At 47.4% G+C, this 68,464-nt stretch overlaps 6 protein-coding genes across 6 annotated transcripts in view; all 6 read left to right on the top strand.

The window, feature by feature from the left end:
* Positions 1-1,743, top strand: part of Krt13 (keratin 13) — a 4,247-nt gene extending 2,504 nt beyond the window's left edge. Inside the window, exons 5-8 of the mRNA XM_090351524.1 lie at positions 33-158; positions 262-482; positions 1,219-1,244; positions 1,577-1,743. Coding sequence (XP_090207650.1) covers positions 33-158; positions 262-482; positions 1,219-1,244; positions 1,577-1,743 — 540 coding nt within the window. The remainder of the gene's footprint in view (positions 1-32; positions 159-261; positions 483-1,218; positions 1,245-1,576) is intronic.
* An 8,154-nt stretch (positions 1,744-9,897) lies between these two features.
* Krt36 (keratin 36) lies at positions 9,898-13,841 on the top strand. The gene is made up of 7 exons (XM_090351722.1): positions 9,898-10,347; positions 11,148-11,230; positions 11,482-11,638; positions 12,123-12,284; positions 12,385-12,510; positions 12,690-12,910; positions 13,646-13,841. Exons 1-7 carry the CDS (start codon positions 9,898-9,900, stop codon positions 13,839-13,841), a joined length of 1,395 nt encoding a protein of 464 aa, XP_090207848.1.
* Positions 13,842-16,403: 2,562 nt separating this feature from the next.
* Krt35 (keratin 35) lies at positions 16,404-20,327 on the top strand. Its single transcript, XM_090350837.1, has 7 exons — positions 16,404-16,954; positions 18,049-18,131; positions 18,359-18,515; positions 18,625-18,786; positions 19,043-19,168; positions 19,466-19,686; positions 19,987-20,327. Exons 1-7 carry the CDS (start codon positions 16,484-16,486, stop codon positions 20,132-20,134), a joined length of 1,368 nt encoding a protein of 455 aa, XP_090206963.1. The 5' UTR covers positions 16,404-16,483; the 3' UTR covers positions 20,135-20,327.
* Positions 20,328-23,133: 2,806 nt separating this feature from the next.
* On the top strand, positions 23,134-28,629 carry Krt32 (keratin 32). Its single transcript, XM_090351721.1, has 7 exons — positions 23,134-23,616; positions 24,068-24,150; positions 24,372-24,528; positions 25,753-25,914; positions 26,013-26,138; positions 26,924-27,144; positions 28,166-28,629. Exons 1-7 carry the CDS (start codon positions 23,134-23,136, stop codon positions 28,293-28,295), a joined length of 1,362 nt encoding a protein of 453 aa, XP_090207847.1. The 3' UTR covers positions 28,296-28,629.
* Positions 28,630-49,223: 20,594 nt separating this feature from the next.
* LOC150051763 (keratin, type I cuticular Ha1) lies at positions 49,224-52,907 on the top strand. Its single transcript, XM_090350835.1, has 7 exons — positions 49,224-49,619; positions 49,807-49,889; positions 50,182-50,338; positions 51,065-51,226; positions 51,325-51,450; positions 51,609-51,829; positions 52,528-52,907. The coding sequence occupies exons 1-7, from the start codon at positions 49,272-49,274 to the stop codon at positions 52,670-52,672; spliced, it is 1,242 nt and encodes a 413-aa protein (XP_090206961.1). The 5' UTR covers positions 49,224-49,271; the 3' UTR covers positions 52,673-52,907.
* Positions 52,908-60,296: 7,389 nt separating this feature from the next.
* Positions 60,297-63,767, top strand: LOC150051762 (keratin, type I cuticular Ha4). The gene is made up of 7 exons (XM_090350836.1): positions 60,297-60,656; positions 60,755-60,837; positions 61,808-61,964; positions 62,385-62,546; positions 62,645-62,770; positions 62,946-63,166; positions 63,560-63,767. Exons 1-7 carry the CDS (start codon positions 60,312-60,314, stop codon positions 63,630-63,632), a joined length of 1,167 nt encoding a protein of 388 aa, XP_090206962.1. The 5' UTR covers positions 60,297-60,311; the 3' UTR covers positions 63,633-63,767.
* Positions 63,768-68,464: the final 4,697 nt, after the last annotated feature.

The raw sequence follows: 68,464 nt of genomic DNA, 5'->3' as shown, positions 1-68,464 counted from the left end.
CCCTCACCCCCTCCTTCCTGCTTGACTTTCAGAGCGCAGAGCTGAACAAGGAGGTATCCTCCAATGCCGCCATGATCCAGACCAGTAAGACGGAGATCACGGAGCTTAGACGGACACTCCAGGGCCTGGAGATTGAGCTACAGTCCCAGCTCAGCATGGTACCCCTCTACCTTGGTTCAGGCGCTCCCCTCCTTCTCCCTTACCCATAGTTCTTTCTCCAGCCTGGCTCATGCTGGAACTTACTCCTTATTGCTCCACCAGAAATCTGGGCTTGAAAATACCTTGGCGGAGACGGAGTGCCGCTACGCCCTGCAGCTTCAACAGATCCAGGGGCTCATCACCAGCCTGGAGACGCAGCTGAGCGAGCTGCGCAGTGAGATGGAGTGTCAGAACCAGGAGTACAAGATGCTGCTGGACATCAAGTCGAGACTGGAGCAGGAGATCGCCACCTACCGCAGCCTGCTGGAGGGCCAGGACTCCAGGTAATCCTGAGGCTCTGCCCTCTTGGGAGAGTGGCCCCAGGGACTGGGGGAGGGCAGACTAGGCAAGACTTTGGAGGATGGCTTAACCCATGCCAGAGAGGGAACTGTCCCTATCTGAGTGTCAGTAATCTGAAAGAAGAGCTGGGGTCAGAGTTCCCCTGGACTCTTCAGTAAGACTCAGGGACCTTTCCATAGCAGGCTGCAGGACTGACACCTTTAAAGTTTATAATTCAGTTTATAATTCTTTCTGATAGAAAGAGGGATATATTAATTTGGATGTAGCCCTGTCAAGAAAAAGTATTGAGGGGATGGATTTGTGCTGGGTGTGCAGAATGCTTGCCTAGCATGCAAGATGCCCTGGGTTCGATCCCCAGCACACACACACACACACACACACACACACACACACACACACACACCCCAAACATACACCAAATTATCCTTGTGGACTCAAGGCAAGTGGTTTAGAGGGTGCTGAGTAAACCTTAAGGTTTCCTGGCAGGTACCCTGATTCTTGAGACCAATACTATCTCCTTTTGAAGGGCTCTCAGAGAGAAGGACAGGCAGAGAGGCAGGCAGGCATGTGGATTCCCGGTGTTTTTGTCCCAAGGCTGGAGATCCTGCTAGAAAAAAAGAAAAGTCTAACCTAGGTCTCCAACATCTAAGCCACTCTAGGAGGCTGGGGGTCACATGTCCTCTGTCACCTTCTGCTCACTGCCATTTTTGTCTCTTTCAGGATGCCGGGCTTCTCCTCTTCAGGAGGTAAGGAGACAGCTCTGTGGAAGGCGGGTCGGGCTTCCCCATGCGAGCTGGTGGGAAGTAAGGCCATGCTGGCTCCTTTCTAAGTGTTGTGCCCTGAGGAGTTGGGGGTCAAAGGAGTCATGGTTAGCTACTTTCCTTTCAAGATAAAAGTCTCTGCTTGATGGAGACATTGGGCTTCTTGGAGAGAGCCATGGCTGGGCACTCTTGGGTCCTCATCCATCCACCTTCTGACTAATTAGGAGTTTGTGACCCTCTGGGGATCCTGGCCTGGCCTAAAGTGTTTATTATTTCTTTTCCTCCTCCTGATCACCTCTTTCTCCTCTGTATCCTAGGAACTGTCATCCGAAGCAGCAGCAGCAGCAGCAATACCTCCATCAGCGCCAGTGGCAGTGCCGGTGCCAGCATCAGTGCCGGTGCCAGCATCAGTGCTGGTGCCGGTGCCAATAACACCAACGGCAATGCCGCTGGTCGTCGAGTTTCCGATGTCCGGAGGTTTTAACTCCTTCCTCTGTGGTTGGGGTACAGGGAAGACAGCTGATGGTGTCCTGAACTTGGAGAGGAAGGGGCCGCAGGTCCTCTCCTTCCAGAATCCTCTGGGCCTTGAGCCCCTCTGAGGGTGGCCCCACCCTGCTCCTCTTTCCCCTGTTGGAGTCTTCTTCTCCCCACCCTGCCTCATCTCCTCTATGGTTTCTTTACTTCTCTTGTCTCAAAAGAAAATACCATTCAATAAAGTTTCCTGCCTTTCTGCAAATGTATCTTGGTTGTTGTTGTTTGTTTCTGGCTTGTTTTTCTGAAGGTGAGCCCTTGGAAGGCCCTGAGTTTTTAGGATATGGGGGAGATGGTTCCAGATGGACTCAGAGACTCACCCAGTAACAAATAGCACTTATGTATATTTTTGCTGAGTGTTATCTCCTCTGAAGGTTATTCAAGTTAAGTCCTTAGACCAGCCCCTGGCACATAGTAAGTGCTCAATAAACACCATGCTCGGTCATGACCTTTCCAGTTCTCTTTTCTACCCTGTGAGTTCCTGCAGGGCAGGAATAGTTAGTTACCCAGTCATCTACATCCTCATACTTAACTGGTTACAGGAGGCAAATGACTCTGTTGAATGGAGGAATGAGGGGATGAATTCATATCAGCTATGAGAAGTGGAAGAGGGAAAGAAGCACACCCCACTGAGGCCCAAAGAAAAACAGCCCCTGTCCTAGACAGTGAGGGTCTGGGGCCATCCTCCTTCAGCCCCCTGCTACCCCTCCCCCCCAAAAAAGCCGGGCTGCCCACAGCTGGTCTAATGCAGTCTGGTATCCTAATCTTATGCCTTGCTGGGCCTGGAGTAATTGTTGTAGTTAGATGTAGCTTTGCCCTCTCCTCCCCTTTCAGCCCCCCTCCCCCCACCCCAGCCTCAACTCCCTACACAGGCCAGATACTTCTGTCCAAGCCAGCCCAGGTGCATTCCAGAGCTGTGGAGGAAGGTGGACCCTCCCAGCCCTCTGGTTGGGCGAGACAAGAGTGGAGAATCCCGCCTTTGTGCCCAGGGCTTCAAGCAACCATGTTCATGAGTGGCATTTGAGAGAAGTGATTGGGGCTGCTGTCCACATGAACCCTCCCTAGGGGCCATTTTAGGTGTCCAGGCCGCTTTCAAGCTGCTCTCTAAAGCTGTGGGTGAACAGCCCTGTCCCTCTCTATCTGACTCATCTCCATGTCATCCATCATGAATGAAGACCCTGAGGAAAGGGGACTAGAGCAGGGGAAGGGACAACCCAACTGGGACCCCACATTCTGTGTAGCTCCTTCACAGCCCTTATTCCACGCTGCCTTTGCCGTAATCTCATGAGCCAGCACCGTTCCTCCCAGTTCACCTATAGAGAGACTGAGGCCCACACGTGTTTAGTGACTCATCAGCAGTGACAACTGGGGTCTGTTGCTCCAATGTTCTTTCAGGGACTATGACTGAGAGTCATAAGTCTTGGCCTCAGGGGAGGCCGAAACAAGGCTCTACCCCCAGAGTCCAATGCCAGGGGGTGAAGGACTCCATCAGAGTGACCTTCCCCTCGCGTCCAGGTTTCTCAGCAGCCTCGGGTCAGCTTCTGGAAGGAAGAGCCTGACACATGGCAGTGCTGCACCCAGGTGGCCAAGTACCACACTGCTTCTAGAGCTCCGGGCTTCTCCTCATCTTGAACCAAAGGCTCCACCCTAGGTTTATGGGCCAGTGCACTTCTGCCCTTCCCATGGGCCCGGCTGTTCTGCCTATGCCCTGCAGGGGCTGGAAAGCAGGCTGCTGCCTCTGGTCACCTGCTTGGACCCACGGTAGAAGGGCAGGGCGGACGTCTTGTCCAATCCCGACCTGATTCCAGCAGGAGAGCCTGTCCATCCCCAGTGCCCATGCTGGGACTGCCAGTAGGATGATGAGGCACCGCCCAGTACTTTCCATGTCATGTCCAGGGCCCTTTTCCCCCTCCCCCAACCCCCATGTGAAGTGTCTGGGTCTCAGGGGCTCCCTGGGCGTCCGTGGTCCTTTGGGTGGTGTTTCTAAGTCTTCTGGTGGTTGGGGAAGAGTGGACGATGTGGGGTGCACTTATTTGAGTGGTTTCTTGGGGGTTGTGGGAGCGTTGGGCACACCCTGTCTCCTTCCCTGGACTCAGGAAGGGACAGGTGGGTGGATGGTGCTTCTGAGACTTGTACAGGCACCTGTTGGGGTGGGCATCTGGGGGAGTTGGCATTTTACTCTCTGACCCATTTTTATGAATGGCCATAAAGCTTCTTTCATCTGAGCATCTCAGTACAGCTTGAAAAGAAAAACCTACAGCACAGAGCATGGTTAATAACAGCCTGGAGCCCGAGACTGGCCACAGGCAGGCAGGCCGTCGTCAGTAAGACAATGTTAGATTGATGGCACACTGGCCCCTGTAAATGTGGACTACTGAACCCAATCAGACAGGCCGCTTGGGGAATTCACTTTATGGTTCAGTTAAATGACACATGAATCAAAGTGACGCTGGACACTGAAGTACCAGACTGTGCATTGTCCAAAACCCCCAGGTCCTTGCAGTGCACCAGGGAGAGAGGAAGGATGCTCTGGAGCTCTCCAGATCATAAAAGCTGGGGAGAGGGAGGGAGAGGCTCAGTGGCTCTGAGCAGGAGGCTTCAGACTCTTCCAGATGGCAGCTGTTGGTCAGGGTGGCTTTGAAGAAAGAAAGGACCATGGGCTCTGGCAGAAGGTGGCTGTAAGAGGACCAGAGACGGATGTCCACAGACGGAATCACCACCATGGCAAGAGCCATTTGATGCAGTATTTGAAGCCCTGGGCAATTGCCAAAACTGCCTCCCAGGAGAAGAGAAAATGCTTTGTGTCTTGGGAGAGGTATGATTTCTAGAACATTCTGGGCCTAGTGAAGTGGAACTTTCAAGGCCTAATTAGAGTCAGCTTGACTCAGTGGGAATTCAGGACCACTGTGGGGCCAGTCTGAGAGGCATCTGGACACTCACAGGCTTTGCTGAGTGGGGGGGGGGGGGTTTAGGAAAAGCCATGGCCTGGAGCCCTGCCATTCCTCACAAGTGTGTGTGTGTGTGTGTGTGTGTGTGTGTTCTGGGGCTTGAACTCTGCTTTTTCTCTCCAGGCTGGTGCTCTACCATTGGAGACAGCTCCACTTCCACCTTTCTGGTGGCTAATTGAAGGTAAGAGTCTCACAGTCTTTCCTGATGGGGGGAGGGTATGGTTTCCTTGGTGACACCTGGTGACAGTGAAGGCTTGGAGAATCGAGAGAGAGAGAGAGAGAGAGAGAGAGAGAGAGAGAGAGAGAGAGAGAGAGAGAGAGAGAGAGAGAGAGAGGAGTTGCAAATCCTGCCTTGGAGCATCTGAGTCATTCTGCTGAAGGCAACAGGGAGAGGAAGGTGGAAGTCAGTTTACCCACATGGCCAGGACCAGAGGGAGGGTGATTAAGCCCCTGTAGCTCTGCGTTCTACTCATCGGGCCTGGGAAGGCAAACATGGCAGCTGCAGAGAGCAGGATATATAGGACCCAAATGGCACATGTTCCAAAGGGAAGCCTTAGGTACATCATGTCCCCCAATAATATGAACAGATCATGGTGACAGGTCACAAGAGGAGAGGGAAGGGACAACAGCTTTCTCCCTTAGTCAAGGCTTGCTCATGGAGGGTTGTTACAGAGAAACGAGGTGTTCACCTAAAATGGCATTGCAGGTAGACAATAACATTGTAGTATAATTGGGTACAAGATATTAGGTGTAGTTTTTTTCTGTTGAGTCTGTCAGCTTTGTCTTTCCCAGGGCTATGAAAGGCCCTGAATCTTTCACCATTGGAACTGAGCATGATCGTTCTTGGCTTCTTCGGAAAAATAATTAAATGTGTTCGTTAGAAACGTCTGAATTTGTAAGTCTTTTTTTTTTTTGCCTTGCCCTAATACTTTCTTTGACTTCATATATTGGTTCCTCCTGCATGTCTGTACTCGAACCGGGGACAGCAGCTTTGGTGGGGTGTAGTGGATGTGGTTATTTGACAGAATAGAGAGCAGCCGATCCTAGCTGCTTTGTGGGTTGTGAAAGTCAATTCTTTGTCACAAAACTGAAAAAAAGGAAGTTATAAGGTGGGGGGGGGATGAAAATCAATCACAGAACCTCCTCTCCCCTCATTTTTCAGGGTGGGGCCTTGTTGGGATCTGAAGAGGTTATGACATGGGACCAGCCTTTTGTGGGTATCTTGAATGGTAGGGAATTCTCTGGGGCTGCGTGTGACTTCAGGCTGGACTAGGAATGAGGAGGCAGATGAAGGTTGAACCAGCAGGTTTCGCTAAGAAAACAAAAATGACACTGGTCTTCTTGAGTGATCTTGTGCTCATTGGTTAGAAGGCTTAGCTGCCCCCTTGGGTTTCTGCCTAGTCTTCTTCCTCTGCTGTCTTTGGGATATTTTGAAGATGGTAAATGGCACTCTATGACCAAAGCCCAGAGGAGCAGAGAAAGCAGAGACCTTCCTTTCTTCCTTGGATACATTGTAACAAGGTGTGTGTGTGTGTGTGTGTGTGTGTGTGTGTGTGTGTGTGTGTGTGTGCTCAATGCTGATTACAAGGGGATTCAGGCTTGATATTTTGGGTCTTGGTCCATGCAGATCCTTGGCTTCCAGGTGGAAAGCTTACTGGGAAATGAAGAAAGAAGTAGCCCTAGACTTAGCCGGTGATCTTGAACTCGAAAGCCTTACAAACTGGGATTGGCAAAAGTCAGTGTCTGTTCTGGTCATGCCACTTCTTCCTTGCTTCCTGACAAAGTTGGGTGAGGAGGACAGAGAACAACCTTTGGAGCATTGGCATTTAACTGGCACCTCTCTCTGCAGCCAAGCTGTGCACATTGAGGAGCTTGTAGAACAGATTCCTGCCCCAGCTGCTGCAGCTCTGGACTGTGGCCTCACCACCTCAAGGCTCCCTTCCACACTTCCTCTAGAGAGGTGGCCTTGCACCCCACAATACACACAAGACAGAGGAGGGAAGGTGTCCCCAAAGCCATCGCCTTCATCTAGCTTGTTACCTGTTCCAGGAGAGGCGGATGGCTCTCTCAATAGTCCTGGAGTCCACTGTGACCCCCCCCCCCCGAAACACAGGGGAGGGTGACGAGGGCATCGAAACAGCTCATGTCTCCCACTTGTACAGAAACCAGGACTCACAATACAGGGATTAAAAATGAATAGAAACAAACCATTACATTCACCTGTTAACCAGCCAGGGACCTCCCAGACAGAGAAGAGCCATGCAAGGACCACCCAGTGGTAGGTTTTGTAGGACAAGCATTCTGTCACCCTAGAGGCAAACTGGAACAGGTGTCCAAAGAAGGACTTGCCTGAGTGGGTCCCACAGACTGCTAGTTGTTTACAAAACTAGAACTTAGAGAAGTTGTGTTCAGAGCCCAGGCTTTGTCCTGATCTGCCTAGTGGTTCTCTACTGGGGACTGTCTCTTTCCTTTTCCCAGGAGACATTGGCAGTGTTGGTAGACATTTTTTTGGTCATTACAATCAGAGCAAGGAGTTGCCATTGGCATCAGGTGATAAAAGCCAGAAATAATGACTTTTTTCTTTTTTTTGCTAGTCCTGGGCTTGAGCTCAGGGTCTGAGCACTGTCCTTGGACTTTCTCAAGGCTAGAACTCTACACTTGAGCCTCAGCACCACTTCCGGCCTTAACGTATGTGGTACCAAGGAATCAAACCCAGGTCTTCATGCATGCTAGGCCAGCACTCTACCACTAGGCCAAACTCCTGGCCACTTTTTTTTTTAACAATGCAATGAACAGTCCCAAACACCATGGAGCCATCCAGCCCACAGTGGAAACAGGTCACTCCTAGGCCTGCAAGGGAGCTGGGAAATGGCAGCTGTAAGGAAGCCATTGTGGAAGCAGCTGTGGCTCTGGATGTTGTTGTCTCTGCTCCCATCTCTTGGGAGGGGCTGCAGGAAGCAGCCCCCAGGAGCCTGTCACCAGCTGATCTCATCCACTCATCTAGGTGTTACCCTGGTCAGGCGAGTCAGCCATAGGCAATCCTCCTCCTTGCAGGAGGATTTCAGAGGGAAGCTTATAAAGCATTTTAAGAGGTTGGGAATTACAGCTTTAGAAGCACATAAATGCTTCTATAAACGCCAGCTTTGCAAACCAAGTGTAAGAGAAAAGTGAGAAGGTTCCCTAGTTCTTGGGAAAGTCCACATTTCAAGATGGCAGAATGGGTTTTTCCCTCTTCTCTTCTCTTCTCTTCTCTTCTCTTCTCTTCTCTTCTCTTCTCTTCTCTTCTCTTCTCTCCTCTCCTCTCCTCTCCTCTCCTCTCCTCTCCTCTCCTCTCCTCTCCTCTCCTCTCCTCTCCTCTCCTCTCCCCTCTCCTCCCCTCCCCTCCTCTCCTCTCCTCCCCTCACCCTTCTCTTCTGTCCTCTCATCTCCTCTCTTCTCCTCTCATTTCCTCTCTTATCTCCTCCTCTTCTTCTCTCCTCTCCTCATTCCTTCCCTTCCCTTCTTTTTCCTTCCATCTCCTCCCTTCCCCTTCCCTTTCCTGTCTTCTCCTCCCCTTATCTTTCTTCCTTCCTCCCTCCCTCCTTCCTTTCCTCTCTCCCTTCCTCCCTCTCTCCCTTCTCCCTCCCTCTTTTCCTTCCTTCCTTCCTTCCTTCCTTCCTTCCTTCCTTCCTTCCTTCCTTCCTTCCTTCCTTCCTTCCTTCCTTCCTTCCTTCCATCTTCCCTCTCTTCCCCCTCCCCCACTCCTTCCTTTCCTTTCATGCTGGTTCTGGGGATTGACCTTAGAGCTTTGAACTCATGCTATGCTTGAGCCACACTTGCACTTCTGACTTTTTGCTGGTTCCTTGGAGATAAGAGTCCCTCAGATTTATCTACTGGGCTGGCTTTAAACCCGGATCCTCAGATCTCAGCCTCCTGAGCATCTAGGATTGCAGGTGTGAGCTACCAGCACCCCTCAAGATGGGGTTTCTTTGTCCTTAATTCTCAGCTTGACTCTATTTGTTACTTATGTAGCTTTTGGTTCCTTTGCTGTTGGCCACCTCTGTGACCTGTTCAGGTCTGAGTGACTCAGGAAGCTGATAGCATGAACAGGATTGCTGGCTCCTTCCGTCGGTCAAGCAGTAGACTCCATAATGGCAAGAGAGTGACAGTAACGCATTCAGGGACTAAGTCTTGCCTCCAAGCTACCCTCTTCCTCACCACCATCATGTTACATCTAGAGAGTACAGCCACTCAGCAACCCCATAGGAGGGCTCACTCCTGTGACCCTTTGCTGGCTCAATCATAAGCCAGCACCAGAAACTGTCCTTTAGCCTAACCAACTCATCTACAGCTGCCAAGTGACTTTAAAGCATTTACTTCTGTTTTGTCCGAGCTTGCTTAGATCTGTACAAAACAGGCAAGACAACAGGATGGGCTTTGCCATTCACTGCCACGAGGACACGGAGGATCCCCGAGAAGAAGCCATGTGCTCAGTGACATCAGCACAGCTAGGATGGGAGCCTGGCTCTCCTAGTTCTAAATTCTGTCTACCTGCACTTGATCTTGGTTGTGTGGAGAAGCATGGGGGTGGGCAGTGAATCGGTGCCAGAGAGTTCTCCTTTTGGAGCCAAACTCTGCCACATTTTGAACCACGGCAAGCCCCAGTTTCCACCTTGGTAAAAGGCAGACATTATCAGCACACAGCAGGTGTAACCATGAATTGTATTTTGCTTTGATCTGTTTTTTTTTTTCTGCCCAGTGGCTCAGGGCAGTGCTGTTGTAGATGAGCTGCTATGAAAGTGGGGGATAGGAGAAGGCAGAGAAGGAGGGAGAGCAGCAACCCAGTGTCCTGTGTGAGGCCACTCCCAGCTTATGGGATCTGGGGCAAAGACTCTTTGAAGAGGCAATAAAATTCATTCTGCTAGGAAGTGACAACAGCAGAGTCCTGACTTAGCAAACCAAATTCAACTTTTTTTTTTTTTAAACAAGGAAAGGAATTCTGGATGGGTTGCCAAAAAAAATTACATTCTGGTGAGATTAGTTTTCTGGGATAGGAAACAGGCTTTCCAAGATGTGTAACATGGCAACACCCCATAGACAGTGTATATAAACGTGGAGGGAGGCCTGGGGAAGCCAGAACCTGAGCTCCTTGCTAAGCTAACACCTTCCATACTAGCATCATGACCACCCAGATTTGCACATCGACTTTCTCCACTGGCTCTGTCAAGGGCCTCTGTGGCGCAGCAGGTGGTTTCTCTCGGGTGCCTTCCCTCCGCTCTGGGGGCTCCTGTAGGCCCTGTGGTACTGCAGGGTCCGTCTCTTCCTTTAGGACGAGCCTGTCTGGTATTGGGAGCTGCTTTTCCGGCTCCTACCTGGCCTCTGGGTGCCATCCCTCTGGCTTTGTCGGGACTGGGAGTTGGTTGTGTGAGGGCGCCTTCAATGGCAATGAGAAGGAGACCATGCAGTTCCTGAACGATCGGCTGGCCAATTACCTGGAGAAAGTGCGGCAGCTGGAGCAGGACAACGCGGCACTGGAGTGCCGCATCCGGGAGTGGTACGAGAGTCAGATTCCGTACATCTGCCCCGACTACCAGTCTTACTTCAAGACCATCGAGGACTTCCAGCAGAAGGTATCTGTGACCTGGCCTCTATTCAACCGAGAAGCTCTGTTCCACAGGACGGGGGCAGCCTCTGTGTTGTTCATCTTCCCGGATGAGAACTGTAGTTTATAGGAAATTCTCCTGGAAGGGCACACTTTTGTCTTTAGGGCTTTGGTTTTGTATGGGACCCAGGCTTATCTTCACTTGTGTCAGTTTTCCAGCCATCCCTTGGAAAAAGGGGGTGTTATTGGGCTCATCTGATAGAGAAGTTAAAAAAAAAGTGTGTGTGTATGTGTGTGTGTGTGTATTGGACTCTGAACTCAGTGTCTTATACTTGTACATAGGTCTTTGCTAAAGACTGGTTTCTGTCTCTTGAACCACACTTCTAGTTTGGTGTTTTGTGGGTTCATTAGAGATCAGAGTCTCTTGAATTAGGTAATCCAAATGCCTGCGCTGGCTTAGAAACCTTGATCCTCAAATCTCAAGCCTTTGGGAAGCTAGGTTGCAGGTATGAGCTACTTGTGTCTGGCAGAGGTTGAATTTTGAGATTTCCAGAAACTTACCCAAGGTTACTTTGTGAGATTGGATGCAGAACTCGAATCCAGGTCTGTCACATGCTGATAAATCTCATGGGGTCACACTGGAGGCTATGGAGTCAAGCTCGATGGCTTCTGATGTCTCTGTGATGTCCCTTCTGGGGCTCATGCTTCCTCCATATCCAGGCTCCAGGTTCTGGGCAGGGATTATACACTTAGAATTACGTCTCTCCCCGCTACCCTTACACAGCTGGCCTTCTTCATTCAGTTCACCAGAAATCTCTTGTTCTGCAGATCCTTCTGACAAAATCTGAGAACGCCAGGCTGGTCCTGCAGATCGACAATGCCAAGCTGGCTGCGGACGATTTCCGGACCAAGTAAGTAGCTGACTGGGAAAGAGCCAGGGGTGGGAGGTTTGCTGGGTTTCTGTTTGGCCTCTGTTCCCTATTTTTGGGAGCTGGTTCTATGGGAATAAAGCAAGATGGACCTGTGAATATGGAAAGGTTGCTGGGCTCTGGATTCCTCTTGGGAATTTTCACCCCTGAGTCAGACATGGAAGCACAAGAGTTCTCCTTGCCCAGGTCTGGCCTCCCTTTGCTGCAGACTTGGTAGGGTTCTGTGCCTACAGGTACGAGACGGAGCTGTCCCTGAGGCAGCTGGTGGAGGCCGACATCAATGGCCTGCGCAGAATCCTGGACGAGCTGACCCTGTGCAAGGCTGATTTAGAAGCACAGGTGGAGTCCCTGAAGGAGGAGCTGCTCTGCCTCAAGAAGAATCATGAGGAGGTGAGGCCAGATTGGTGCCTTCTGACCATGCCATCCATCCCTCCTCCTGCCATGGTTCCCATCCAGCCGACATGCCCCTGCTGGCTTTTGGGCTTGAGTGCCAGGAAGTAGAGCAAACCCTTGTATTTCATTATTATTATTTTTTTTATCCTCCCAGTAACCCTGAGTTAGATACTATTCCAAGCTCCATCTCCTAGACTAGAAGGTTGTGGCACACAGGTTCAAAGTCACTTGCCTGGGATCACACTCACAGAGAGTCCACTTTCTTGCCTATGGTACTCAAACTCCATGTGGGTTCTTGTGTGAGTTCAATGTACTCATAGTATCCCACTTAAATCTTCCAAGTACCCCAGAGGTAGGTACATGCCCGCTGGAGGCCAAAAAGTTAAATGGGTATTTAATGGCACATAGCTGGCAGTGGGAAAGAGCATTTGAGCACAGGCCAGTTGACCCCTCAAGCCTTCCACCATCTCCCTCACTGTAGGAAGTCAATACACTCCGCTGCCAACTTGGGGACCGACTGAACGTGGAGGTGGATGCTGCCCCACCAGTGGATCTCAACAAGATTCTGGATGATATGAGATGTCAGTATGAGACCCTGGTGGAGAACAACCGCAGAGATGTTGAAGCATGGTTCAACACCCAGGTGGGGCAGCCTGGGACTCTAACTCCTGGGGTATGGGGCTGAGCCTTTCAAGGAGCTTTCTGTGGTCTTACTGTCATCTGCATCTTCTCATGCACTGCAGACGGAAGAGCTTAATCAGCAAGTGGTGTCCAGCTCGGAGCAGTTGCAGTGCTGCCAGACAGAGATCATTGAGCTGAGACGCACAGTCAATGCCCTGGAGATTGAGCTACAAGCCCAGCAGAGCATGGTGGGTGACTTTTGACGGAGTGAGCAGCCACAGCTCAGAACAGGCCTCCTGACTTAACCATTTCAGTCTATGGGCTCTCATGGGGCCTCGTCACAGCCCCATGGAGGTACCCAGTGATCTAAGTAGTAGGGTGGGTGGGATTCCTTCCTCTCAGCAATTCTTTCTCTTTCCCATCACAGCGGAATTCTCTGGAATCCACTCTGACTGAGACAGAGGCCCGCTACGGCTCCCAGCTAGCTCAGATGCAATGTCTGATCACCAATGTGGAGTCCCAGTTGGCCGAGATCCGCTGTGACCTGGAGAGACAGAATCATGAGTACCAGGTGTTGCTGGATGTCAAGGCCAGACTAGAATCAGAAATTGCCACCTACCGCCGTCTGCTGGAGGGTGAAGATTGCAAGTGAGTGGGCTCTTGGTTCTGAGCCTTGAGAGCTGGGCTGGGGGAAGGGCTTTACTACCTCTCCCTACCATGTGACATGGAAGATATCATTCTCTTACGTGGTTGTCACAAAGATGAAGGTGATAGAGCCAAAGCTGAGACAGAATTCTTCTGGGGTTTCAGGGGGATGGGCCAACTACCTGCTTCTTGAACTTTTTTTTTTTTTGCCAGCCTTGGGCTTGAGCTCAGAGCCTGAGCACTGCCCTTGGACTTTCTCAAGGTTAGAGCTCTACCACTTGAGCCATAGCACCATTTCTGGCCTTTTTCCTATGTATGTGGTACCAAGAAATTGAATCTGAGTCTTCCTGTATGCCAGGCAAGCACTCTACCACTGGGCCAAACTCCTGGCCTTTTTCTTTTTTAATGTTTGATTGGTTTTGGTTTTTGTGGAGGTGGGGATTGAATCCAGGGCTTTGAGCATGATAGGCAAGTACTCCACTACACAGCTATATCCCCCTGTAAATTCCTGGGAACTTCTAATGTCCTCTCCAGCTGTTTCCATTGACTTTTTCAACCTCAGGGATTTCCACAGAGGGAGGGGTTTTCCATGAACATCCTCTGGGGTTTTCCATGGTCTGAGGCCGTTGGTTGTCAGCACCCACTGATTCCTCAATTCTCTCTTATCTATTTCACACCAACCTCAGCTCAGTGCCCCCTTGCCAACTGTACCCGTGATGCATGATTTAATTTCCTCAGGCTTCCTGCCCACCCTTGTTCCACGGAATGCAAGCCTGCTGTGAGAGTGCCCTTCGTCGCTTCTACACCCTGTGCCCCCACTGGGTCCTGCACCCCAGCTCCTCAAGTCAGCACCCAGATCCGCACCATCACTGAAGAGATCAGAGATGGGAAGGTCATTTCTTCCAGGGAGCACGTGCAGCCCTGTCCTCTGTGACCAGCCACCAGCTCTTGGGCCAGGGCTGGCATCAGGGGAAGAGGACACCCCGCAAGGCTCCTGGCTGCTACATGATCCTGCACTTCCCTAGGGGGTCCCTCTGCTTAGCAGGTTTTTCTACCAACACTCTTCTTGTATTATGCTTCTGATCTTGATTGCACTTTCCAAGCCAACCCAGGTTCCCCTGGAAATGTACCCAATAAAGCGTGTCCTCTTGGCATAGCAAACTCGACCCTGGCTGGTTCTGTGGATTCTCCCATGGTTAGCTAGTGAAATGTTGGAGCAGGAGAGGCTGTAAAGTTTCTAGGTTTGGTTTCAAGGCTCTTTGCTAGCTCTGAGGGGTAGCACGTGGCGGTCATTTACAATATTTAATGCCAGGGATGTCTCAGGGAGTGGTCAGCCAGAGCAGGCGCTGGTCCCATCTGGATGGGTACTGAGCACAGTTCCCAGCTAAGCTCTGCCTGTGGACACCCACTCAAGGGTGATCTGAGGCAAAAGGTTTTCCTGCTGGACCCCCCATCTTCTCCTCCCTTGCCTAGCTATCTCCCTGCTACCAAGACACTGGGTTCCATTCAGGCAGCCAGACTGAGCGAACCATGTCAGAGATTAGGGCTGGAATGAGCCGGAAGGGGAAAGGTAGAGAGGGTGGGCCAGTTCACACTTCCATCACAACGTGGGAAGTGAGATGGTCTCAGCGACCTCACGGTGGAGGGGCTCAAACAATGTTGAAAAGAGACAGCCAGACCTTGGCATGGAGCAGAGATCAATGTGGCCAGATTCCAGTACCGAGCCCTGCAGCTCTGGTGGTGGGACTTAACTAGGCCAGGTTCTGGACACCCTGCTGATGAGAGAAGTAGGACCCATGAGGATTTTGATGGCCCCACACTGGCTCCTTCGTCTGTTGACTCATTGTTCAGTTGAGAACACAGATCCAGAGAAGCAGCACTGTGGTAAGTGGCAGAGACCTGGCCATTACTTAGCTGCTGAGACTTCTGTTTGGGCAGACAGACCACATGGCAGAGTTGTGATGGGTAATCATGCCACTCTTGCCTTCTCCCACCATCCAGGTCTTCCCATCTTTGAGACAGAGTCTACCAAGGCAATCCAGTCTGGTGCCAACCTTGTGATCTTTCTGCCTCAGCTTCCTGGGTCCTGGGATTAGGCACATACATCACCACGTCTGGCTTAGGGCTTTCCATTCTACAATCATTTGACAACTTATAGAGAACATTCACAGGTGTATCTCACGCATGACTGCCCTGTGCAATGCCTCCTTGCTTAGACATTAATTGTTCAGAGCACCTCCCTTATGCTCAGTCTCACCCAGCACCTCAACTTATTTCTACCTGTGACCACTGGTTGATGTACAAACAGAGCCGAATACAATGCTTGTGTAGTAGGGGGTGACCTATGGAATGCTTTGGCAGGGTGTGTGTGTGTGTGTGTGTGTGTGTGCGTGCCTGTCTGTCTGTCTGTCTATCGGTCTGGCTGTGTATGGTTATTTGGACTTAAGAATGTCATAGGCTTTCCTGCCTGGGCAGGCTTCGAATCACAATCTTTGGATTTCAGCCTCTTGAGTAGGTAAGATTAAAGGTGTGAGCTACTGGGCTTTTGACTCTAATTCCATTTGTTCCATCCCTTATACCAGGAAGGAGATGATGTGAAACATGACATTTTATAGAATTTCTCTCAGAGGAAATGTGCTACTGGAGTCCAAGCCAGTTGATCTCTTTCGTGCTTTCTAAATAAAGGTGGCCCATTTCCCTCACGGAAGCCCATCTAGACTCTCAGCTCAGCTGAATACTTTGGTGCTGATCTCTCAGAGGGGAGAGACTGAGGTAGCCAAGGGGACTCTAGAACTATGTGCTGGCCAGTGCTTGTCACACAGGGTTTCTGGGTGTGGAAGGGGTATGCATAGTGACACATGGGAGTGTAAGGGGCGCAGTGACTCATGGGAGCTGTGCATTGGACAGCCCTAAACACATGTACCTGGTCCATGGTTCAGGTCAACAGGTGGAGCAGTGTCCACTCTGCAACGTTACTAAGGGTTCTAGAATGTCTTTCTTGGTCCAGGATTGAGGATTCCTTAGATTCCATCAAAGTCCTGGGGAAATTGGGATTTCTGGTCACCATGGCTATATCTTCTGGGCCAATCCAAGAGCCTTTTATGTCTGTCTGCCTGAACTGGGAGACCCAGGCTTTTTCGCAACCTATGTTTGCTTTTCCTTTGGAGCCAGCCCATCAAAGGAGGCAGAGCTAGAACGGACAAGACTGTGGCTGGATTCCCACGCCTGCCTAAAGAGGAAGCTGAGGTCTGATGACAAGCTGCTTTGAAGAACTGACAGAGAGACATGGTCTTCCCAGGGACAAAGCAGAGTGGGGGTGAGTCTTCACGAATCCATCAGTCCAGTGGGGCTCCTATTTTATGAGGCCAGGAACTATTCACAGGAAACCAAATAACTGGTTAATGAGGGGGTTTGAGAGAAAGTGGTATTAACTTTAATAAGGAGAAAACACTTTGTAAAGGCCAACCCACGCCCCCTGAGGCCCAAGATATAAAGCCTGGTGGAGGAGCAGCTTTTCCACATTGGGGTGTCTGGTCTCTAAGATTACTGCTTGCTTGTGTCTGGGCTGCTGTGGGAATGGCTTCCAAATGCCTCAAGGCCAGCTTCTCCTCAGGGTCCCTCAAGAGTCCAGGGGGGACTGGAGAGGGTTCTACTCGTGTGTCCAAAATTTACTCCAGCAGTTCTTGCAAGCTCCCCAATGTCTCCCGTGGGGCCCGGAGTTTCTCAGTATGTTCAGCAGGGATGGGCAGAAGCAGCTACAGGTTGACCAGTTGCCTCCCTGCTCTCTGCTTCCCCAGTGGAGGCTTTTCTGGCAACTACAGCATGGGAGGGGGCTGGTTTGGGGAGGGAATCCTTACTGGTAATGAGAAGGAGACCATGCAGTCTCTGAATGACCGCCTGGCCAGCTATCTGGAGAAGGTACGCCAGCTGGAGCAGGAGAACGCCAGCCTGGAGAGCCGTATCCGGGAGTGGTGTGAGCAACAGGTGCCCTACATGTGTCCTGACTACCAATCCTACTTCCGGACCATTGAGGAACTCCAGAAGAAGGTGAGAGGCTGGGGGTGGCTTGGATACAGCAGTGTGATGTCACTAGCTCTGTGGTGCTAGCCCTGATCCCGTGGGATGTGTTTATGACTGTGACCTTTTTTATTCCTCATAATTACCTCAGGAGGGAAGCATCATGAGCTCATTCTATTGAGGCTCTGCTTGGTCAGGTAGACTAGGTGGCATTTAGTAGAGCCTGAGTTTGAACATGAGTTGTGTGAATGAATGAGTGGTATGTTCTTGGGTACTATTTTTTATACACCTCTTTGAGTTTTCATTTCCTCATTTTTTAAAGGTAAATGGAGTTGGGTATGATGGCTCAAGCCTGTAGTTCTATTTATTTGGGAGGCAGAGATTGAGGGATCATGGTTTGAGGTGGGTTTGGACATAACAGTTTACAAGACTCCATCTCCATCTTTGCACTGGGTGTGGTTGCATGTTAATTTTCCCAGCTTTAGGAAAGCACAATGGCTGGGGACACTGGGGGTTACCCTGTCATTCTCAGGGCCACGGGGAAAGCACAAGTAGGAAGATTACAGCCAGATATAAATTAATAACCTACCTCTGATATAACTAACACAAAAAGGAGACATGGAGGCAGGGCTCAAGTGGTACAGACCCTGCCTGAGTTCAATCCCTAGAACTATCTTCCCTCCAAAGAAAAGAAAGGAAAAGGTAAATGCATTTGATGTGTTCCCAGCTGCTTATTTTCCTCATAGGCAACCCTCAGCCAGACAGCAGTCTTTGAAAGTCATAGCTGGCTCTTGAGAGGGTCCCATTTATAACCAGAGAATCATAGGGTTTGCTGTTGGCATTGACCTGCATTGGGCCTCTGGTAGGTCAGGGAGACAGGAAGGTCGGTGAAGCCTAGCCTCATTAGCATCCGGATCCTTCCCTCTAGCCCCAGGCTACAGATGGACGCACACGGGGAAGGACTATAGACACTTCTTAGTCTTGTTCCCTGCAGTGCAGTGCCTGCAACCCATCTAGGGAATGGAGGATGGAAAACTGAATCTCCCTTCAGCAGCAGCTCCTGCCAGAGCTGGGCAGCTCCCACCGGTGAGGCTTATACTGAAGCCATTTCTCTATATCCCTAGACCCTGGGCAGCAAGGCAGAGAACGCCAGGCTGGTGGTGCAGATTGACAATGCTAAGCTGGCTGCAGATGACTTCAGGACCAAGTGAGTGGTGGTGGTGGTGGTGGGGTGTGTGTGTGTGTGTGTGTGTGTGTGTGTGTGTGTGTGTGTGTGTGTGTATAACTGGACAGTAGTGATGTCTGGACTCAGGATTTTGGCTGCACTCAAGTCACTGAGACATGAAGGCTTACAGCACTAGGCTAGCCTGGGTGAGGCCCTGCCCTACCTAGGAAAGGAAATGCAGCAGCAGGTGTCCTGTTCTGTGTCTATAGGTATGAGACAGAGCTGTCACTGCGGCAGTTGGTGGAGGCCGACATCAACGGCCTGCGCAGGATCCTGGATGACCTGACCCTGTGCAAGGCCGACCTGGAGGCCCAAGTGGAGTCTCTGAAGGAGGAGCTGCTCTGCCTCAAGAAAAACCATGAGGAGGTGAGTGTGGAGGAGGAGGGGACATAGGGAAGAGATGGGCCTGGGGAAGGAGGGGGAGGTGAATGTGGGGGAGCCAGGCTGCTCATGTGGACCTTTGTCTGTGACGTAGGAAGTGACCTCGCTGCGTTGCCAGCTTGGTGACCGGCTTAATGTGGAGGTGGATGCTGCCCCACCCGTGGACTTGAACCGTGTTCTGGATGAAATGCGGTGCCAGTATGAGACATTGGTGGAGAACAACCGCCGGGATGCTGAAGACTGGTTTGACACTCAGGTGGGTAAGGGGAAGCAGGCTGTCCAATAGTGACGTATGTCAGATACACGGAAGCCAGCCTGGAGCACAACTCTCAGCTGACTCCCTGGCACTGTCTTGACTAGCTTGTCTGCTATGCAGTGAGCAGGGAAATGAATGGGCCGGATCAGTCAGGTAATCTGGAAGGCCTTTTAGTCAGGATCCTAAAGAACCTCTGTAGATCCTTGAAGCCAAGTCCCCAGGATTCCTGACAAGATCCCGGGTATGTGTGTTTCAGACTGAGGAGCTGAATCAGCAGGTGGTGTCCAGTTCAGAGCAGCTGCAGTCCTGCCAGGCAGACATCATGGAGCTGAGACGCACAGTCAACTCCTTGGAGATCGAGTTGCAGGCTCAGCAGAGCATGGTAAGTTCTGAGGTGGGGTGGAGTTGCATCTGGTCTAAGCCTGAGAGCATCACTCCAGATGCTCTGACCTCAGGGGGCAGATAGGATAAATAGATGCCAAGTCCTCAATTCACAAACACCCCAATGGTGAAAAACCCGAAGACGTGTCCTGACAGCAGCTCCTCTGTGTGTCTAGACAGATCTATCCTCTGAGGAACTGTCAGCTACTCAGAGATGCCATCAGTGGAGATACTGTCTGGATTAAGGAGGCTAAGGAGGTTGGTTGGCTCATCTCAAATGAGTCTTTTACCCATGCAGAGAGATGCTTTGGACTCCACTTTGGTGGAGACTGAGGCCCGCTACAGCTCCCAGCTGTCCCAGATGCAATGCATGATTACCAACGTGGAGTCTCAGCTGTCTGAGATCCGGTCTGACCTGGAGCGCCAGAACCAGGAGTACCAGGTGCTGCTGGATGTCAAGGCCCGGCTGGAGTGTGAGATCAACACGTACCGGGGCCTGCTGGAGAGCGAGGACTGCAAGTGAGTGTCACTGCGTGAGGTCTCTCTGAATATGTGGGAGACCACCTGAGTCTGGGAAGAGCTTGATGTGAGGGGGTCAGTAGCCCTGGGTAGTTTTAGGCTCTGCTCTTGGCACAAAGTCATCATGCTATTCTAGCTGGTCTTTTGCTTCTCTGGGTCTGTTTTCTCCTTTGGCTAAGGGGGCAGGATTGGGTGATTCTAAAGGTGGCGCCTTCTATTTTGCACATTCTGGGAGGTTTGGAAATGACTGAAAACAGCAAATGGAAAATCATCCTAACCAAGCTCTTTTCTGTCTTCTAGGCTCCCGTGTAACCCGTGTGCCCCTGACTACTCGCCCTCTAAGTCACGCCTCTCCTGTCTTCCTGCTACCTCCTGTGGTCCTAGTCTAGCCCGAACCACAGGTAGCCCCCGCGCTGTTTGTGTGCCCTGTCCAGGGGGCAGGTTCTGAGAGTGCCTGATCCTCAAGTCCACAGCCATTGTTTCTGGGTGTTGGACCTGTCATCCAGTTAACTCCAACTTTTTCAGCCCAAACCCCTGGCTTCATGAAGACTCCATGGTCCAAGCCTTAAGAGGAAATCACTGCAAATATATGCCTTAGTTTCTCAGGGCTTGCTACTAAGGCTGGCTACCCCAGAGGTCTTGATTCTCACTTCATCCTGCACGGGGGGGGGGGGGGGGGGGGCGGGGAGGCTTTCTTTCTGGGTATGTTCCATTAGGTTTTGAAATGTAGCTTTTGGTAGAGCAATAAAATACATTTGTTCTGGCTCTGATGACTGACTTGGCATCATTTATGAGTTGCTTTGTGTCCCTGCTGGACTATTGGGCAGATGAATGGAGAATGTTTGGCCAAGAGTGATTTGGGGCTGTGGAGGAGAGAATCTCTATGTCCCTTTCTGGGGTTTTTAGAAGCCCATGGTTTGATCTACTGATTGGCTGCTCTGATGAAGACTTTTCTCCAAGCTGCCAATGTGACAGGTGGAACCAGACCTCTCCTGTGATCCCTCTGTTTGCGCAGCCAATGCTTCAGATTCCAACAGAGGACTGGAAAAAGCTGGGAAAAAATGACTGAAAGTGTGTTAGACCACTTGAATAGCCTCATGTCTGTGGTCCTCATGAGAGCAGCGAGACAACATCCTGGGTAATTTTATGGGGGTACATTTCCACCAACTCCTCTCTTCTGATGCAGTACTTTCACAAACAGTTCAACAACCCCTCCTCCTTCAAAATGAACACCCCCCCCGCCCATCCTCACATAGAAGACTATCGGTGTGTCCACCCCTAACTAGATGGTCTCATCATTATGAAGCTCCTGCAAGGTCACCTATGGGTTTTTTTTTTTTTGCATCAGATAAGGAGCAAGAACGTGGGAACTCATAGCTTCTCAGCTTTGAAAAATTTCATTTATATTCAGAATATCTTCCCCAAATGGACTGAGTTCTACCAGTTCCACTGGAAAAAGGGCAGATTGATGGCAGTGCTTTCAGAGCTAAAGAGGAGGGCATGTGTCCCTCCAAGATGCCAAGCACACTTGCTAAGGAGCCTGAGTGATATTAAAAGGTCTGACACAACTTCAGCATCTCCAAATAGCCCATTGGTTTCTTTGGAACTACTAGGGACATGGTTTAAGTCATTGAGTGCCAGCAATGAGCAAAAAAAGCTGGGCAAGAGCACAAAGGGACTTACACACACACACACACACACACACACACACACACACACACACACACACACACACAGCGTGTGTCACAGTGCCAAGGTTGATACCAACCTGATGAAAGGTGCTTACTAGGCAGATCTGAGACTTTCTCTTGTAGGATGTCTGTAGAGTTCATTCTGACTCAACTATAGATTCTTTTTCTCCTTTCAGACAAGTGTACAAGAAGCTTGGGCCTCTGATCTCTGCTAGTCCCTTTGCTTTTGGCTGTCCTCATTCCCTGACTCCGGTCTCTGAGGAACACCTTGGGCTGATTTTTGCCATGGATCCCTCTCTCAGCAGGATCATTCCTGCTGTGTTCAACAAGCCTTCACCAAACACAGAACGTTGCGGGAGAGGCGGCCTTGGAATGGGGATTCACTGGGTCTCCCTCTTTCCTGACACCTGTGCAGTTAGGGTAAGGAACAAAGGATTAGGACATGGAGTCAGACCCATCTGAGTTCAGACCTCAGCCTCACCTCCACAGTATGTAGAAGCAGGAGTAGCAGTTTCTGAATCATAGTTTCCTCTTGAGCCCTCCCTGTAACAGGCATTTAGAAACTGCTTGGTCTTGACTCTCTCTTCTAGTGGAGACTCTAGGATGGTTGTCTATTTTTCCCGACTGGGATTTCGTTTCTGAATGGTCCAGATACAGCAGGCAAGCTGTATGGAATATGCACTTACATCATTGACAATCTAATTCTGACTGACCAGTCCTGAGGAAAACACGGTGGCCACGTCATGTATCACATGAAGCATGCAATGTGTGAATCCATGCTTTTTCAGTCAGGATTGTAACACTGGCCTGGGATGCTGCTTTAAGGGAATGTCCAAGCTCCTATAATGGGGGATACCAGTCCTGGTCTCTTGGCTTAGATCATTCTGAGCAGAGTGTCCCTTCTCTGAGGAGATCCCACAGTAAGCCATCCCTGCCCACCATGGGAGCCATCCCCGGCCATTTAATCTCAGCCTCAATAGTCAACACTGAACAACCAGGAGTGGTCAGTGAGAGCCTCTGCCTTCTGGAGACGCTCACAACACCAACCTGCCTTTCTGGGATGAGGGGGACGTCATCTTCCTTATTTCGATTGCATCCAATTGCAAAAGCTGCAAAGGCTTGGAGTTTGCTGTGTCTTGAGTTCATTCTCTCCTCCCTGGTCCCATTCTCTTCCCCTTTGTGGGAGGGTGAGACATGTTTGGAAGTCTTGGAGTTCTTTTCTCTCTGCCTAGATTTATGTCCCTGGTGGTATCGGGACAGCTCCTTGTTAATGGACCAGGCCTCGTCCCACAAAGGATGTTCTCATTAAAAAGAGGGGGGAGGGTAGCTGCAGACCTGCAGGCTTCTGCAGGTGGGAGTTTTCAGTGGGCGGGGTCAATGTCATTGCAGTGCAGCCCTGGTAATGAGAGCCCAGGTGTGGAGCTGATCCTTTGAAGATGTGTCTCGAAGCTCCCCCTCTGTGACCAATGACAGGAGCCCCAGTGTCCTGCTTTACCCAAATGACAAGTTTGGACTCTTTTATGAGGACAGGAACTCCTTATTGGAAAGGAAATTACAAAGTAATCACCAGCTTCTACTGGGGCTGAGTGTAAACATCAACATCCCCCCTCCCACCCCAACTCCTAGCCACTAATCATGATGACACTGTAGCTTGAGCCCCCTCACTCCAAGACTATAAAAAGTCCCTGGGCAGGATGGAATCTGTCGACAGCCAGACAGAGAGCACTGTGGCTGAGGAGAAAGGGGACTCCTCAATATGACGTCCAACTGCTATGTCACCAATACCTTGTCAGCCTCTGCCAAGGGTTGTTCTCAGGCTTCTTCCGCCTGTTCCAGTAGCCTGAGCTGCCGGCCTGAGCTGTGCCTGGGGTATGTCTGCCAGCCTGTGCCATGCATGCCTTCCATCTGTGTGCCTACTACCTACCGGCCAGCCAGCTGCCTCTCTAAAGCCTATCTGTCCAGCTCCTGCCGGCCCAGCAGTTGCCGGCCATCCAGTGGCTTCTCCAGCTCCATGGCTACCTGCAGCTGGTTCTGTGAGGGCTCCTTCAATGGCAATGAGAAGGAGACCATGCAGTCCCTGAACGACCGCCTGGCCAGCTACCTGGAGAAAGTACGTCAGCTGGAGCAGGAGAACGCCAGCCTGGAGAGCAAGATCCAAGAGGCCTGCCAGTCCCAAGTGCTCACCCTGTGTCCCGACTACCAGTCCTACTTCCAGACCATCGAGGAGCTCCAGCAGAAGGTGAGGGCATGCAGTGAAGGGACTCACGCTGCTTCGGAGGAAAGAGACTTCCCCGGGGCACAGAGTTATCTCGTAATTGAACACCCAGCCAGATCCGTTAAGATTAAGAGCTCAAGATTTAGTCCAGCTGAATAATTGACTTGGAGAAGCCTCATTTCTTTTCTCCAGGCCTGCGTTTCCACACCCAGAGAATGGGGATTTACAATGGTTCATCCTCTTAGAAGTCTAAGAGGGTTCCATACAAGCGTTAGGACACATGTTAAGCTTTCAGTAACTGTCAAGTTTCAAGTTGTATAAGGCTGAGCAGCTCACTCAAGGTCCCCCAGGGTTCCAGGAGAGAGGGAGACTTCCTCAAGGAAGGGTACAAGGTGCTGCGTGCTTCCTCTGCTACTACCTTCTCCTCACTGGGCTCTTTCTCCTTCCTTCCATCCTGGACTCACCTCATCCACAGGTGCTGTGTACCAAAGCAGAGAATGCCAGGATGATTGTGCACATCGACAACGCCAAACTGGCTGCTGATGACTTCAGGACCAAGTGAGTGTGTGTGTGTGTGTGTGTGTGTGTGTGTGTGTGTGTGTGTGTGTGTGTGTGTGATGTTGGGCAGATCTTTTTACACGTTGTTGTTTTTTGAGGGGAGTAGCTTTCCATTACTTTCATAGAGGGTTGGAAAGTGCCAGCCACTCAAGGGCATCCCCCAGTCCTCCATGCAGTCCACTCCACCCCTCTTCTCCATTGTTGACCTTGACCCTGTGCAGGTATGAGACGGAGCTGGCCCTGAGGCAGCTGGTGGAGGCCGACACCAATGGCCTGCGTAGGATCCTAGATGACCTGACCCTGAACAAAGCTGACATGGAAGCCCAGGTGGAGTCCCTGAAGGAGGAGCTGCTGTACCTCAAGAGGAACCATGAGGAGGTGAGAGCAGAAGTCAAACTGAGGTGGCCTGGGGTGGGGGATGGGGGAGAGGGGTAAGAACATGGGAGACTGAGGTTGGATGAAGGGTGGGTTGAAATGGCCAGGTCTGCCACATATCATTTCTGTGACTCTACCCAATTTGTGTAACCTGAATTTATGAGCTTCCTTATCTGCATATCTTGAGGATTTATTGGAGGTGAGATGGGCTGTGGATATGATCTGGGCAGGCCCTGGGCCAGGAATGTAGTTACTTCCTTCTGCACTTCTCGGGGCCTGCATGACTGTCACATGCTGGTGCATGGCAACTACATCTGTCTTCTCCCTGACAGCCACGTACCAGATGGGTGGGGGTCAAGGGCAGGTTATATTCGCAACATAGTTCAAATAACCTGTCGGTCTGTGCCACACTAATGACCAGGGGAAGCACCCCTATCTCCTAAAGAAGTTGGTTTTGTCTTTCTATTTCTGTCCTCTGTTACCTTCTATATTCTAGGTTTGCAGGTAAGACACAGAAGCCAAACCAACAGGGCAGCTCTGTAATTTTTCTCCTCCCTTACCTTCCATGGGTTCTTAGAAAGAAAGCTCTCTGCCTTGGGTATTCATGTAGTTGCAAAGCCCACCTGAGCCACAGGGTTTTATTCTTCCTTTTCTGGTGGTGAGTCCTAACCTTTCCACTTGGGATTTGAATGAACAAGTGTCTCTGGATCCTGACTGGGTTTACTTACGCCTCAGAGTAAAGTAACAATCTGTCACTATGCACTCACAAAGCACCCTAGGGTACTTGACTCATCCCACTTAAACCAGAGAGCTGGGAATGGTACCAAGAAGCCACTAATGAGGCCTTATCTCACACTCCAGCAGCCTCAGTGACAACTTTCTCTCCTTGACAGCTAAGCGTGGGGAGGCACTCCTGCTCTAACTTAGGCCTGGGAGAGCTAGGTGAAGCCAGGCTCCACTGCCTTCCTTTCCAGATGAAGAGAGGATGGTAGGATGATGGAGAAGCTGGGTGCACAAGTTCTCCATTTTGGCCGATCGGAATCAAACCAACTAGCCTTGCTCTTTGGCTTCTGACCAAGCAGCAGGAGGTGTCATGGCAGTAGAGGTAGATCACTGAAGGGTAGACTCCAGGCCTCCAATGGTGCCTTTTATGCTGAGATCTTCAGTTGCTCTGGGGAGATGATGGAGACAGGGTGATGCCTTACACTTGTCCTTGTGCCTTTTTAGGAAGTGGGTGTCCTGCGACACCAGCTCGGGGACCGCCTTAACATTGAAGTGGATGCTGCGCCCCCTGTTGATCTGACCAGGATGCTGGAGGAGATGAGATGTCAGTATGAGACCATGGTGGAGACCAACCACAGGGATGTGGAGGAATGGTTCAACGTGCAGGTGGGTGTACCACTCACAGCGGGTGGGCAGGCAGGGCTGGTCTCCTCTTTCAAGGAAGATGCTCCCAACTTTCTCTCTTCCCCTGCCCCTCATTGCAGATGGAGGAGCTTAGCAAGCAGGTGGCCACAAGCTCTGAGCAGCTCCAGAGCTACCAGTCAGACATCATCGACCTGAGACGAACAGTCAACACGCTGGAGATTGAGCTGCAGGCCCAGCACAGCCTGGTGAGTGCAGCTCTCTTCAGTAATGGATCTGGAGCAACATCTCAGTATGGGGGGGGGCAGGCATGTGGGAAGGAGGAAGTGGAGGGCCAAACTCAGCCACTGTGATACTTCTCCAGTTGACTTTCCCGGAGGGATGTTTCTCTAATTCAGAAATAAAGCAGGGGATGTTCTAGACTGAATGTTGATTGAGTAGACACTGTCTGACATGATTCCCCAGGAAAGCCTGTGCCCTTCTTGGCCCACCCTTCCAACTCCTGGCTCTCACTGTCACCCTTCCAAGTCCCCATACCAAGATCCTTCTCTAGACCAATGGAACCAGTCTGAAGGTGGAGCATGGACTTGAAGTTTTATTTTTTTTTGCATAAATTAATTGGACAAAGGGGCTTCATTGTGCTATTAACTTTGATTTCTTTTCTCTTCTAAAGCTTCCATGTGACTCTCATGTGTAGCTAGGGTTGAAAACCACTGTTCTAAATCATACCATGCTGAAGGTATTTGATGATCTTCAAATCTGAGGCCTGAGGCCAGCCTAAGATTATAGGGATCTGGGGTCAGATTTAGGACTTAAGGATTTAGGATGAGACTTAAGACATGGCTTCAATTTGTTTTGTTGTGTACCTGCTTTTTACTGTGGAATAAGTCTCTCAACTATCCTGGGCTTCCAGTCCTATAGTGATTTATGTATGGACTCATCAAGTTGAGTCTTCACTTTTCTTGGTTCTGTCAGAAGCAGGCCATGGGGAAAAAAAATGGCCTTTTAAGAGGATGCCTTTTCTCTGCATCAGAGGGACTCCCTGGAAAACACATTGGCGGAGACCGAGGCTAGGTACAGCTCCCAACTGGGCCAGATGCAGTGCATGATCAGCAACGTGGAGTCTCAGCTGGCCGACATTCGCTGCGACCTGGAGAGGCAGAACCAGGAATACAAGGTGCTGCTGGATGTCAAGGCCCGGCTGGAGTCTGAGATCAATACGTACAGGGGCCTGCTGGAAAGCGAGGACTGCAAGTACGTGGGCTCTGGAGGGGTTCGTAGGGATGTGTGCCAGGGTTGGGGTGGGTTCTAGGAAGCCAGTGGGCCCATGCTTAAGGAACATCAGCTTAGAGCCTTGTCATGATGAAGAAGCCATAAGGGAAAGGAACAATCTGAATTTCTTCAAATATTAAGTTCTCTTGATTTTTATTTTTATTAACTAATTTTTTTTAAAAAAGGAGTGCCAGTCAAATTAAATACATTCCAGGCTGTATGTGGCCCACAGGCTGCTGGTTGGGTTTCTGGGCTGTTTGGTTTGTGTCCATAATCAGTTGTGTTACTTCTGGTTTTGAGCCCTAGCCTGTCAGTGTCTGAGATCAATCATCTTGTTTCCTTCTGCTGTGCATTCACTCCACCTCTTCTTATTCAACATATTCTTATGAATCGGCTGTGTTTCATCAGATAGGCACACACACAATTGCTGATCTCACTGCCCAGCAGGGAAAATAGCTCATCACAGAATAATTATTGATCACTCTGAAAAAGAACATGGTACCTTTGGGAGAGTTGGCACAGAGATCCAGGAGTCTCTTGGGTAGATGTGCCAGTTGAATTAAGTTCTTAAGGAAGAGAAGAGATTGGCTCATCTTAGTGGTAAGGAGAACAGTTGTAGTCCACAGGAAGAACCAGGGCTATAAGCTATGAGCTGGACTGAGAGGTAGGAAGAGGGCATGTGTTATTAAATGAACTATGGCTCATCCGAGCACAAATGGGAGCCACGGAAGGTCTGAGGCAGGAAAGAGACACAATAAGATTGATACCTATAGGAGATCATTCTAATAAGTGGACAATTGTAAGGAGGGGCCAGCATGGAGTTGGGGGCATCAATGAAGAGGTCATTGAAGTGACACAGGAAGCAGGGACAAGGGAATCCAGGTGGAGAAGGTGTATGGAAGACCCATCTGTGAGGTCTACTGGGTAGGCCTGTTAAGATATGCCTCTGAGCTGGGCTCTTTTACTAATCCCGTCCACTTGTGACTTCTTTTTCCCCTTGCAGGCTTCCCTGTAATCCGTGTTCCACGCCTTCCTGCGGGCCCAGTGCACCCTCCCCAGGCGTATCCCGCTCTGTCCATGTGCCACGCACTGTCTGCATGCCTTGCCCACCGGCCTCCCAGGGCCGTTACTGAAGCCCCTCAGCTTTCATCAGAGTGTGGATCCTGGAGGGACTGAGCTGGGTTACCTAGGGGACCTTTGCAGGCCAGGCCTGACCATAGTTCAGTGGCCACCAAAAGCAAAGGACCAGCTTCCACCAGCGAGAACACCCTGTGCAGGGCCCGGAAGTAGAGCATCTGTCATGTATCCTGATACAAGAGTGTGCTTACCGTCATGCATTGAAGCCGCTGCCTCCATTTCCATGGGCCGATGGTCCTCTTGGATCATGTTTCTGGTTGGCTCTCCTCCTCTAAGAACACACGTTCTCAGTTCACCAGCAAATAAAGCCTCATTTAGTGGCCCTACAAATGTCTCGCTCTAGATTTGTCTTAGCCATAGGCCAGTCATTATTCAATTGGGTTCAAGAGGAAGGCACCCCGATTTTTAAGTTACTTTTCATCCTCTTTGTTTCCCCATAGGCTCAGGAGGTCTTCACTGAAAGGGGCTGTAAAAGGGGGTTAAAACCAGGCACTCTCTCCAGTGCCACGTAATAAAAGAATAGAGCGGGGGAAATGAGGGAGCCAGCAACCAAGGCCAATCTACGGTGACTGAGGATAGAACTGTAATAAACTAACCCCTGAATCTGATCACAGCTGGTACAATGGGACTATTCATTCACTCAGGAAATCAGCACTGAATCCCTACTAGCTTCAGACTCTGCAAGTGCTGCTCCTCAGACACCCCATTACTAAGGGCTAAATTGAATCCTGGCAATAAGATAGAAACAAGTGCCATTAGCTTCTACATTTTGGAAATGAGGAAACTGCTGGCCAGAGAGCTTCAGAGGCTGACTGAAGGGCACAGAGCTAATAAGTGATAGTCTTGTTAGGCGTTTGAATGGAAGCCTTCAGGCTCCAGAGATCCTCAAACAATTCATATGTAGAATCCTCACTATTGGTGAACTATGGCTGAGTCTGAGGGAATCCTCAAAGATGCAAGCAGTTAGGTATTGATAGTTAGAAGAGGGATGAAGACCAGTGCAAGTAAACTCCTAATCCTTACTCAGTAATGACATAATAATATTAGGAACAAAGACAATTGATTCCACTTATTGAGTACTTACAATGCCCCAAATACTTATACAAATTAACAGCTTATAAATCTTATAGACATTGAAATATATACTTTTTTTCCCCATGGCCACCTGGTAAGCATTGACTCAATTTCAGATGTGGGAACCTGAGGTACAGAGTGGTTGAGTTGTCCAGAATGATGTGTAAGGATAAAGATTTGAATTCAAGTCCAGATACCTAGTATTTTAGTTATCATCCTACATTGTCCAATTTCAGTACAGAAAGACTAGGCTGTATAGTAATGTGTGTGTGTGTGTGTGTGTGTGTGTGTGTGTGTGTATAGGACAAGTATTAGCTTGGGGTACCCCAATAGGCTTCTATCACTGGTGGCATTTGGGACAGACTGTGGAGGTTGCACAGCATGTGTGGAGCACAAGACAGGTAGATGTCTGTGGGGATTCCACAGGGAATATTTGTCACACTTGACAGGCTGTAAGTAGCACTGCTGGCCAGAGCAGCAGATCCCTGTTTAAGCAACTGATGAGAATTAAAAAAAAAAAAAAGCTCAAATAGGAGGAAGTGCACCAGGCTGTGGGGGGCCCTGGAAGCCCATAAAGAGTCTGGCTTCTTTCCTAAAGGCAGTGGGAGGGCTGCTGCAAGATTTGAGCCCAAGAATGATTTGACCCAAGTGGTATTTTATAAACCTTCCGCAACGTTGCAGAGACAGGATAGTGGAGAGGTAGGGAGAGAGCTGACTGATTATTTATGGAAGAAGAATTTAATAGAGTTTTTCTTTTCTTTTTAAAGCAAGGCAAAGGTGGTGGATATGAAAAAATAAGGGCTGGATCATAGAGGTGAGGCAAAGTACCTGCCTTGGTAATGGGCTGGGCATGGCAGGTAGAGAGGAAAGAGCCAGGAATGCCTTCCTGAACCTTCCTTCTAAACTCACAGCTCTTCCTTAATGAGCTGAGTGATGTTTCTATGAAGTACCTACCCCGTGGCTTTGCCAAGAAATCGCCAAATGTGGATTGGATCCTGAAGCTGCCTGGGGGCTCTTTGGACATGATCACATATCCAACAGCAGAGACACCAATGCAGGCCTCGGCGAGCTATCTCATTGCTGGTTGGTGGGTGGATAAAAATCTCAATACACAGGGATGCCAAGGGAAAGACTCCTGGCTCATTGGATTTTCTTCTGTGAACAAACAGGTCATCCTGTTTGTGCAAAACAACTTTTTTTTTCTAGAATGTTCTTAGTGTGATAGACACATTAATGAAGACAAAATGTTTGGTTCTAGAATCCTAGGTCTGTTTGGTCTCACAGGGTGAGTCTAATGACCCATGGGTTCCCCTAAGCCCTATTGAGATTAGGCAGCCATATTCTAAGTGGCATCAAACAAGACAAGGCTGATGTAGAATATTTCCAACATCACAGAAAGTGCTATTGGAAAGAGTTGCCTTAGAATTCCAGACCAGAAGGAGCCTCCCTGGTGATCTGGCGCAGTCTCCAGTATTTTATAGATGAGGACTCAGACCCAGTGGGGAGGAAAGATGTGCTCACAGACACAAAACCCACAGCGGTGGATCGAAGCCAAGTGTTTTGATGCCAAGCCCAGTAGGTCTCTCTCAGTTCTTTATGCTCTTCTCTGAGCACCTTAGGCATATTATTATTTCAGGGTAATAAGTATTTCCCTGTTTTTATTTCTTGGTGGTTGTTGTTCTTCATCTTCCTAAGAATGGAGACATTTTTCTCTGAGATGTTGAAACTGTTGTCTGGGATTATTGTTCCCATTAAAAACAAAGCAAACCAAGCAACTATCCAATTCAGAATCTTCAAGACCTGTGTGTTGAGCTCCGCACAAGCTCAGACCTTAGGCTGTGGCTGAGAGCTCATCAGGACCAGTGGAATCATAGGTGACCAGTGGAATCATAGGTGACCAGGAATCCTGGTCCCTAGATCTCTTGGGAGACTTTTGTGGGTATCTTTTCCCCTTAGCACATGTCCAACCCATCGGAGCCCGTTACCACCCTTGAGTACCACTGTAACCTGCCAAGACCTGTCTGACCACCCCAATGTGAATTACGTCTTTTTATATGAAACCAAGCCCCGCAGGCCAGGGCCTGGTATACGTCTTTTATATGAAACCAAGCCCCGCAGGCCAGGGCCTGGTATACGCCTCCTGCTGGAAATAAGTGGTCAGTGTCTTTCTCGTTTGGTGATTCTTCCAAGAGAGTCTCCTCCTGTCTGGCCTATCTCTGATGGATGGGTAGTTATGGGTGTAGACTTTGGGAAATAATTAGGCTCCATTAGTACCAGGACCTCTTGGTGTGTTCCACACACAGGGAGGGAGTCTCAGGGAAAGCTCGTCTTTATTTCAAAGTGTTTGGATGTAATTAGCCCTGGTTTATAGGGAAATGTAGGCAGAGCTACAGTCAAGTAGTGAAAACGCTGGCATATTTGATGTTTGGGTAGACTCCCACAGGTAGCAGAGATCTTCCTGGAATGGGATTGGGAAAGAAAGGGTTGTGGTTTTCCAAGATACAACTTTCCTTAGGGTCATTAAAGAGTCTGGGCCCAGCCCTCACCACCACTCTTGCTTCTGGGGAGGCAGGTGAGGTCCTGTCCACAGCTCTGTCCTGGCCAGGGGCTGGTGGGGGGGGGTGGGGAGGTGCTGGCCATAAGGTGACACTTTTTTTTTTTTTTGCCAGTCCTGGGGCTTGAACTTAGGGCCTGAGCACTGTCCTTGGGCTTTCTCCAGGCTAGTGCTCTACCACTTGAGCCACAGCATCACTTCCAGCTTTTTTCTATGTATGTGGTACCGAGGAATCGAACCTGGGTCTTTGTGCATGCTAGGCAAGCACTCTACCATTAGGCCAAACTCCTGGTCCCAAGGTGACACTTCTTGAGTGAAAGAACAGGAGTCAGCACGCAGTGGCTGGGACATGGAGTCACTTGTGGACTTCTGAATTGCATGAAATGAACTTCTGCCTCTCTCACATGTTAGGTGAACTTTTACAACATAATTAAAAAAAGAATTTGACCCTTCTAAGCTTTCACTGGGAAAAAATCACTAGTAATTAATTCTCTGCTGAATGTGGTGGTGCGTGCCGACAATCTCAGTACTCAGATAATTGAGGCAGGAAGATCACCTATGTGAGGCCAGCCTGGATAATCTAATGAGTTTGAGACAAGCCTGGTCTACATAACAAGACTCTTGTCTCAAACAAACAAAGAAAAGCAAAAAGAAAAGAAGGGAGGAAGCCCCAAACCAAAATAATATTGACCTTGGGCTTTGTAAAATTTAACAGCTGGGTTGAGTGGTCTCAGTTTTATTAGAGACAGTTCTTGATATCATTGAGTATCTAGCTTTTTGGTCAAAGAAACTTTATTTCTAATGTAATGGTCTCTCCTACTCATAAAAACTAAGCAAACATAAATGAGCATCTAGGCATAATGGGAAAAGAACAGTGGTTTTGGCTTCTGAAACCCTGTGCTTAGAATCTTAATTCTGGTACTGCCAAGCTATGTGGTTTTGGTGGATTTCCTATGCTCCATACCTCTCAGCCTCCTCACTTCCTTCAGATATGGGGCTGATCCGATCCACTCAGTGTTGTTGGGACACAATGCCTTTGAAGATGCCTGCATATGCTAAGGGCTGGAAAAATGTTGGATTAAAGAAAATCGGCTTTAGTATGGTGATTCTTCAAAAGAGGAAAAAGTAATGCACCTACTACCTGACGAATGTAACTGTAAGCCCTCTATTCATTATCTCAATAATGAAAAAAAAAGAAAGAAAGAAAGAAAGAAAGAAAAGAAAATCTGCTTTGGCAGCAACAGTAGCAGGAACAGCAAGTATACAGGTAGCTTTGCTTCACTTCAGAGCCTCTGAACAGCCTTCTGGTTGGTCTTGGTTTAAAATGTCCTGGTAGAGTAGAAGTCTTAGGGTACTGATCCTGGCATCCAGTTCTGGAGTCTGTCTAGATGATTCCCAAATGTCTGACCTCTACTCCTGGGCCCTGTGGCTCCAGAACAGACCGAAGGTCTCCCATGTGCTCTGAAAGAGCCAATATTTAGACCTCATTTATTCCACTGTGTAGAGCCACAGGTAGAACATGGCAGCTCACTGTCAAATCCAGATGTTGTGTCCCTACAGGCAAATATGTGGGTGCCAGAGACCTGTCCTAACTCAGTTTAGGAGAAGGGCACTCCTCTCTGAAATTCTCTCCTCCTGGTTCCCATTTTGCTTTGCATCCCATCTAGCCTTTGTGGTGGCAGGATCCTCATTCTGGACCCTAGGCTTGGAGCCAATGGAACTAAGAGGGAATGACTCGTTTAGGGGTTACCTTCCTCTCTAAGAATGCCTCCCCCCTCCTGCAAGTGATTACATCTTCCACAGGATGGACATACTCTCACAGACCTCAACCCCCTATCCAAATCAACACTCCCATCCTGGCAATTCATGGGAAAGACACTCAACCAGCAACAAGGGGGTTGGTTTCTTGCTGAGCCCCAAAGTCTGGGCTCTCATCCAGACCTCTGCTGGGTGTGGGAAGACCTTGTAAACAAACATATTACTACTTATGTGGTTGTGAAACACTCCTGTTCATGTTAAGTGGGATAAACACTACCCAAAGACAAATGAGCAGTGAAAAAGAAAACTTGGTTTTCAGAATCTTTTGAGATTTAAGAATTGCAGCTTGTAGCCTTGCAGTGTTTCATGAAATGAAGTTTCCTTAGAAAGTGACAATTCTGCTTTCTGGGAGGTGATAATCCTTCTTAGGAGCTCTCAGAGCAGATTTAATAATCTTTCTTTACCACAAAACAAGAGGTCGGTGGCTTAAATAAAACCGCAGTGCAGCAGAATCTGCAATTTTGCCTGATACTAAAGTACTGCTTTCCACTCATAGTTCCTCTCCAGTTCCTTTTTTTGTCCTTCTAAGTTAGAGCTCCCTAATCTTGGATGTACACTGAAGCTCCCTAGAAAGATGTCTGGACACCTGTAGGGATTCTGGTGTCATTTGCCTGGTTGTAGCTGACCATCAGAGTTTCTAGAAGTTCCCCAGGGAGTTCTAATGTGCCACTGCAGTTAGAAGCTGTTCTCCCTGGGACTTAGGGGGAATCGAGGTACAGGCTTGCTTCAGCCCTCACTGGTCAGGTCTGTTCCGGATCCTTGGCGTGGTAGTTGTCAAATCTGAGTGCTCATTGTTATCTGGAAGGGTTTGTTCAGACACAGATTGCTGGGCTCCAGCTCCAGAGTTTCTGATTCAGTGTCTGTTGATAGGATCTGAGAAAGCTCCCAGATGATGGTTGGTTGGAGATCACAACTTTAAGAACCACTACTTTTGAGGATGTCAAACCTAAGTTTAGGAAAATGTCTAGACAGTGATCCTTCAGCACAGTATTAAACAAAACATCAGTCTATACTGCCCTTCTTCCCTCCCTCTTCTCTCCCTCCCTCCTTCTTTTCCTGTGTATGATTAACACAAGGACTATACTTTCTCACTGCCCCTGCCCTCATCTTTTCTAAGGGTAGATTTGTGGCATGTGTCATCAAATACCATCGACTTTTGTAGAATCTATACACTAAATTAATATGGAAGAGATCTGTTATCATGAATTTAGACTTGCAAAGGAGGATCAAGCAGAATGGGGGAGGCGACTTTTATTGTCTCATAAGGCCACATTATAGAGATCACTGCACACGACCACTCGCGGCTTCTCCACTCCCACACTGAAGAGCGAATTCACAAGTACATCCTTAGTTGTGATTTTCTGTTTCTATGGCTGCTTAAGAATCTATGGTTGTATGGGGCCAGGGGTTTGGCCTAGTTGTAAGAGTGCGTACCTAGTATGCATGAAGACCCAGGTTCAATTCTTCGGTACCACAGACAGAGCAAAAGGCCAGAAGTGGTGCTGTGGCTCAAGTGGTAGAGCTCTAGTCTAGAGAATGCCCAAGGACAGTGCTCAGGCCCTGAGTTCCATCCTCATGACTGGCAAAAAAAAAAAAAAAAAGAATCTATGGTTGGGCTCATTGGTTTAACATGCAAGTGTCTTTGGTTATCATACTGTGTCTTCTCCATTAAACACAGCCAGGATCTGTGCTGGACTCTGGGAATATGGATATGACTGGATACTGCTAGCAGAGGGGTGGGGTAGGGGTCTTTGCAGAGAACGTAATTGCAGCTATCCAGCTCATTATGTCCTGGTGTCAAGATATTCTACCCTTGAAATACTTCACACTCATGGGTTTGTAATATGCCAAGTAAAGCTGAGTTTTCAATGTTGTCATGTTTGCCACCACCAGAGTCTTTGGACTATGCTAAAGGTCTATTTTCCATGCTGTGTGGAACAGAATTCTTCATTTCCATCCTTTCCTAGACCACTTTCAATGTTCCCAATCCATCTTCTGGAATCTCTTAAAGAGAAGCCAGAGCTGTCAATGATGTGATCGGAAGCAAGCTGGAGGCTCACAGGTGCCACCATACTTGAGTGCAGAGGTGGAAGTTGATGATTGCACTAAAATATATCCCCCCGGCAGGATGTGATAGGACCTGCTGCCCACACACCTGCCAACACTGTGTGCTATTATACAATGTAAACATATCTGATAAGGAGAACACAGTACCTCTTTATTCTGCTTGTTTGTATCTCCTAATCACAAATGAGTATACATTCAAATACAGATAAAACCCTATTTAACTTGGATAAAAGATGTTTTCTCCCTCCCCCACCCCCGATTCATTTCAGCTGTAAGAGATTTATACCTCGGATAGGATTAGCCCTTTCTCTCAAGATTTCATGGTTTCCTACTGTTGTTTACATGACAGATCTCAGAGATAGTTCTCTTAAATCTTAGCATCTATTGCCATGTGTGACAGACAATGATTCCAAAACACACTTCCTTGCATGCATCTTCCTGTAGTAGGAATTAAAATATCAAAAAGTTAAGCTATGAGGAAGGCATAATTTTCCCGCCAGTTGCTAGTTAACCTGTGATTCCAACCACTTTGGAGCAAGAACTGCCTGTCTTTGTGTTCTATGTGGACCTTAGAGTCCAGATTGTCTCTGCAATGTGACAGACCTGACTTCTAATTTAGGAGTGTCTCTGGGCTCATCTCATCAGGCCTCAGACCAGACTTTCACATTGGCATGCATGTGTGCCTAGGCTGAACCTCCCCCTGTTTCTTAGGGGAAGCTTCCACGTGCTGCCTGCTCTAGCAAAGCCTTTTCTCTCTCAAAGCGGCTGTCCTTTGTGTCCCTGCACACACCTCATGATCGGAGATGTCATCTGGGCCTGGGCTTGTCTTTCCTCACTGTATATCTGGGCACTTGGATCTCTGATCTCACGATTTCCCATTACAGAAGGAATCTGTGCAGAACTCCTGCATTAAGCCAGCACTGCTAGTGGCTGGAGCTGGCCCAGATGCACAGCTTCATCAGCAATGTGGCTGTGAGAGATCTGGGTTCACCTGGAGCTGCAGAACCAGGGGGCAGTATGAGCTGTTGGATGTCAGGATGTGGTTGGGGGGCCAGGGGGTCACACTATGTGCTAGAACCTTTGGGATAGCAAGGACTGCAGAGATGTGACATAGGTGAGACCTACAGGTACTATATATCAATAGTCAGGTGATTCTTCGGTGACAAGTGAAGCATTTACAAACCTGACCATAAGAGACGCTTTCCTGTGAGTCTTAGTAACTCATTACCAATCTTGTGTTCATTGGATGTTAGGTAAATGATAAGTCCTTTAGCCACCATCGTTCCTTTTTCTCTCACCCAGACTCCTGGATGCTAAAAGACACAGATAAGAGTGACAGAGGAGCAGTTGAGATGGACTCCTGCCCAATTGGTGGCAGACTTGTCCTTTATCCTTGGGTCTTACATGTCCATATTCACTGAGACATTTGTGTGTGGGTTACGGGGCTTGACCTTGGCCTGGGCAGTGTCCCTGAGCTCTTCAGCTCAAGGCTACTGCCCTATCCTCAAGCCAAGCCCCACTTCCCATTTTCTAGAGGTTAATTGGAGATAAGAGTCTCAGGTGCTTTTGTGCCCAGGCTGGCTTTGAACCTTGATCCTCAGATCTCATCCTCCTGAGTAGCTGGGATTACAGGGGTGAGCCACCTTACTAGGCTTTCTGCGACATCTTTTTATTTCCTTTGTCTACTTCTTCCTCCCCCTGCCCTGCTATATTTCTGCCTCTTGGGTCCTTGGTCCGTCTTGTAACCCTCCTACCACCACCAGGCTTTCCTCAACCAGTGGAGCCAGCGCTGGGAGCTGGCTCTCTCTGTAGATTTTAGTTCCAGTACTGGCATTACAGCTGTTGGTACAGGGCCAGGATGTCTTCTTTTCCTATCACTTAGTATTCTTCCCAGAAATAGCAGACCTAATTAAGACATTTTTACTAAATCACATGCTTCTAAGTAATGGCTTTCTGCTTGTGCCTTAAGTTGTATTATTTGTGGGGATTTTGGTTTTGTAAGCTATTGTTTCTCCAGGTGCTTCTTTGGGGATTTTTTTGTTCTACTTTCCTGATTCAGTATTTAGTAAAATACAACCAGGCTTCCGTATTAAATGGCCGATCAGCTTCCTTTTATATCAAGTGCTGGCTTTCTGGTGCTGCTGTTTAATAAAGAATCCTGGCTCTGAAATCCTTGGTAACAGTCAGGAGCTCTTTGGGGTGGTGGGGCCTTAGCTTCTTCTGGACATTGCTGATTACTCACTTTGCCTGTAGAGTTCTTTAAGTGGTAAGGTGAAGGGATGCTGGTTGCTAAGTCTGAATTCTTTTCAGAACAGCTCAGAGCAAACATGTCCCTACCACGCTTTTGATATCTTTGGCCTCTTGGTATTTTGTCTAAGAGCAAATCACAGCACTTAACAGTTCCAATCTAGTCAAAGAGAAGTCATGCTGAGAACTGCCTTGGTTAGGTTGCCAAGATTTTTTTTCCTTCCTACCATTCAAATTAGTCTTTTTCACAGAGTATGGAATTCCTGGTTAATGCTTCTTAGGCATGGTGCCAGCGTGGGCACTGGGATGTAGCTTTCCCCTTGGCTAACTTTCTTGATGCAGCTCTCTTTAGAGAAACACTGCTTCAGATGGGTAGTTTGTCTATGGAATGTAAGTTCTTGGGGTGGAGATCGTAATTAATTGCCTTCAGAGAACTCTGTGTCCCCATCTGTCTCTTGGAGCAGGCCCTGGCACAGAACAATGTGTTTCTTAGCAGAGCATTATTGAAGAGCGGATGGAGGAACAGCTCTTGGGGATGTAATAGTTGGTCCAGTTTTTGGCAGGCATAGAATATGGAAGGAAAACTCTCAGATCCTAGCTCACCTGTGTACCTAGGTGCCAAGACTCAGGCAAAGTTAGTCTTTCTTTGTGGTAGCCTCATTTACCGTCAAGGGAATGTTCTTTAGACTTGGGAAGAACTGGGTTCAAATCCCACCTCGGTGCACTGGCTGAGTGATGTTGGTCTGATCACTGCACTCTTTTTGAGATTTATCCCTCCCTTGCAAAAGTGGAGGATTATAATTCTCTCTCATGTGATATGGGGTTCCAAGCAGGTAAAAGGAGCTTGGTGGATACTTGTTTATTGAAGCTCCCTGGGAACCAGCAGATCCAATCTTTTCCTTCTCAATAGGAGAGAATATTTGAGGAGGTGGTAGAAACCCCCAGTCTCAGTGTCAGGGTGGGGAAAGGGGGGCCTTGCTATCTATATTGGTGACCTGGAACTATGATACTATCTAGCTCCTTGTACCCTGATAAGCCACATAGTGGCTCCCACCTCTGCCTGTCCTAGAAAACCTAGGTGAAAATCTGAGCTTGCCAGTAGAGGAGAATCTTCTCTTTAGTGGGGTGTGTGTGTGTGTGTGTGTGTGTGTGTGTGTGTGTTCCATGTTGTGTAAATGTAGGTATCCTCTCCTCTCTCTTACTGATCTCCATTTATCTTCCTGATAGGAACAAATGCAAATTTGTCCCTCTAATTATGACACTAACTTTGGAATCTCAGCTTGGTGAATCACTTTGAATCTTCTTCATTGTATTCAGTGTTTCTCAGCTATGCATTTTAAGTGATAAATAGAAACATAGTTCATCTTGCCTCTTTTAAAAATTGTTTCTTGTGTGTGTGTGTGTGTGTGTGTGTGTGTGTGTGTGTGTGTGTGTGTGTGTGTGTGTGTGTGTGTGTGTGCTGGTCCTGGGGGTAAAGGCAGAGCCTGGGCACTGTCCTTGAGCCTTTGTGTTTAGGGCTAGTGCTCTGTTACTTGAGCCATAGTGCCACTTTTGGTTTTTCTTTGTAGTTTATTGGAGATAAGAATTTCATGGGCTTTTCAGCCCTTGATCCTCAGATCTCAGCCCCCTAAATAGCTAGGATTACAGGTGTGAGCCACAGGTATCGTGTTCATCTTTATTTTTTTCTCTTAATGTTACTCTAATTAAAAAAACCCACTAAACTTGTATCATGAGTAAGACTAGCCTATTTAGAATACAGGTGATGTTGACACGCCTTCTGACCAAAATATCTTCCCTGCCTGTATGTTTTGGAGATTCCAAATATCACTCGCCTTTGGGGCATGGAGAATCATGGTTACTATTCAGGAGTAATTCCAGGGCCTAAACCAACTAGTGCTACCTGCCTGCCAGGCACTGTGAGTCTTAACAGGAGTCAGATTAGTCCTTCTCAGGGAGTCAACCTCCCAAGGACTCCCTTCTGTCTCTAGACCTTCATTTTTTTTTTTTGCCAGTCCTGGGCTTGAGCTCAGGGCCTGTGCACTGTCCTTGGACTTTCTCAAGGCTAGAGCTCTACCACTTGAGCCTCAGCACCACTCCCGGCTTTTTTCTATGTATGTGGCACCAAGGAATCGAACCCGGGTCTTCTTGCATGCTAGGCAAGCACTTTAGCCACTAGGCCAAACTCCCAGCCCCTAGGCCTTCATTTTTGACCCTTCAAATGCTGGGTCTGTCTCTCCTTCAGCTGGCTCAAATCCTTCACTTCTCATCTGCACTGAAGCACTTGCTTGTCTCAGGAAACCCAAGATTGTCCCAGAAAGAAGAATACCTGGGACTGGCATACACACACACACACCCACCCCCCCCCCCACACACAGTATTTCAGTTGACTCTGACACAGGCTATAGTTTGAGTTGTGAGGGTGGAGATAAATTCATCTTTAGCATTAGATGAGCATCAACTTCAGGACTATATAGTTTCAAAGTACTGTTGTGGCTCTTGTGTATATATTTCTGTATTGTTCAAATATGTTTCTTTTGGGGGTAGGTGTGGTGGTGGTGTCTAATGGTTTGGGCAGATTCGTCTCAGCTACATCCCTGTAATCCCGAAGTTACCCTTGATTCCTTTCTTCTTCTGAGTGTTCACTGACACTTAACAGTCTTTCTAGAGAACCTTCTTGCCCCTCTCTGCCCCTCTTTGTCTTCTTTATCTTCAAGTTCTCGAGAGCCCCCTTGATGACTCCCCCATATCTCTATGGCACAGTGACCAGCTCTTCCCCTGCTTGACATACATTTACTTGGCTTAGTAAGCAGTAAGAGTTATCTCACTCATCAGTGTGTCCCTTCCCTGGCTGAGTGCCTGGAGAACATCCATGATATAAAATTCTGGTTCTACTTCATCTAAAATTCATGATTTTCCTGTCTCAGCCTTTGGTATGATTGGCAGGTGCCACTATGTCCGTTTAAGATTAACTTAACTTTAGATTCCATGGGTGGGGAAAATTCTGAGGTAGGAAAAGAACAAAGAAATGTGAGAGACTCTGAGCACTCTTGGGGGTTCTTAATTATTTCAGAGATACAAGGAGAGAGAAAAGGGGAAGATTCATGGTACAGAGGATGGCAGCCCAAGGCCTCAACTCCTCTCTTTTCTAGCAGCCTGTAGCAATTGGAAGGATCATGTCTGGCTAAAGGCTCTTCCATGAGCTCATAAACTGTACAAGAGATAGAACTCACTGGGTAATAGACATTGTATAATAGTCAGCATAAATATTGATGGAAGGCCCGGAGTTTGACCTAGCGGTGGAGTGCTTGCCTCCCACGCATGAAGACCCAGGTTTGATTCCTAGGTACCACATACCTACGAAAAGCCGGAAGTGGTGCTGTGGCTCAAGTGACAGAGAAAGCCCAAGGACAGTGCTCAGGCCCTGAGTGCAAGTGCCATGACTGGCCATATAAATTCATTGATGGGGGAAAAAAAAATGCTGATTTCTTCTAGCAACAGGCCAACGCAAAGTCTGTGGGAGGTAGGAGGTTTCAGCTTTAAGCAAATCCAAAATAAGGGCCTAATCTTTTAACTGCCATGACTTCTAACCTCTGGAGTTACCTCGTGTGTGTGTGTGTGTGTGTGTGTGATTCAGAGGCTGAACTTTTTGGTCCCCAGATGAGCTGTCTTGAATCTGGTGACAAGTCCAGCATGTGCCAGGACTGCCAGTCTTGCCTCTAGGTGGAGCCCCAGTTTTCGCCATGCGTGTGGTGCCTCTACTCACAGGTCATCAAGCTACGGGCTGCCGGAGGCCCAACCCAGCTGAATTTTGTGAGTAGACTTTTTGGTACATGGCCATGGCCATTCACTCCTGTCTTTTTTTTTAATTTAAATTTATTTTGTTGTAAAGGTGATGTACAGAAGGGTTAAGTTATCATTCCTGTCTTGACAATGGTTGTTTGTGTGCTACAGTGGCAGAGATGAGTAGTTAGTGGTGACAGAAACTCTAGGGTCTGCTGAGTCTCATTTATTTGTTTTCTAGCCCTTGACAGCCCCCTTGCACTGGAGGTTCAGGGCCAAGATTGGCAATGGGCAAAGTCAGAGTTGCAATGTGATTTGAATTGTGTGAAGAACACTTTCAGTGAGGGTGGGGGGAGTGCGTAACAGGTGATGGCATATGGGATCTGTCTTCCCAGAATTCTGAGTTCATCCTCAGGCAGGGCTTACATTTACAATTCCTAAATTGTAGTTATAAAGGCAGAACTGCTTGCACAAAAGTAACATACCTTCTAGTGTAGCCAGAAAGGTGAGAGGAGTATTTTTCTAAAGTCCTGGATGAGCCAGTGTGTCTGCATTCAGTTGTATGGCCTCTTATATGGTCTCTTTGACTCCCCACTCCGTATTAGACACTAAGCTACTTCTGGGTGCTAGGAAGACAACAGACATCAAGAAAAGGAAAACAAGCTTGGCTAGCTGGGCATGATGGCTCACGCCTGTAATCCTAGCTACTCAGGAAGCTGAGATCTGAGGATCTCGGTTTAAAGCCAGCCTGGGCACTAAAGACTGAGAGACTTTTATCTCCAATTAATCACTAGAAAACCAGAAGTGGCACTGTGGTTCAAAGGGTAGGGCAGTAACCTTGAGCTGAAGAGCTCAGGGACAGTGCCCAGGCTCAGAGTCCAAGCCCCATGACAACAACAACAACAAAACAAAACAAACAAACAAACAAAAGAAGCTTGGCTAGATTCAGAGAAGACCTTTGCGGATGATGTTGGACAACCAGCCTAATTGTCTTGTTTAGAATCAATCTCACTTTATTTAAAACTGTGTAGTCCATTGATCTATGGCTTAGATTCTAGGTCTTTTTGTTTAAAGAAGGTTAAGTATCATATCTGGCCAAATAAAACCAAGTCTTGGTTATATGTTTAGTTTGTTATTGCCTTTCATCTTCTAGTTCTTTTGATTTCAAGAGCTATCTTTTGGGGGGGGGTGGGCATTGGGGGAAAGGGTGTGTTTGAACTCAGGACCTGGGTGTGGTCATTGAGCGTTTTTGCTTAAGGCTAACCTCCTACCACTTGGGCCACCATGTCACTCCTGGATTTTGGATGATTCGTTGGAGATAGGAGGCTCACAGACTTTCTTGCCTGTGCTGATTTCGAACCCTGAAGCTCATATCTCAGCCTTCTGAGTAGGTAGGATTACAGATGCGAACCACTAACACCCCATAAGACACAGCAGCCTCGATTAGTCTTAATTTAGCACTTGGCCCATTCACTCATACCTCCTCCTTTGTACTTAAACAGCTCCTTTCATCTAACAAGTTCAAAGCTGTCTAACAAAACAAACCCACTTCTTCTTGCAGCTTGACAGAGTAAGCGAGCATCATTCTTCCCATTTAAGGGAGAGAGAGAGAGGGTGAGTCATCTAGTGGGGGCATTAAGTGAGTCAGTGGGGCCCCAGGGGATTGACCTTAAGTTCAGCCCTTTGCATGAAGAGGGTAGATTCTATAGGGGAAGGCATTCCAGGGCCTCCCTAAGGAAGCCTATCTGGCATTCTCTCCTAGCCTGTAATGTCCTCTAATAGATACCTTGATTGACATTTATAATGAGATGATTAGGTATGATGGGCCTCTGTGTGTGTGTGTGTGTGTGTGTGTGTGTGTGTGTGTGTGTGTGTGTGTACTGTGTAAAGAGCAGCCCTGGAACCCAAACAACCCAATACCAGAGTCATTATCATATCATCCTCCTCCTCATCATATCTTACCATTATCGTCACAATTGAAGCACACATGCATTGAGTCCTTACTAGAAAACAGACACTGATCTAAATTATAGATAGGCTTATATACATAAACTCTCTTAATCCACAGCAATCCTATGAGGTCAATGTTATTGTTTCTTATTTTTTCAGATGCGATGCCAAGGCTCAGTGATTGAGTAACCCATTAAGACGTTTAAGGTTGGCTACTGGGCGGGGGGTGTTGAAGCTGGGATTTAGATCCAGATAGTTTGTCTCCAGCAACTTCCTCCTAACCGCTGTGCTTTCAGAAGCCTCGTTTCAGATTTTGTCAGAAGGGGGCTAGAACTATAATTGTCCTATTGTTGGTTCCTCTCCTTGAAGTAAGCAAGAAGGTTTCTGTTACTGGAACTATTTCTAAGAATTCATGCCGCCAAGAGTGGTATGGGGAATGAATGTTCTAGAGTATGGCCCAGTATGTTGAAACTTGGGGGTCCCCAACAACGTCAGTGATAAGGAAACACTGAAGAAGCTTCATCTAGCCCCTGCCATTACCGAAGCGATAGTGTCTGTGGAGGAAGAGATGAGAAATAGTCTGAGTTTCTCGTGGATCATTCCGTGTCTATCATCCACAAAGTGTATCTAATTCAAGCCCCAAACAACCTTGAGGGAGGCAGAACAGGCATTACCATCCCCAGAGGTCAAGGGAGGTGAAATGACTCCTCCAAGGGCCCACGGAGGGCGACCACTCTGTGCTGAGTACTTGAACCCATTTTTTTCCCCTCAACTCTGGTCCATTGTTCTTTCTCTTGGTGATGGATCCTTGGATGAGGCCACATACCCTGACTACTCTCAAATGCTGGGGTGTCACAGAGAAAGGGCACCCCATTATACTGGTCCCTGTAAACACATCACCCTTTCCTCCTTTTCCCTTCTCTCTCCCTGGTTCTTGGACACCCTGTACTACCTGCTTTCATATTGGCCTCTAAGACCTCCATCCCCTGAGATCTCTGCTTATGGTTACTATCTGCTTTCCAGTAGATCCATGAACCGCCGGCATTTCCCTCCTTTTATTCTCTTTTCTATTTCCTCTTTGTACCTGCCTAAAGCCTTTTCCCCTTTTTTAAAAACGTTCCAGTGAGGGAGCTACAGAGTGACAGACGGCCATCACCACTGCCTGTTCTGTAGTCTCCAAAGCATCAAGTACCAAATAACAACATATTGGATGAAGAGAAGTTTTGTTTTGTTTTGTGCTAGTCTGGGGGCTTGAACTCAGGGCCTGGGTACTATCCTGAGCTTTTTGAGCCCATGGTTAGTGTCCTGCCACTTTGAGCCACAGATCTTATGTCTATCTTATTTTTTTGGTAGTTAACTGGAGATAAGAGTCTTATAGGCTTTCAAATGGGGTCCTCAGATCTCAGCCTCCTGTGAAGCCTCCTATGAGCCTTGGCTGAAGATTTGTCAAGGGATTAGGATGCTAATGAGACCCGTTCTTTGTGTGTTTCTTAGAAATCACCTAGAGAGTAGAGCTTGAACATTTCCCTCTTGGAAAAATGGGGCAAATGCTATAAAAGGTTGTGGGCCCTTCACCCAATGATTGAGAATCATCCACTGGATTGAAGTAACCTCATTGGAGGTTGAGCCAGAGCAGGTATGGAAAGAAGTAGTGGGGGGGGGGCAAAAGAGAGAAAAATGTTTGGGAGAGTGCTGGGGGTATGAAGGATCCCAACACTTTACATCTTGTTAGTTGTGGGCCTGGGTGTTCAACAGGTCAGGGAGCTTCCAAAGGGTGGGGACATGTCCCGTTCTTCCACCACTATGTCCCCTGCTTGGGGGACTCTGTCAAACACACAGTGCATATTTAACAAATGCCTACTGCACTGAACAGCAAATGAGCAGATTTTACATGTTCATCTCACACCTTCGGAATAGTTCATTTTCTTATTTCTTGGCTGTGTCTTACATATTTTTGGCTCTTGTATTAGCCTAAATTGTTCACGAATGAGAATTCATTACCAGAACTATGATCCTTTGGTGGAAATTGACTTCTGTGCTCGGCACAGAGAAGGTGCTCAGTAGTTAAGTTTTGAATCTATGGGAAAGGTGGGCTTCACAATCCCTTGATTGCTCAATTCCCCATAATCAATAAAACTTAGAAATATTAGGAAATCAAGAAAGTCCACTCCTGACCTGTTTTAATGTCATGGGGACAATAGAACCCTGTGGTCTTATTTTTTTTTTTCCTCATTAATTCAAGCAGCAAACACACTCAAGCCTGTGGATATTTTGAAAACCTTGCAAGCAAGAGATGACAGACAGCGCTTACTCACCCACTGGCTTATTGTAGTCTCCATCCTGAATTGTCTCATTTCAACTTCTTCAGGGCAGCCAGCTAGGAAACAAGGAATCCTGAGGACTAAACAGCAGGCCGTCAGGGTAACATGACCTCCCCTGCATCTACATGTAGCTGTTGGTTGGCCATGACCTGAAGGTAGCACGGGTTTGACTCTCTCTGACGCGTCTTCTCTCTGCAATCCTTACTTGTCTGGCGACATTGCTCCTTTTTGAGTTTATACTGCCTGGGTGCAGACAATGGTGTCTTTCTCAGCCACAGGGGAAAACGTTGATCTTTCCGAGGCCTCAGAAGCTGTGGCTGGTGTCATGACTTTTTGTCATCTGGTTCTTCTGCTCATCAATTTAGCTTGCTTGGCTACTTCTCAGTCTGCGTTGTCCAGGTTAGCTCCAACTTAGATGGGCTAGCTTTGTCTGATGGGTGAGGTCCAGCATGGTTCCAAAGATTCCTTCTTGCCCTTTTTCTTCAGTGTGTTGTTTCTTTTAACACATCTCTTCTGGTCTCCAACTCTCTTCATTGCCTTCTTTTCTCTGAATTGTCCAGGTTCTACATTTGCTTTTTTGTTGTTGTTTGCCTGATCCTTCTATTTTTTTTTTTGTAAATAGAACCTAAAAGTCCTCCTTTGGCAAAAGCCTGACTGAGGTTACATTGGCAAGTCAGACAAAACCATTCAGAGTGGAGAATGCTGCTGACATTTAATCTGTGCTCAGGGTCCAGTAAGTCTCCCCAGGTAGGGGAGAAGACAAGGCTGAGGAGACAGCTCCCTTGTTAGGAAGCCAGCACTTCAGAGCAGGCTGACAAGAGTTGGGATGGAAGAAGCCTGGACCGGTTCCTACAAGCGATTCCCCACTGGCTGAACGCAGCAGCTTTTCCACTCATCCCAAACCCAGGTGATGGGGGACAGAAGCTTCTGCCTGCTACTGCCTGGCCTTAGGGATGTTTCTCTGGAACATCATTGTGGTGCTTGCCTCCAGACCCACCTCCTCCTCCCCTTTAACTGTGTTGGAATGAAACAAAGACATTTTGATTTATTACCAGTCCTTTGTAGTGTTGTGGGACTTTTAGCCTGAATGGCATCATAACAAGTGGTGCTAATGGTCTTGAGGCCTGCAGAGATAGGATCTTTTATTTGAGGCACAAGCTATATGACTACTACCATGAAAGCCCAGAGGGAAGAAGGACTCCAGTAAGATGTTAGTAAAACACAGGCCCTGGATGGCAGCCAAAGCCACAGGTGGAGCTTGAGATGTTTCTCCTGAGAGGCAGGTGGGGCAGGTGGTACACATACACACACACACACACACACACACACACACACACGCATGCACACACACACACGCATGCACACACACACATACTTTATTTTTTTGGTCAGCTGTGGGGCTTGAACATGGGGTCTGGGTGCTGTCCTTGAACTTTTTCATTCACTTTGAGCCACAGCTCCACTTTGGTTTTCTGGTGGTTAAATGGAGATAAGAGTCTCTCACAGACTTTCCTGCCTGTGTTGGTTTTGAACCTTGATTCTCAGATCCCAGCCTCCTGAGTAGCTAGATTACAGGCATGAGCTACCAGCTCTTGGCTGTTCCCTATATTTATACAACTTTTATTCCCAATGTTGTCCACCCCCCTTCTCGTTCCCAGATCAACTCCTAGTAACTCTAGCTTGCCTCACAAAGTTCTCTGCCTGTGGTGTGTCTCTGTGTTTTCATTTCTTGTGTGTAGGCTCTTATATTCAGTGGTGTAACCATAGGCACACATACCCCTCTCTCCTCACCTTTGGTACTTTTATACTCCTGGTTGTTTAAGGTCCATTGCCTGTATACCAGTAACTGCCCATGGGATACCCAAGATAAAGCATGGTACGTCTACCCTGTGTATCCACTTCACTTTGACACCTGAATAACTAAGAAGTAATTTTTTTAAAAAAATGTTAATGCCCCACATAATATATTATGGAATATAAGGTCTTTGCCTATGTTTTAAGATCAAGTGATCTGTGTTTATGGAGGGATCTTTGCGCTGTTTCCATACTTTTCTAATGGGCCCATGCATTCTGTTTAGATGAGATGGATAACTAGTGAAAAGATTTAATGAACACTTCCCGATTCCTTTCAATTTTGCCTCCACATCTTTCTCCCCCAGCCCTCCATCGCCTCAAGTGGTTTGAATGCATCTATGTGGATCTCTTAGCGTTTATTTTTTCTAGCTTTCTTCTATCAGAAAAAAATCTGCTGTTCAAATCTCAACCTTTTGAATGCTTGCCTTTAGAGGAAGGGTGGGCAAATACAGTTCTAATATTCAATGAGCATATGTGAAATTGGAACCAGGTAACTCCAGGGGTTGGGTAGGGCTGGGAGAGAGAAGGAAGGAAGATGATCTGAGGGGTCACACTGGTCAAGATGCATTGTACTCATAGACAGACATATTGGATTGAAACCCCTCTGAACAATGAGTTAAATACCATAACAGTGCCCTCTTTTCTACAATTCTCTTAGGTGATAACTGTGAGGGGGTGGGCATCATACACAAACACGAACACAAACAGCTCTTCTCTCTGGTCAGTCAAGGTCAAGTCAGTGTCATCTACTTCAGTTATCCATCCTGAGCCTGAGAGGCTACTTCAGATTCTTTTCTCGGAGCGGAGGGAAAGAGAGAAGATGGCTGATATTTAATGGGACTTCTTCTTCACACCAAGCTGTGTCTCTCACAAGATGTGGCAGGTGGGCCACGGTGTGAGGTGGATGATGGGCCTAAGAGATCACGTGACACAAAAGAATGTCATTGGATGGACCCACACCCAATTAATGGGCGAGGGTGGACAGTGTGGTCTCTTTGAAGGCCTACCACAGAACTCTGATTTCATCTGTGTACTGCCTGAAGAAGAGTCCTGACTTAGCAAGAAGCCCAAGTAAATAATTTTATGGGACAAGAGACTCTTCTGAGGAGAGTAAATAATAGACTGAATGGAAGGGCGTCTAAAACCAGCGAAGTACAAAGAAAAAAAGGCATCACATATTGTGCCCACACCCTCCGTGGAAGGGGTATAAATTTGCTCACCAGAGGTAAGTGACCCACAGCTCTGAGGCTTGGAGAACTTGTACCCTGCGTTCATCCAGACACCTCGGGACACCTCCATCCAGCACCATGCCATACAACTTCTGCCTGCCCAACCTCAGCTGCCGCACCAGCTGCGCCTCCCGGCCTTGCATTCCTCCCAGCTGCCATAGCTGTACCCTACCCGGTGCCTCCAACATTCCCGCCAATGTGGGCAGTTCCAACTGGTTCTGCGAGGGCTCCTTCATTGGCAGCGAGAGGGAGACCATGCAGTTCTTGAACGACCGCCTGGCCAGCTACCTGGAGAAGGTGCGGCAGCTGGAGAGAGAGAATGCAGAGCTGGAGAGCCGCATCCAGGAGAGGAACCAGCAGCAGGACCCACTGGTGTGCCCTGCCTACCAGTCCTACTTCCGGACCATCGAGGAGCTGCAGCAGAAGGTGAGGGCATAGGTGTCATCTTTCAGCAGAGGGAGCTTGCTGTTGTTCTCAGCTGGAGGGAAACACGTTTCCTGTCTCTATGGTGTCTGGACTGCGGCCTTCCCCTTTTACTCCCCCGCGTGCTGTTTACAACCATTAAAAAGGAGTTGGATTTCCCATCCTCACTCAGCAGCTTCTCCCTCCTTAGATCCTGTGCACCAAGTCTGAGAATGCCAGGATGGTGGTGCAGGTTGACAATGCTAAGCTGGCTGCGGACGACTTCAGGACCAAGTGAGTGATGTGGAATTCAAACCAGTAGCTTTTGCCTCTTATGAGCCTCTCTCTAAAGAAGGGATTTACTTCAGTGAACAACAGACCAACTCATCAGTTATGAAGGATGCTGAAGAAGTTTGGGATGAACCAAGCAAACAACACACACACACACACACACACACACACACACACACTGAGGATGATATTGGCTTTAGGCAGAGCTGCTAATGCACTGCAGGAAGTGGTAAGACGAGGCATATGAGGTTATAGGGGACAATTCCTGTGAGTCTTGAAGTCTTACTTTGTGCAGGTACGAGACGGAGCTGTCCCTGCGGCAGCTGGTGGAGTCCGACATCAACGGCCTGCGCAGGATCCTGGATGAGCTGACCCTGTGCAAGTCTGACCTGGAGGCACAAGTGGAGTCTCTGAAGGAGGAGCTGCTCTGCCTTAAGAGGAACCATGAGGAGGTGAGACCGGAAATGACACATTCTCAAGCAGAGGGGAGCTTTAGGGGTTTGGAATGCCAGAATCAAGAGTGCAAGTATGAAGTTGAAGATGCCTTTATGAATTCCTTTAAAAAAATCAAAACAAATCACTCAGCCCTCATAATGAAAGAGACATTTGAGATAAAATCTGAGCATGTTCCTATGCAAGGTAGCTTCCATTCCACACCTGTGCATCTTGGTTTCTGAAAACACCTTCCTTTACCATCCATCAACTGGGCATCAAATGGGAAGATGGAGTTCAGCAAGGTTGTATTTGTGCAATGCAAAGAAATTCATTTTCCATAAAAACTCAGAAAGTCACGGCTAATGAACACATTCCTCCACTTTCCAAATTTATTGGTTAAAAGGGGAAAAAAGTGGCAAGAATGGACTGATACAGAATCTGAAGTTGCACAGCCAATTCTTTGCCTTCTGAGCTTCTCAACAGAGGGTCTTTAATCTTGGAATTAAGTCTTCAATCTGACTCTCTGCTTTGCTGATAGGTGAGGTAATTCACTGGAAGTGTTCTGTAGGTCAGAGCGAGGGAGGAGGTGCGTGGTGTACAGCACACCCTTTAGCCCCAGGCTGACATGGATGCTTTGCTGGAAGGTCTTTTTCTGAGTGAGAACAGGGGGTTAGCAACCAGTAGCGACTCTTAAGTCCATGCTTCATTGAGGTAGCAACTCCTGTGTTTGTTTGTATCCACAGGAAGTGAACACCCTGCGCTGCCAGCTGGGAGACCGCCTCAACGTGGAGGTGGACGCTGCTCCCACCGTGGACCTCAACCGGGTGCTGAACGAGACCAGGTGTCAGTACGAGGCCCTGGTGGAAACCAACCGCAGGGAGGTGGAGGAATGGTTCACCACACAGGTGGGCATCGAAGCACACGGCCCCTCGGGACTCCAGGCCCTCAGACGGAGCCCCCACGGCAGGGGCTGACCCCACCTCCTCCCCTTCTTCTCCTGCAGACCGAGGAGCTGAACAAGCAGGTGGTGTCCAGCTCAGAGCAGCTGCAGTCCTACCAGGCAGAGATCATCGAGCTGAGACGCACAGTCAACTCCCTGGAGATCGAGCTGCAGGCCCAGCACAACCTGGTGTGTCTGGTGCAGAGGGGCTGGCGGGCAGTGTGTGGTGGGGGAGGCATCCACAGTGGGGTGTCCCTTCCAGCCACACTCCTGGGAGTTGTGTGGAAGGCCCCGCAGGGAGGCTTTGCAGGAGCGACTCGCTGACATCCTTCCCTTCTCCCTTGCAGAGGAACTCTCTGGAGAACACACTGACAGAGAGCGAGGCGCGCTACAGCTCCCAGCTGTCGCAGGTGCAGTGTCTGATCACCAACGTGGAGTCTCAGCTGTCTGAGATCCGGTCTGACCTGGAGCGCCAGAACCAGGAGTACCAGGTGCTGCTGGATGTCAAGTCCCGGCTGGAGTGTGAGATCAACACGTACCGGGGCCTGCTGGAGAGCGAGGACTGCAAGTGAGTGCCTAGCGCGAAGTATTAGATGCAGACACACTGGGAGTTTGCTCTCTGACTGCTTTCTCCAGAGACTGCATACCTTAGAAAGGAAGTCCCTCTTTTACACCAGCCATGGTCAAATAGAGCTCAGGAAATATGCACTAACCATAGCTAAAAGCAGCCATGGGGTTGGTAGCAAGAGTAGTTTGATGTATAATGGGAAAGTGGACAGGCAATCCTCTCCATTGTCCTCTGGTAACCTGCATGTGTAGTGTGACCAACATGCCTTACTTTCCACAGTCCCCTATTGTGAATAGGGTATAGTTCTAAATTCTACTTATCTGACACTATAATCACCCCCAGGATGATTGGATCAGCATCCTTCCTCTTCTGTAGGTGAGGAAACTAGGGTTTGAGAAGCTCACCAGTTAGAGATGGACAGGTTTCAGGTAGCAGTCAGAGTTTCAGGCTAGTAGTTACTGTGGCTCCCTTAGTTATGGGGAGTCATACGTAGCACTTGAAAAAGTTACAGCTGGCAGAGCAGAGGCCTTCCCTGTTCCAGGTCAGGTAGAATCATAAGAGGCAGCGGTGTGTGTGTGTGTGTGTGTGTGTGTGTGTGTGTGTGTGTGTGTATGTGTGTGTGTGTATGTGTGTGTCTCTTTAACCTTTAAGTATACATTTCCCTCTGCTCACTTTTCTACATCCTGTTTTGTCTCCAGGCTTCCCTGCAACCCCTGCGCCACCAGCAATGCATGCGGCAAACCCATCGGGCCCTGTGCCTCCGCCCCCTGCCCGCCCCCTGCCCCCTGCACACCCTGTGTCCCACGTCCCCGATGCGGGCCCTGCAACTCTTTTGTGCGCTAGAGCCCAGAGTGTGCCACGGGAGCAAGGATGTAGGGCCTAGGGCTTCAGAGCTGAGCCACCTCAGTGAGGATGGCCAAGAAACCCTGAAGCCTCTAACCTCAACCTGTTCTAGACCATTCCGTGCCTGCCTTTTCCTTCCTCAGAACCGACTTCATTCCTTGTACCCAGAGAACTCTCTGAAGTGCCAGAGGCCCTCCCTTGTAACCTAATAAACGCATGTTCCTGGCAAAGCACATACCTTTCTCGTTGGTATTCATCTGTTGCAATGCGTTTGTCACTGGGGGACTCTTGTAAAAGCCACTTGAAAGTTGGACCGTATGATGACATGACTCTTGAAGACAAGGGCTGTTCCATACTCGGCAGGCAGAAAGATGGCCTGGCACTCTGTATCCATAGGTGAGGTTGAGAGGGCAGAGCTATGGGGCTCTGTGCTCCTTGACTCCTCTTAGCCATTTCTGGATTGTTCTCATGATCTGGACCAATTCCCAGAACTGCTGGTATCTACATACACACGGAGGAGGCTCTCATCATCCTTTCTCATGGACTTTCCTGCCCCCATAAGCTTTGACCCTGGATCCTCAGATCTCAGCCTTCTGAGTGGCTAGGGTTACAGGCATGCGCCACTGATGCCTGGCAATATAAGGATTTTTAACAGTATATTTAGGTGTTTCAGGCATTGCTGTCAGATACCTGAATCACTCAGCTTCCAACCCCAATACAAATTGACCATATTTTAGGCAAATTTGGAAGGAACATTTTTCCAATTTGCTTTCTTGATCTGCAAAATGGAAATAATAACCCAACCTTACAGAGCTGTCTAGAGAATAATAACAAGTACTCATGACATGGTATCATCATCTTCACCATCACCATCACCATCAGTGAACAAAAATATTGACATCATAATTATGAATGCTTGTACAGAGCCTTAATCTGGGGGAGGGGTTCCCCTAGGATGAGCAGATTCTGTTTCTGTGCCAGTATTAGGAGTTACTGGTGGCAATATAACTCATGTAGTAAACTTGTTGTCAAGAATCACTCAAAATAAGAAAACCAAGCACAAGGCAGCAGACAGTAATCACCTACCAACTTCTTCAGGTCATTAAGCTGGTTCCAAATTTGCTTTGTTTCCCCCCTCCCCATTCCCCTGGGTAAATGTATGAATAGAGTTTTGTATCCCTCAGTGCTTAAGAAATGAGTGAGATTCGGTGACTACTGTGTTAATGTGGACAACTGTAGGGGTTTTTGGTCCTTTGTCCCTCCCGACCCGCAGGAGGGATAGAGAGAACACGTCCCGACCAAGACGAGGCCGAGAAAGGTGAGGGCCGACTGACCGCCCGCACCCAGACCTCCCTGGCAGGAGGACAATCAGACGCATCAGGGAGACCTGTCAAGGCAGGAACTCGTTTATTGAGGAAGTACATTTAGCTAATATAGGATGCAGGAGCCAATCAGCACAAAGGTGGGCAGGGCAGTGGGAGGTAGGTAAAGAAGGGGAATCAGGTTCTGTCTGAGAGGTGCTGTTCCGGGCCAGTCCCAGAGGTAGCCTTACTTTACATCACAAACCACAGCCAAGCCTTCCAACCAGGTGACAGGCAGGTTAGGTCCCAAAACCAGGAAATGAGCACTGGGCCACGAGTAGGCCTCCTTTTCCATTTCCCTGATGTGATGTGCCCCACAGACAATGTGCCGAGGTATCTGCTTAACAAAATAGGATTTCTATATAATTCTTCATCTGAACCATCTAGGTCAATAACAGGAAGGATGAAGTTTTTAAAAGTAATCATTGCTATCTCATCCTCCAACCACAGTAATCCGTTGTGTCTCTGTCTCTTTCTCTCACACACGTACACCCTGTGAGGTAGAGAGGTATGAGGTAGAGAGCATCATTATTACTTAAAAGATGAAGAAAATAGAGGCACCGTGTTACCTAGTGGTAGAGTGCTTGCCTAGCATGCACAAAGCCCTGGGTTGGATTCCTGGGTACCAAACACACAGAAAAAGCTAGAAGTGGTGCTGTGGCTCAGGTGGTAGAGCAGTGGCCTTGAGAAACTCAGGGACTGCCGGAGTCAGCCAGCAGCGAATGGGGATTCCTGATTTAGGGGGTGAGGACTTAGAAAAGAAATAGACAAGAGGAGGACAGCCCAAGTCAGCAGCCCAAGAATGGTGTGTGGGGGGAGGGTAATGGGGACCAAGACATGTGAAAGGGTATCAATGTATGTGAATTAATGCACCTTCTATCTGGGAAATATCATGTAACCCTTTTACTAATTACAATAAAAAATACTGAAAAAAAAAAGACTGTGGCACTGTTTATTTCTAGTTCCAATCCTATATACTCTTTAACACCAAGAAACTGTCAGGGGTTACATTAGCACCAAATGGTAATCAAGTCTCAGCTCAATTAAGCAGAAGGTGATAAAGCAATAATATATTTGTACCAAATGGTAATCAAGTCTCAACAGAAAAATAAAGCAATAAATCAATAAAGTCAGGAAGTTCACAATACTGACGGTATAGCTCAAGTTCATAGGCATGGCGTCACACATGACAGCTCATTTCTTTGTGTGGTTATCTTGTTCAGTGATGCAGATTCATGGGACAGTCTGACTCCACACTCCGGCTCCCAACAAGGGACAGTGCCCAGGCCCTGTATTCAAGCCCCAGGACTAGCAAAAAAAAGTGAGGAAAATAAGAGTCAGAAAAGGGAACTGAATTCCCTGACCGCATATCACCAGGAGAGATGTGCATTACTCAATTTCAAGCATTTGCTTTTTGGGGAATTAGATCAGTGAGATGATAAAGTGGGAAGGTCCCCAACTCTTGTTCTTCCTACAGATGCATGGAGTCACAGGTCAATTCCCTTTTTCAGAAATCAAATACCTAGTCGAGTGGCTCTTGCACAAGAGTGAACAGAACTGGCCAAATTGATGCTGAAGAAACATTTGTCATACCTTTTCTCCACCTTCCCTAACACCAACACAGTGACCTATGACCAGGGAGTACCCTCCAGTCCTTGGCATTTGTGTGACAAGGAAAGGAAAAGACTGGATCACATCCTCAACACACAGATTTTTTTTCTGAGAGTTTCTAAAGCAATCGATTCCATCTTTTCTGTCTCTTGGGGGTGTTGATAAGATTCACTATGTTTAGACCACTGGAAGCCATTGAGAACAAAGTCAGTAATATACACTAGCATCTTTTTTTCCATATATTTTTTTATTGTAATTAATAGAAGAGTTACATTACATTCACCAGATGGAAGGTGCATTACTTCACATACATTGATACCCTTTCTCATGTCTTGGTCCCCATTTCCCTCCCTCCCACCCCCACCCCTCATCTTGTTTTCCCCCCATTCCTATCCAATTTCAAATAACCAAATATGCATATATCCAATATATCAGATAACAAAGTGAAATACTGTAACAATATGAGATAGCCAAGGGACAGCAAAAGAGATGAGAGATAACATAGTACATTAAGGACAACAATCATTCATTATATGGCTTTTGTTTCTATATCCTAGAGGTCCTTTCATTTAGCGACATACTGTATGGCCTTATGCATCTAGGTTTTGCTCTATTGCAAATCTCTGCTAGAAGAGTCCAAGGATTCTACTGATTATGACAAATGAGGGAAACCATTGAACCTATGTTTTTTGAGTCTGGCTTACTTCACTTAATATGATTTTTTTCTAAGTCTTTCCATTTCCTTACAAATGGGGAGATGTCGTTCTTTCTGACAGCAGTATAGAATTCCATTGTGTATAAATACCACATCTTGTGGATCCACTCATCATCTGGGTTGGTTCCATGTCTTTGCTATGGTAAATAGTGCTGCAATGAACATTGTTGTGCTAGTGGATTTAGTATGTCCTTGTTTCTGCACGGTTGGGTAAATGCCAAGTAGTGGAATTGCTGGGTCATAGGGGAACTCTATGTTTAGTCTTTTGAGGCACTGCCACACTGCTTTCCATAGTGGTTGAACCAGTTTGCACTCCCATCAGCAGTGTAGTGGTGATCCCTCCTGGCCACATACATCCCCTCCAGCATCTGTTGTTATTAGTTTTCCTGATCCTGGCCATTCTAACTGGAGTGAGGTGGAATTTTAGAGTTGTTTTGATTTGCATTTCTTTTATGACCAGAGATGTTGAGCATTTCTTCCTGTGTCTATAGGCCATTCTTATTTCTTCTTCAGAGAAGACTCTCTTTAAGTCTTTGGCCCATCTTTTGATGGGATGGTTGTTTCTTTGGAGATTAGTTTTGGAGTGATTCAATTTTTGGAGCTGTTGATATATTTTAGATATGAGGCCTTTGTCTGTTGTATGATTAGTGAAGATCTTCTCCCATTCTGTAGGCTTCCTAATTAATTTACTAGCTATGTCCTTTGCCATACAGAAGCTCTGAAGTTTAATGCAGTCCCACTTATCCAGCCTTTCTCTGATTTGTTGTTTCTTGGTCCTAATAAAGAAAGTTTCGACCTGTGCCAAGGAGGCCTAGTGTGTCTCCTATTCCTTCTTGTAAAGTTTTCAGTGTGTCAGCTTTTACCTCCAGGTCTTTGATCCATTTGGAGTTAATTCTAGTGCAGGGTGACAAAGAAGGATCCAACTTAAGTTTTCTGCAGGTGCTTAACCAGTTCTGCCAGCACTACTTGTTGAAGAGGCTATGTTTATCACAGCCCTCTTCCTTGGCTCTGTGCAGGATGAGAAATACTTTAGATTCCAGATTCTCCTTGAGGAGAGAAAGAGTTGGATCATGTGTCCATATTTCCAACTTTTCTGGAGCCTGCTTCAAGAGTTTCTGTCAGAGAGGATTTCACATACCCCCAGGTACCTGCAGGTCTCCAAGAACAATGGTGTAGTTTAGACTAGCTCAGAAATTTCAGAGGCCCCCAGAATCACAGCCTGAGCTGATGGACCATAATCTCCTCTCTAAGGGGATTCTGTGAGAACTGAGAAAGGTAGCTGTTTTGTCTCATGCCCAGATACTAGTAGAGTCAACAAACATAAAAACAGATATAATCATCTTCAGAATCTCAGTGAGATGGATGGAGACATAGTTATAGGAAAGAGAACTTAAAACAACTACTGGAAAGATGTTCTGTAAGATCTGGGGAAATAATACTTGAACAAGGCAAGAATTTCAATGAAGAGATGGGAAATATATCAGGTCCTGATGGACAGTAATTAAAATGTAAAATTCACTACAGGGTGTCAAAGGCACACCACATCAAGCAGGAGAAAGGAACAGTGAACGAAAAGATGTGCTTGAGGAACGAAGAATGAAAGTGAGTAAAGGGATATCAGCAGATTAATGTAATATATCTTTCTTTACTGTTGGTATTTCATTACACTGAAAGGAAAGCCAGTCTAACACAGAAACTAAGACTGGATTATTTGAAGTGATACACAAGATTCATCTATAAGCCTTTCGACTAAGGGGGAAAAAAAAAAAAGGCTCAAATAACTAAAATCAAAGTACCTTTTTCTGCTCCTCTATCACTGCCTTTGATATTTGAACACAACCTTTGGATGATTTTTTTTTTTGCCAGTCCTGGGCTTGAGCTCAGGGCCTGAGCACTGTCCTTGGACTTTCTCAAGGCTAGAGCTCTACCAGTTGAGCCTCAGCACCATTTCTGGCTTTTTTTCTTTTTCTTTTCCTTTTTCTACATATGTGGTGCCGAGGAATCGAACCCGGTCTTCGTGCATGCTAGGCAAGCACTCTACCACTAGGCCAAACTCCCGGCCCCCCTTTGGATGATTTTTAAATGATAAAATGTTCATTTGAGATTTCTTTCTGAGCCATAACTTAGTTTGTACAAAGAAGCAAGGAAAGATAGTATATCAGGAAAAGAAGTCGAGGCAAGGAACAGTACTGCAGTAAGATTTATTTTGGTATAATAGGAATATTCCCAGGAATATGGAAGAGTCAAAGGACAATAACTTCAGGGGTGATGGACAAGAGAGCCATCTTGTAGAACAGTGTCTCCTCAATTTTGTAGGTCATGGGGATAGAACTCAGAGCTTGGGTGCTATCTCTGAGCTTTTATGCTCAAGGCTAACATTCTACCACTTGATCTGCTCTGCTTCCACTTTTCTGGTGGTTAATTGGAGATTAAAGTCTTATGGACTTTCCTGCCTGGGCTGCTTTTGAACTGCAATCCTCAGCCTCCTGAGTAGCTAGGATTACAGAGTGAGACCCTGGTGCTCAACTCAGTGTCTGCTTCTTGAGTCAGCTCTATTTTCATGGACACTGTGACCTGGGAACTCAGGTGGCAAGGTCATACCTCTAAGGGTGCTAATGTTCTTATAAAGAGATGTGCATCTAGGAATTTGAGGATAAAAATGTCCAGGAACTTTGAGATCAAGTCTTCATGGAAAACACTGAACATCGCACTCTGGTTTTCTGTCTTGATGAATATAAGTAATATTAGGATTCCTATTTAAGATTCAATGCTGCCACCTAATCTCTCTCTCTCTCTCTCTCTCTCTCTCTCTCTCTCTCTCTCTCTCTCTCTCTCTCTCTCTCTCCTCTCTCTCTCTCTCTCTTCTGGCTTTTTCCCAGTATCACCTTTCGAAACAACGTCTTCCCTTTCTCATTTAAGATAGATTGCTGCTTTAGGACTGTTTGCCAAACCTTTCTCTGAATAGGGACATGTAGCAGATGTATTAGGCTTTTCTGAACACTAAACTCTGTCACTGACCTCAGCCACTGAGAAGTAAACACAGCCACAGACAACACCAAAATGAACAGGCATGGTTGTATTCCATTAAAATGTCAACTGCAAAACATGCAGCAGACTGAACTTGCCTTCAGACTGTGCATTCCCCTCAAGCTACATGAACTTGACCTCAGAAACCCCTCTGGATGGCCTCAAATCCAAAAGGTTCCACTCTCCCCTAAAAATAAATCCCTCAGATCTAGTGCCTGATGCTGCTTATAGGTAGTCAGTGGCCAATTCTGATAGTACTATCTCCATCCACCCAGTTTCCATCTTGCTTGATCTTTCCAGACTAGCAATAAATGATTGTTTTTAGTCTCTCTCGGTACTGGCCAAAACTCTAAGCCCCAACCAATAGCAGTAAGATGCAGGACCCTTCCAGTGAGTACAGGGTAAGTTGGTCCTATTAGAATACTGAAATGTGGGTAGAAATTCAGGGAAAGAGGGAAACTTGGAAAAATATTCACCCAAAAGTTGTCTATCCAGGTAATAGGGTGACAAAATCTCCTGGGAGGAGAGAGCTTCTGACTCCACGCCACCCCACCCCATGTCCCTAGCTGTCCTCCCCTCTGAGTAATGGCCTGGGCCTTGTGGGGATGTGATGATTCTAGCACCTTTGAAGCCAGCTAATGAAACTCTAATTCCATCAACCACCAGGGCCCAGGAAGAGCCAGGTATGACACAAGCTGATTGGAATAATTTTATGAGATGAGAGAGGACTCTGTGGAAGCATCTAACTAGCATATTTTGAAGAAAAAAATTAGCTGAAGCATTAGGAAAGGAAACAATGCTATTTTCTTAGGCCCCCACCCACCATTAAGGGTATAAAAGGACCACGGAGGAAGGAGCAACTCAAACCTCACCCACATCTACCTCTTCCACACCTCACCGCTCTCCCATCGCCTCTCTCTGCACCATGGCTTGCAACTGCCTACCCAGCCCGAGCTGCTGCACCAGCTGCGCCTCCCGGCCTTGCATTCCTCCCAGCTGCCATAGCTGTACCCTACCCGGTGCCTCCAACATTCCCGCCAATGTGGGCAGTTCCAACTGGTTCTGCGAGGGCTCCTTCATTGGCAGCGAGAAGGAGACCATGCAGTTCTTGAACGACCGCCTGGCCAGCTACCTGGAGAAGGTGCGGCAGCTGGAGAGAGAGAACGCAGAGCTGGAGAGCCGCATCCAGGAGAAGAACCAGCAGCAGGACCCACTGGTGTGCCCTGCCTACCAGTCCTACTTCCGGACCATCGAGGAGCTGCAGCAGAAGGTGTGGGGGGGGGGTTTAGGTGGAGACTCAGCAACATCTGCCTCTCTTGTTGTAATCTCATGGTATAACCACTGTTTGTAATTTTAAATTTTCCTCAGATTCTGTGTTCCAAGTCTGAGAATGCCAGGCTGCTGGTGCAGGTTGACAATGCCAAGCTGGCCTCTGATGACTTCAGGACCAAGTATGTTGAACCTTTTAGGGACAGATGACCTGCCAGACCCTCATGGCTCTACCATGGCCCTATGGACCTAATATTTCCTGGAAAGGCAGAGGAAGTCATCTCTTCCTTTTGCTTTTTACTCCTAAGTCTGGTTATATGAGTGAATGTCAATCATCCAGACTCATGGATCAGCTTTCCTGAAATGCTTGGGACTAGAAGTACTTCAGGTTTTGGAGTTAATTTTTGGATCTGAGACCAGGACTCAAAACTTTTTATCTGAAGCTTTGGTTCATTGGCTGATGCTCAGGTACACTACCTGAGCCATGCTTCCCACTTTGGATTTTCATTTATTTTCAGAATTCTTACATATATAGATATCTATGTATATAAAATTAAATATCTTATGATAGGACCAGAATCTAAGGTCAGAATTCATTTATTTTTCATGTTCTGGTTAATTGGTGTCTCGTGGACTTTTCTGCCTGCATTGGCTTCAAACTGAGATCTTTAGATCACAGCTTCCTGAGTAGCTAGGATTACAGGTGTGAGCCACTGGTGCTGGTTTTCTGATTTAGAAAGCAAAACCTGTATGGATCTTTCTGGAAGATTTTTTTTTTTACATCCCAAATTCAGATATTGAAATGAATGTTCTTTGGGAATGGTTTGATTTGGTGATTAACCACCACCACCAACTATATATATGTGTGTTTGTGTGTGTGTGTGGAGAGAGAGAGAGAGAGAGAGAGAGAGAGAGAGAGAGAGAGAGAGAGAGAGAGAGAGAGAGAGATATTCCATCTTAAGGTTTCCAGTGGGTACCTTCTGGTGTTAGAGTCAGTCAAGTCATACATAGCCGAAGGGAAATGTGGAAGAACAGGGGCAGAAAATAGTGTAAATTCAAAAAGATCTTGGTCACTCCTCTCCAAATAAGACACAGGAGCAGGAAGAGGGCCCTTTTCCTGGTTTGCCCTCTGACTTTGATGGATGTGTGCAGGTACGAGACGGAGCGGTCCCTGAGGCAGCTGGTGGAGTCCGACACCAATGGCCTGCGCAGGATCCTGGACGAGCTGACCCTGTGCAAGTCTGACTTAGAGTCCCAGGTGGAGTCCCTGAGGGAAGAGCTGCTGTCCCTCAAGAAGAACCATGAGGAGGTACGGAAACAAGCATAAATGGTCGCAGATCTCAGGGCTTTCAGACTTAGTCATCAGCATGGGGAATCAGCAATAACTATCAGCTCCTTTCGCTGAAGGTCATTAAAGGACAAGCACATTGCACAAGGCACATTGCTGATTGTCAAGCATTCAGGAGAGAGATGGGCAGGTGCTAGAGAATTCAGAGGGAAGACATTCCTTGACAGCCCTCTGCCTGTGTTCTGAATTTAATGGTGAAGATGGAGGAACAGAAAAAGAGAAAAGAAAGAAAATATGGCCTCTTTCTTCAAAGAGCTCACAGTCTCCGGTAGAGAGGAGACGGGGCTCTTCTCAAGATAAAGGAAGAAGAATTCAATGCTTGAGTGTTTCCACTTATTGAGATCCATGTGGATGAGCTCATTCTTTTCCTTCCCCATGCAGGAAGTGAACACCCTGCGCAGCCAGCTGGGAGACCGCCTCAACGTGGAGGTGGACGCTGCTCCCACCGTGGACCTCAACCGGGTGCTGAACGAGACCAGGAGTCAGTACGAGGCCCTGGTGGAAACCAACCGCAGGGAGGTGGAGGAATGGTTCACCACACAGGTGGGCATTGCAGCACGTGGCCCTTTGGGACTCCAGGCCCTCAGACAGAGCCCCCAGGGCAGGGGCTCACCCCACCTCCTCCCCTTCTTCTCCTGCAGACCGAGGAGCTGAATAAGCAGGTGGTGTCCAGCTCAGAGCAGCTGCAGTCCTACCAGGCAGAGATCATCGAGCTGAAACGCACAGTCAACTCCCTGGAGATCGAGCTGCAGGCCCAGCACAACCTGGTGTGTCTGGTGCAGAGGGGCTGGCGGGCAGTGTGTGATGGGGGGGGCGTCCACAGTGGGGTGTCCCTTCCAGCCACACTCCCCTGAGTCCCTGGAGCTGGGGAGTTGTGTGGAAGGCCCTGCAGGGAGGCTTTGCAGGAGCGACTCGCTGACATCCTTCCCTTCTCCCTTGCAGAGGAACTCTCTGGAGAACACGCTGACAGAGAGCGAGGCGCGCTACAGCTCCCAGCTGTCGCAGGTGCAGTGTCTGATCACCAACGTGGAGTCTCAGCTGTCTGAGATCCGGTCTGACCTGGAGCGCCAGAACCAGGAGTACCAGGTGCTGCTGGATGTCAAGTCCCGGCTGGAGTCTGAGATCAACACGTACCGGGGCCTGCTGGAAAGCGAGGATAGCAAGTGAGTCTGAGTGAAGAATTTCTGGGATAATGCGAATGATGGGGTTGTAAGGCATGGGGGGGCATGATAAACATGTTTTCTACTATGTGCTTAGTGATTTGTGATAGCTATGCAAATTCTGGTAAGCAACCAAGATGTCAGCATGCAAGTTATTCCTATGGGCACTCAAGGCCATGAGGAATATATATATAAAATATGTATTGACATTTCTACTCTGTACATGGCATTCTGGGAGAAGGAACTGGGTTCAATAATAATCAAAATTTTCGTCAAATGAGTGCCAATTTCTTAGAGCCCCTAGGTTGTCTCCTAAAGTAGAAAGCATAGCTATGCTGCTTTATTGTTTTCTCCTTTTCCTTCCCTAATCTGTTACAAATCTCTGTGTCTCTCTAGACTCCCCAGCAACCCATGTGCTACCACCAATGCCAGTGGCAGTTCCCGTGGCAGCTGCCAAAAGCGTTGCTGATAACTGAACAACTTCTTCCCTCTTTGATGACAACAACAAAGCCATTAGATCAACTGTAGTAAGCATCCTCAGGTCCTCCCTTTACCACGAAGAAACCTCAACATGCCAACCAAGAGATCATGACACTCACATGCTATCCAGACCCAACAAGCAAAGATACGTACCATTAACAAACGACATCTGGAAAACTCCTTTGTGTTAAGGATTGTGCCTTTTTTTTAAAAAAAAATGTTTGTTTCTGAAGAGGTAATTCTGTGGATATCACTTTAGGGAGTTTCCTGGTAGATGCTTCCATTTCCTGCTTTCCTTTCTTCCCTGGAATGCATGGAGGCTATTTTATTCCTTTCCCAATAAACTTTATTCCTCTGGCATAAAAAAGGTGTTTCTCATTCTTAGTCATGCTTTGAAAAGTACTCACCAAGAGTGTTTCATAAAAACGTGCTATACTTGGAAATGGAGATGGATTTAATGGCTGACTCAGGATCATTATGTGTTACTGGAAACACTGATGGTTAAGTAGGAATGAACCCCTGTCCAGGCAGAGATGGGCTCTCAGAAGAGTAGGCCATCAATATCCATGTTCCTCTTGCTTGTGGCAAGATCCTTGATATTCTGAGAATCCTTTTCTCATCTTTCGCTGTTAGCTTCCACTCTTGTCATATTAGACTTACCCTTTCCCTAAACGGCCTCAACATTTGTGCCTATAGCAATTGCACAGAGAGCAGCAATCCTCTCTACTTACCTCTCAGCTGGACCTGCATCACCAACATAGATGCACACTCATTGATTTCTGTAGCCCTGATCCTTCTGTGACCTCTAGTAATGCCTCTGATTTTCTGTGACCTCTGTGATTACCTGTGCTGTCTTCTAACTAGCTGTCCTCTTATTTTTCATCCTATTTTTTTTCCTTCTACACCTTGTTCCCCAGGGGCTAACACCTCTGTACCGATGACTTTCAGGTCTTGTGCTCAGTAAAAGTTCCAGGTTTTTGATTGCCCATAGGGATAGCCTTACCGGATGTCCCTTCTCCTCATCATGTTTAATTGGACTAAGATTTATGATTGTTAAGGTGGATCACTCCTTTATTTATTTATTATATCTAAGATATTCACCTCTAAAAAGACCCTTGAAATGTAGTCAACCGTCTGTCCTTACTTTTTCCCTCTTCAGCGCTCTTCTTTCCTCTAGGACTCTGCTCATACATCTGTAGTGTATTTGCATAACGTTTTCCTCATTTTATTTCCTGTAATTCTCAGAAAGGATAATATTCTTTTGTAAAAATTTAAAAATTTTATGGTAAAGGTGATGGACAGAGCGGCTGTAGTTATGTAAGTCAGGTAATGAGTACATTTCCTTTTGCACATTGTCACCCCCTCCCTCATTCTCTCACAGTTTCCCACTTCTGACCCCCCCCCCCACCAAACTGTCCAGTTCATTTCCAACAGTAACCAGTGGGTTTCACTGCTGAGTTTGTTCACCCTGTCTCCTGCCATTCCTGTGCTTCTTCCCCTCTCCAAAACAGACAAACATACACAAAACAAAGGATATAGAAATAAAAAAAATATCAACAGAAGGGAATAAACCAAAGAAAAAAAGGAAAGGGTGGGTTGGGAGCATAGCCTAGTGGTAGCGTGCTTGCCTAGCATGTACAAAGCCCTCGGTTTGATTCCTTGGTACCAAATACCCAGAAAAAGTCGGAAGTGGCTCTGTTGCTTAAGTGGCAGCGCACTAGCCTTGAGCAAAGAGTGTCCTTGGACAGTGCCCAGGCCCTGAGTCAAGCCCTAGGACTTGCAAAAAAATAGTGAGAAAGAAAGAAAAGAAAAGGAATCCCCTCCCCTTCAAACAGTATATGACTACTACTATTACTACTACTAGTAATAAAAAACTTTTGCTTCAGTTTCTTGGAGTTCATTTTGATAAGCATCATTTTTTTGTTGTTGTTGGTTGTAGGGCTTGAACTCTGGTCCTGGGCACTGTCCCTGAGTTCTTCAGCTCAAGGCTTCTGTCCTACCCCTTGAACTACAGGGCCACTTCTTATTTTCTAGTGGTTAATTGGAGATAAGAGTCTCACAGTCTTTAGTACCCGGGCTGGCTTTGAACCATGCTCCTCAGATCTTAGCCTCCTGAGTAGTTAGGATTTCAGGCATGCACATGGCTGATAAGCACCATTTTTCTGTGATCATATGCATAAAACTATTGAACCCTTATTATCTTCTCCTAAGAATATCTTCCTTTGTTTTCACTGTGCTGCTGTTTAATCAATCATGTCCAAGGGTAGTTATTTGCCTTTTTTCTATCCATTGGGTTTACTTGTAGATTTATAGGCACATTCTAATTTTTGCAAGTGAGGGAAGCCATGCAATCCTATGTTTCTTTGGGTCTGGCTTACTTTGCTTAGTATAATTTTCCTCCCAAGTCTTTCCATTTAGAAAGGACAATATTCTTTGGTATCCCTCAATAAATAACGATACCCATTCGTTTGCTTTATTTTTTTTTGTTTGGATTTTTGTAAATCTCTGAGTTTTTACAGCTGTCTAGTCTGTAGACCACATTCACAGTCTTTTTGATTGAACTCTATCTGATGCAGCCACACTAAGCTCTGTATGTGTCAGAATGAGGAGACACACACAAAGAAAACAACTCCTAGCCCTAGCCCACAGCATGTCTATAGCCTACAATAAGTAAGGCAAAGAGACAAATCATCATAGACAAATGTGGGAATAGCTCAAGGAAGGTGTAAACTACTACAGATTACAAAGAGATGTGAGAGAATGGTTAAGAAGATGCTCCAAGAAGTCGGCACTCAGTGAGGGCCTTGAAAACCCAGATGCTTAGTGTGCATCAGCTCTGTCTGACTGCCGGGTTGGCTGTCAGTCCTTCAACAGAAATAACACCAGCATAATCACCTAATTAAAGTCCAGTATATAAAGCACGGGAAACTATGGCCACGTAATGTTTGATAAGGGAGCAAAAAAAAAAAAAAACATAGAATGGAAGAAAGACAGCCTCTTCAACAAGTGGTGCTGGCAGAACTGGTTAAGCACCTGCAGAAAACTAAAGTTGGCTCCTTCTTTGTCACCCTGCACCAGGATTAACTCCAAATGGATCAAAGACTTTGAGGTAAATGCAGATACCCTGAAAACTTAACAAGATGGAATAGGAAGTATACTAGGTCTCCTTGGCACAGGTTGAAACTTTCTTAATAAAGAACCAGAAACACAACAAATTAAAGAAAGTTTGGACAAATGGGACTGCATTAAACTGCAGAGCTTCTGCATGGCAAAGGACATAGCTAGAAAGTGAAATAGAAAGCCCACAGAATGGGAGAAGATCTTCACTAACCATACAATAGACATAGGCCTCATGTCTAAAATAAATCTACAGCTAAAAAATTAAATCTCTCCAAAATAAATCTTCAAAGAAACAACCATCCCATTAAATGATGGGCTAAAGACTTAAAGGGAGACTTCTCTGAAGAGGAAATAAGAATGACCAATAGACACATGAAGAAATGCTCAATATCTCTGGCCATAAAAGCAATGCAAATCAAAACAACTTTGAGATTCCACCTCATTCCAGTTAGAATGGCCAGGATCAAGAAATCTAATAACAACAGATGCTGGCGGTGATCTGGCCAGGAGGGATCACTACTACACTGTTGGTGGGAGTGCAAACTTGTTCAACCACTATGGAAAGCAGTATGGCGGTTCCTCAAAAGACTAAACATAGAGCTCCCCTATGACCCAGCAATTCCACTACTTGGCATTTACCCGGTCATCCAGAAACAAGGACATACTAAATCCACTAGCACAATGATGCTCATTGCAACAGTATTTACCATAGCAAAGATATGAAACCAGCCTACATGCCCCTTCAGTAGATGACTGGATCAACAAGATGTGGTACTTACACACAATGGAATTCTATGCTGCCATCAGAAAGAATGACATTGCCCCATTTGTAAAGAAATGGAAAGACTTGGAAAAAAATCATTAAGTGAAGTAAGCCAGCCCAAAAGGAATATAGGCTCAATGGTTTCCCTCATTAGTAATAATTAGTACACATTTAGGACTCTCCTCGTACACATTTAGGACTCTCCTAGCAGAGGATTACAATAGAGCAAAACCTAGATACATAAGGTCATGTAGGATGAGACTAAATGAAAGGATCTCTAGGACATGGAAACAAGAACTTTAGTGATTGTTGTTCTTAATGTACTATGCTATTTCTCTTCTCCTTTGTTGCCCTTTGGTTAATCTCATATTGGTACTATATCTGACTTTGTTACCTGGAATATTGTATACATATTTATTTGTTTATTTGAAATAGGAAAGGGAAGGGGGAAACAAGATGATTGGGAAGGGGTAGGGGAAAGAAAATGGGGGCAAAACATAAGAAGGGGTATCAATGTGTGAGAAGTAATGCACCTACTATCTGGTGAATGTAACTGTAACCCCTCTATACATTAACTCGATAATAAAAGTCAAATGAAAAAAAAACATGGAAACTATAAGAGTAAGTAAGAAAAAGCAACATCAACGAGGATTCATGATAAGGCTGCTAAAACTTGGTATAATTCTCTCAGTTCCAATTTCAATGAACTCTTACTGGATGATATTAGCACGATTGTGAAATAAAGTTTGAATGTTAAGGATGAAGAGTGTGTGAAGGTCTGAGAAGAAGGAGACTTTTTTTCAAGAATGAATTTTGCCTGATAGTCCAGTTCTTCGAACTGAGAATAAATGTGGTAAGAGAAGATTACATGGCAAGCTAGTTAGGCAAGGACCATACTGGAAAGTGATTTGAACAGTTATCTGTGAGACATTCTTGTA

The sequence above is a fragment of the Megascapheus bottae genome, chromosome 17 (genome assembly GCF_031878675.1).
Source record: "Megascapheus bottae isolate mThoBot1 chromosome 17, mThoBot2.hap1, whole genome shotgun sequence".
Classification (NCBI taxonomy): Eukaryota; Metazoa; Chordata; class Mammalia; order Rodentia; family Geomyidae; genus Megascapheus; species Megascapheus bottae.
The sequence above is the reverse complement of the archived record's forward strand: the minus strand, read 5'-3'. Positions and strand labels throughout refer to the sequence as shown.

Coding starts and splice junctions, on each gene's coding strand:
- Krt36 (XM_090351722.1), top strand. CDS start 9,898: ATGACCACCCAGATTTGCACATCGACTTTCTCCACTGGCTCTGTCAAG. Junction 10,348..11,147: donor TCGAGGACTTCCAGCAGAAG/GTATCTGTGACC, acceptor CTTGTTCTGCAG/ATCCTTCTGACAAAATCTGA. Junction 12,511..12,689: donor TACAAGCCCAGCAGAGCATG/GTGGGTGACTTT, acceptor TTCCCATCACAG/CGGAATTCTCTGGAATCCAC.
- Krt35 (XM_090350837.1), top strand. CDS start 16,484: ATGGCTTCCAAATGCCTCAAGGCCAGCTTCTCCTCAGGGTCCCTCAAG. Junction 18,516..18,624: donor TCAAGAAAAACCATGAGGAG/GTGAGTGTGGAG, acceptor TCTGTGACGTAG/GAAGTGACCTCGCTGCGTTG. Junction 18,787..19,042: donor AAGACTGGTTTGACACTCAG/GTGGGTAAGGGG, acceptor TGTGTGTTTCAG/ACTGAGGAGCTGAATCAGCA.
- Krt32 (XM_090351721.1), top strand. CDS start 23,134: ATGACGTCCAACTGCTATGTCACCAATACCTTGTCAGCCTCTGCCAAG. Junction 25,915..26,012: donor AGGAATGGTTCAACGTGCAG/GTGGGTGTACCA, acceptor CCCTCATTGCAG/ATGGAGGAGCTTAGCAAGCA. Junction 26,139..26,923: donor TGCAGGCCCAGCACAGCCTG/GTGAGTGCAGCT, acceptor TCTCTGCATCAG/AGGGACTCCCTGGAAAACAC.
- LOC150051763 (XM_090350835.1), top strand. CDS start 49,272: ATGCCATACAACTTCTGCCTGCCCAACCTCAGCTGCCGCACCAGCTGC. Junction 49,620..49,806: donor TCGAGGAGCTGCAGCAGAAG/GTGAGGGCATAG, acceptor CTCCCTCCTTAG/ATCCTGTGCACCAAGTCTGA. Junction 51,451..51,608: donor TGCAGGCCCAGCACAACCTG/GTGTGTCTGGTG, acceptor TCTCCCTTGCAG/AGGAACTCTCTGGAGAACAC.
- LOC150051762 (XM_090350836.1), top strand. CDS start 60,312: ATGGCTTGCAACTGCCTACCCAGCCCGAGCTGCTGCACCAGCTGCGCC. Junction 62,771..62,945: donor TGCAGGCCCAGCACAACCTG/GTGTGTCTGGTG, acceptor TCTCCCTTGCAG/AGGAACTCTCTGGAGAACAC. Junction 63,167..63,559: donor CTGGAAAGCGAGGATAGCAA/GTGAGTCTGAGT, acceptor GTGTCTCTCTAG/ACTCCCCAGCAACCCATGTG.